At 39.7% G+C, this 72,089-nt stretch overlaps 1 protein-coding gene across 1 annotated transcript; it reads left to right on the plus strand.

Annotated features, from left to right (window-relative positions):
• The first annotated feature begins 12,445 nt into the window (after positions 1 to 12,445).
• Positions 12,446 to 34,793, plus strand: LOC126092838 (serine/threonine-protein phosphatase 2A 65 kDa regulatory subunit A alpha isoform-like). Its single transcript, XM_049908568.1, has 5 exons — positions 12,446 to 12,495; positions 32,494 to 32,720; positions 33,853 to 34,013; positions 34,308 to 34,466; positions 34,626 to 34,793. Exons 1-5 carry the CDS (start codon positions 12,446 to 12,448, stop codon positions 34,791 to 34,793), a joined length of 765 nt encoding a protein of 254 aa, XP_049764525.1.
• The last annotated feature ends 37,296 nt before the right edge of the window (positions 34,794 to 72,089 follow it).

Consider the following 72,089-nt stretch of genomic DNA (forward strand, 5'->3'; position numbering starts at 1 on the left):
TGAGGTATTTATCAACTCTTATGTTTCCTTCTTTAGGTAACAATACGTCTGGGAGCTGCTGAATCGTTAGTGAATATTTTGATGTACCAGCGCGTTTCTGACGAACTCTGCAGGGAGCTGCTTTCAGAGTTGCAGAAGTATATTAATGATCCGTCTTCGAGTGTTCGTTACCTAATCGTCATCAAAATTATCGAGGTATGTATGTCAAGAAAATAAGTTACAGCGTTGGATTTGTCCATACTGTCTCTAATATTAGATTGTAACGCGAAATTCGTTGTAAAATCCTAGGTTATGTGCTGAAATATTTAATGCAGTATGATTATCGATGAGAACCTCCCAACACTTATATTCTACTACAAGAAAACCTGTTTCTCAGTATATTATACCTGAGGTCCAATAATTACACGGAAACACGGAATTGGTAGATACAATTTGTTTAGTAGGAGTTCTGTAATAGAGGAGGGCCAAAGACACTATGAGTTTAAAAACATTTTCCTTCTGTATATATCATCATTTAGTATACATTTCGTAACTTACCATCTTACTGTATATGAAGGTTTTGGGATGGAGATTAATACGTAATTGAAGTTACTGAAATCAATATAACTGATATGATTTTTTCCTCTTTTTATAGGCTTTAAGAGGTCTGCAGAAAGGCACGTTGAAGTCAGATCTTCTCCAAATACGTGATGATTTACTGAAGACTCTGCCATAGGAAGATGGACAGCAGCAACACATGAGTATCAGTTGTTTCAAGTGTGATCGTCTCAAAATTACTGAATATTTTTGAAGGACTCTGAAAATTAAGAACGGGTAGCCGCAGGCCATCAGTTACATGCCTTTTAAGCGTGATTTTCCTCAAAATTCTTCAAGATTTGTTGTAGGACTCTTGTGGTATAACGAGGGACAGCTGAAGCACATCATCTGCAAGTGTTTTAAGTGTGGTGTTCCCAAATACTAGAGTTGCTGAAGGATTGTGGGCATAACAGCCGGGCAGATGCAGCATATCAATTGCAAGGCTTCTGCAATTATTTGAAATGGAAGACATACTCATGCTATATACAGTGGTACTTTTGGTTGACCCAAATTAAAATATTAGTGTGACGAATGTGCCTGGTCTTCTAAATCTGAAGCAATAAAGTACAATGTTACTGTTTGTTTCAGTGTGTATTATTTTCTTAGTTTTATTTTCATGAAATGAAACATGATAAATTGATTTCTCACCAGTTTTGTACAGAGAGGTAAACACAAAATATGCCAAAAGTTATTCTGTAATGCAATGAGTTAATAGCAGCTGTAGTATAAGCTGATGTACTATACATCAAGAGAGGTAAACACAAAATATCAGGAGAATAAGCCAAAAGTTATTCTGTAATGCAATGAGTTAATAGCAGCTGTAGTATAAGCTGATGTACTATACATCAATGCATACAGATAATGCATCATGAATTCTATCTACATGTATTGTAGGTCCCAAAATTCTGTCCTGTCTCCCTCAGTACCAGTTAATCGCACTTACAATTATACCTAGCCTCCTCAGTCTACACACACACACACACACACACACACACACACACACACACACACATCACATCACATACTATGTGTAAAGAGTTTTCTTATGGAATCGATGTTTCTAGCCCTACTACTACTGCAAAAAATAAGAAAATAAAACCAGTGCATGCATGGTGTTGGGTGAATGGGAGGGGGGGGGGCAATTTCAGTTGATCCACGTTGATTACATCAACCTCCCTCCATGTGATGAAATCTGTTACAATTCATGTTTCCTGGTTTACTTTCCTCCGTCATTTATCCAAACATTACAGTATAGCGTAATGAAGTCGATGTATGTTTTCCACGATTCCTGACTTTTATAACTGCTAAATTCCCATGTTGCAATGGAGAAAGGGGTGCAGTCAGATGCGTCTTCTTTGTAATTTAATGATTTGTAGCAAATGGGAATCAATATAAGCAAATACCATATCGTAATTCTGAAATCTGCACATAAACACAATGAACCTCTAAGATATGAATGTGGGTTCACAAGGCCCGTAAAGAATTGTTATAACGGCATGGAAGTGTACATGACTAACAAAAGATTTTGTTCCGTTAATGTCAAGTTTTTATTTTATTTTATTAACACGAAAGAACTAAATGTCTACCTTGAAGATGCCAGGGTATGAAAGAGGGAACCTGACCGACTATAGTTTAGTAAAACAAAGTTTCAGGAATCTGTTTGAAGAGTAAAATATAGGTTCGGTAATCTGGTTGAACACTGCGAGAGTTCTTGAGGTGTTGACGTTGATAATGACTAACTAGTGATCTTGCAGAATTTAAGAAGAATGCGACAGAATCATTGGGACAAAGAAAATTTGAAGGTGCTAAAATATCAGGCAAATTAGAAAACTACCGCCACATAAAGTGAACTTTAATTGAGGCTGGATGATTTTACTGAAAATGCACACTGTAATGGGCCACAGAAAAATTCCATGCTTTAACAGGACAATTTACCCGATTAAACTCCAGCATCTTTATTTTTATCTGTAGATCTGCATGGTATTAAGCAGACCCGTGTAGTTTTAATTGAAAAATATTGCAAACAGCTGAGAAATGATTGGAGTGCATATCTCGGGGGCGTTCTGACGCTTAACTGAAAAGTAATTAACGAAACGACAGTAATTACGTCCGATCGTTCATGTTCGAACTGTCCGCCGCCAATCTCGGTTGTTTCGCAGGTAACATGCGAAGAAACCAGCATAAATGATTAAAAGACAAGGTAATGGCTTGACTTGACAACGGAGCCAACACAACACAATTTAAATATCCTTCACCACGCATAGATCGATATAAACTTACATTTGTTCAGCTCGAACTCCAATGACAAAAAAGTGATAGTACAAGCAGAAGATAAAAGAGCATCACTTTTTCCTATTTTTCCTTTACGTTCACCACGTTTACAACTTCTGGAAGTGTCGGTACGTTAAATGTAAACTTTGAGCGCATAGAAAAGTCACAGATCCTCTTGTAAGTAAATTATCAGAACAAAAATTTAGGATGAAAATAATGAAACATTTTATCGCCACCCATGAATACTTCTCAACTTCGTACGCCAGAAGCATTCAACAGAAATTGGGGTTTGACGTTATCTCTCAGCAAATTATTTTCGAGTTACCTTTAGGAACGAAAGACAGAACATAAAATGAGAAATAGAAAACAAATTATTTAATGGATGAATTCTTAAGGAAATTTTACAAATTTAATAATTTCTTGCATAATGCTCAGAGTAATTGTTTCACTGATAAGTCTCACCCTCGGGTATACGATAATTCCGAACCAGAGTAAACACTTGATAGTGGCGCCCCCCGCACCCCACAGATTGTTTGAGATATGACGCCAAATCTAAATAAAAAATCAAGTTGTGAAAAATATTTTCATTTTGTAGCGCAGCTCTTTCTGAAGAGTTCGATGTAAAAAACATATATGTTTTAAGAAATGTAAGACATGTTATTTGGTCTTAATTGAGTCAAAGTACAATTCCACGCCTCTACACACAGCATTCTTCTATCGCACGTCACTACCTCGCCTTGTGGAATTGAAACGTGTATATTTAGTACTAGAAGTCACCAAAGCTATATTCAGGACAGTGGAAATTAATGTGTCCTGTAGTGCCTCTCTCGCTTTTAGGCGTCAGGTTTCACATCCTACCCACCCCCCCTAAGAAAAAGCTCACAGTTAATAATGGGTGGGTTTGTTTGTGACAGAGAGAAAAGAACTGTTCAGAAAATTTGCACTCTTTATTACCTATTAGCTAATAACTTTTCTTTTGTGTGACATAAAATTAACTATTTGAAACGTAAAACCAATAAAGGCAAGAGACAAGCAAGACAGTACACATTTATTCAGACCTTCTGTCCAGGCAATTTATTCTCTCTAGTGTTGCTACAGCGTTACATGGCGTAATTTCTTTCAGTGAAACCATCTAGTACCTCATCAAAGATCGTCAATCGTTTGACTACATGAAAAACCAAAATTTCGTTATCTAATAACGAAAAAGCTGTTAGTACAAATAGGATCCAAGATTTGATTACGTCAATTTTTTCTCCGTCTGCTAGATAAAAGGAAATACATCTTTCCAATACTGCAGCAACTGTACGACATGCCAAATAAGCGAGACCGTTTTAGCACAAATGGTCAATTTTACGTACCGCATTAACATAAATAACACGACAGAATATAATCCACGAAATCCCAATATCAAATGCTTATTGGGCCTACTGCAAGCAAAACGTTTTGTTAGGAAATAGTTCCACATTTCATTCATACGCTCCAGTTTCTCAAATACGAGATCGAAAAGTAGTAGCACCAAATTTTTGTATGAATTTGGAATAGTCATATTCTTCTATATATTTTCGTGTATTGTCTCCGTTTATTTTCCTTCCGCTTTCTTACAAACAATCTTGTCATCACTAATTCCGTTAGTATTCCTCTCATTTTCAAAACTAATTCTCCGGTTAACTTTACTAACCCTACCAGAATAGCCGGTTTAGTTACCTCACGTTTATTGTCCGGTTAGGCGTTATTACATGTTTGTACAACGCGTATTCCACGCTATTCGGAGAACAGAACTTAAGCGGCTGCTAACCAGGGACTCTACAACTGGCTCTTAGTGATTGGATGCACAGAGAGGATAAAAAGTATTCTTGCTTGCCTGTAATTCCTATTACTCTTTTTTCCCATCTGGTAGTGTGAATCTATGGATTTCGCTAATAATTATAACAACGTTGCTCATTCGCACACCCAATCAACCACATAAACAAACAGCGATTGGCACTCACCCCTTCGGATTTATTCAGCTCAGCTCATACAGAACTGTCCCCTTTTGTCTGGGGGAAAGTTTTTTATCTCTAGATGCGACGGGGATTCCACTGGAAGGGACGTCACGTACGCTATGCACGCATTCAAAAATCAAATTATGATTCGTTCAGAAAATCAACTTGGAATGTGTTCAAAAATATTAAAAAACAAACAGGCTATGCGATTCAAAATCTAATGAATAATCGATAGACACAAGTTTTTTTCAATAATTTGGATTTGGCGCCCCTGAAATTAGAGCCTTGGATAGATACCCTGATTTTCCACCCCCTAGATCCGGGCCCGATTAGTATATAAATGAAAACACAATTATGTTTTATGTTTCAGTACTTGATGAGTACTCAATAGTTATTCTAATATTCTTGGCTCATTTCACGTTTTGACGTTCCTGTCCCCAACTGGAAAAAAGGAGCAAACGAGAAAAAAACCAACGAAGCGAGGAACATCACCATGTATTCTATACATTTAGTTCTCTAACTCCAAACTGCGTATTAAGTAACGTGTTCATGAGTCACTGTCATGCTTATTATATACATGGAATGTCATATATTGTACAGTTTTCATTGTTTACACACATAAAAAAGGTCTGTGCATAGAGTGTACAGAATTGTTTTATCGACAGATAATTGCCAAAGAAAGTGAAGCAACCTCTCTTTTTGTTTAACGTCCATGTTGTTTTTTACGGAAGTTTAATTCTCGATAAACATGTTCTACATAACAAGGAAATGTCGTCGAGGATTGAACCATGGTTGCTGCATCAATGGGCTCCAGCGAGTGCCTTATTCGGGCGTCGAGTTTTGCCAGGCTACAACAGGTCGGTGGCATCTCGTCAGCTGGGGCGCGCCGTCGTAACAAGCACAGCCGACACGGAAGACAGCTGCCAGCCGCAGCACAGTTCGCTGGCGCGTTATTCTTCAAACCACACACCACGGCGTACATGAAACACTGATAGGGGCAGTAACTGCTTTTCTTTAAGACTTGACACGCAGTGCTGCCCTACGAAAGGTTTCGAATGCTAGGCATATGTTTCGATCTAACGAAGGTGTTTGATTGTGTTGATCACAAAATATTGATCCAGAAGTTGGACCATTACAGAATACAGGGAATAGCTCACAAATGGTTTACCTCTTACTTTAACAGCATGCAGCGAACGGTCATTATTCATAATGTTGAGAATGGCTGAGATGTGGGGTCTGATTGGGGTATGGTCAAATGGGGGGGTGGGGGTGGGATCAGTGTTAGGGCAACTCCTGTTCCTTATTTATATAAATGATATACCCTGTAGTATTATGGGTAACTCTAAAATATTTCTGTTTGCTGATAGTACTAACTTGATATTAAAGGACTGCCTCAGTTTCAAATAGTGCACTTCATGACTTAAAATCATGACTTGTAGAAAATATTAGTAAACTAACGCTAAATCACACTAAGACTCAGTTTTTCCAGTTTCTAACACACAATTCAACAAAGCCCGACATTTTAATTTCACAGAATGGCGTATGATTAGTGAAACTGAACAGTTCAAATTTCTAAGTGTTCAGGTGGATAATAAACTGTCGTGGAAAGCCCACATTCAAGATCTTGTTCAAAGACTTAAAACAGCCACTTTGACCATTCGAACGGTATCTAAAGTAAGTGATGGTTTGACACGAAAATTAATATTCTTTGCTTATTTTTATACGCTTATGTCGTATGGCAATATATTTTGGGGTAACTCTTCCCATTCTAAAAGGATATTTCTGGCACAGAAACGATCGGTCCAGGCAATAACTGGTGTAAGTTCGCAAACATCTTGTCGACCCCTGTTCTCTAGTCTGAGTATTTTGACCTTGTTCTTAAGAGTCGTTTCTTGACAACAATATCAGTTTATTTCCGAGAATAAGCAGCTTTCGCTCAGTTAAAAACTGTTCAAATGTGTGAGAAATTTCTAAGGGACCAAACTGCTGAGGTCATCCGTCCCTAGATTTACACACTACTTAAACTAACTTACGCTAAGGACAACACACACACCAATGCCAGAGGTAGGACTCGAACCTCCATCGGGAGGGATAGCGCGATTCGTGACATGGCGCCTCCAACCGCGCGTCCACTCCGCACGGCACATTCAGTTAATACTCGGTAGAAATCCAACCTGCATTTGGATCCAGCTTGCTTAAGTCTTGTGGAGAAAGGTATGCAGTATATTGCTGTGTTCATTTTCAGTATGCTACCACAATAATTCAAAAAATTTACGATGGATGTGACTGTGTTACTAACATACTGTGAAATTGAAAACTTAGTTATACGAGTGATGGTAAAATCTTTTGCTTCTCTCATCCTTAATGCGAAAGATTATATGTCATAAATTACTTCATGTTTAACAATATATTAAAATATTTCTTTTCAGTACAGCAACGAGGCTTAAAACTCCTATCAATGGTTTCTCATTTCTCCTGTATAGCACGTCGTACGGATAAGTAGATTTCTAGGTATTGCTTTAGTGCCACTTTCACTTATTAAAACACTCCAGGATGCCAGGTTAGTGTTTCGAGTCTTCACTTCTATCACTCATGCAGTAAAGCTGTTTTCTGCCAGAGCTTAGTAACCAGTGTCTCTTCACCTTTAGCATTTATACAACTATTTACAGCCGGCCGGTGCGGCCAAGCGGTTCTAGGCGAGTCAGCCTGGCGACCACTACGGTCGCAGGTTCGAATCCTGCCTCTGTCATGGATGTATGTGATATCCTTAGGTTTAAGTAGTTTTAAGTTCTAGGGGACTGATGACCTAAGATGTTAACTATTTACAAATAATTTCCTCATGCTGGACAGACTATCTACTTTTTAAACAAATGATCTCAGCTTAAAAGGTACAAGATCAATTAGGGATTTAGCTAGTCAAACATATCTAAACAGTAAACATGACTTGTGGTATTAAATCCATATAGACTATAAGACATACAGCTACAATAATTAAACACAAGTAATAATATTTACAAATAAGACATCATGCACTTCATTGCACATATTTCTTTAAATCTCTCTGGTGAGATAATGCCTTAATACTGTTAGAATCTACAGTAGTTAGTCTATGAGATACGATCCTTCATGGGGCATTCTTATAATCTTACAAGAGCCACTATGTAGGAACTGCCATTTATTATTTTTCTTTCGTAGAACTAAGGGCTTTAGGACAGTTCTCAACAGTATATTTCACTAACATTGAAGTTCTGAATATTTCACATTTTTTTGGCATATTTTGACTTTCTATAACGCGCGTTGGTTGTGGAGGATATCAGAGCATGAAGCATTTTTTCTTCTTTTGATATGTCGCATGCTGGCTGGTGCAGGAGTGGGCTTATCCTTTCATTCTTCTATTTGACGTCTAACATGATTTCAGCTGCAGCGTGTAGCGTGGATGTGTGGGGCAAATTAATCACTGTTTGTTCAAAAGGGGCTATGAGTTCCACCCTTCCAGTAGATTAGTGGAGAGTTTACGCCCTAATGAGTAAGTTGAACCCCAGAAAAACTCTTTTAATTCGACTGGATTCAGGAGAAAATATCGAAATTAAAATTTGCCTAATTTGTTGTTCTTGAATAAAGGATTTCCAAGCTTTAAGTTTAAAGTTCGGGGCTGGACAGCAGAGTATGTGGTTTGACAAAGCTCGGGAAGTAGGCTTCCCTCATTATTTTGATAGTTGGTATGCAGTAGCAATTTTGGGACATACAGTGTAAGATATTTAGAAAACAAGTCATACATCGCTGTAATGTATTTAACACCCCCACGTGCCTGAAGTATTGGTACCACTTCTTCAAGGGAAACGATTTCTCCAGGACTAGAAGTAAAAATCGGATGCAAAGATACCTTATTGGATGTGTGCATGGGTTTGCCTTCTGACAGACAAAGCAAGTGCATAAGAGCTGGTGTATCCGACAATGCAGATTGTGCTAGTAACAGTGTAGTGCAATCTTCTTCTGACACTTTTCTACACCGAAGTGCCATATACTAGATGCATGTATCATATGACGTGTCATGGTACGCAAAAGGAACACATACACATTGGGCATTTGAATTGGGTTTTTGTCTATGGAATAGACCACTGTCATGTATCTTCTAATACTGAGTGCTATCAATTACTGAACTTTGGTCCAACGAGGGTCAGTGTCTTGTGAAGCTCTCATATCCGAGCAGATGTCCAGGTAATACTATCAATGTAACGGATCCAACATTAATAATATTTTGAAATCAGGTATTTGTTCAATCAGAATGGAAAGCTCAGCAATCCTGTCAGAGCATCCGCAATTACACTGTCTTTGCCTTCGATGCGAACGATTTCATAATCATATTCCTGTAAAAAGAGTTACCATCGAACAAGTCTTGGGTGGAACACTTTACATGCTTGATAGTTCGAATAAACTTTGAAGTGTTTACCATATATGTAGAAATTGAATTTCTTAAACGAGCAAACCACAGCTAAGGCCTCTAATTCAGTAGTAGAATCTGATCCTCCGCACTTAGTGAGAGCTCGAATAGAAAGCAGATTATTCTTACTTCAGACTTACCATGCTTCTCTATTATCTAGAAGAGACCTGGTCCCAATCCAGAGCAAGAGGCGCCACAGGGTATGCAGAAAATGTTTTTGCATTTCAGGGTGCTTTAAGATTTTTGAACTAACTGAAGTTTCCTTTATTTTGTTAAAATCTTCCTGGAACTTATCTGAGCAGAACCAATTTACATTGTTCTACAAGTGATTCAGCAATTAACAACTGTTCAGCAACTGATTAGGAACTAAACTGATTAGGAACGAACTCTCTGAAAAAGGAAGCAAGTCATAGAAATGCTTTCAATATTCATGTAAGCTGAGGATGGAACTCTACAATAGCTTTTAACTTTTGAGATCTTGTACTATTCCTTGGTGCGAGACAATATAACGTAAAAATTTAACCTTGGCCCTTGCAAGTGTTGAGTTTTCTAAGTTAGCTGTGACTCTACAGTTTCAGAACTTTTTTAGCACTTCCTGATGTTCCACCAGAGGGACAGTTGCTACCAGCAGGTCATCAACATAGGGTGTAACTTTATCTAATAGTTTCAGTCCTAGGAGAGTGTCTATGGCTGTTATGAAAACCCAGCGCACACATTCATCCTTAAATGCAAATCTTTAAATTGGCATGTTCTTTCCCCAAAAATAAAGGAAGTATACTTTCGTGATTTCTCCATTAAGCTTACATCCTAGTAGTAGGAGTGGAGGTATATCGTTGATAGGTAGCGTACAACGTAGAGTTCTTCGGTTTGTTCCATTGGTATTGCTCGTCGAGTTCTTACATGAACTATGATTTTCTTGATAGATCTTGCATCTAAAACGAGGTGGACACCTCGGCCAGACTTTGATATGGCTACCAATGGACTACTGTAAGGGAACAAGAATGTTTCTAGTATGTCCCACGACAACATCTTTTGCAGTTCACGTTTTACACCTTCCCCTCTATCCCGTGGGACGGAATACTATGTGTGGCAGTATTTCTTGTGGTGGACCTCATTCATATGATACTGATACCCATTAATCACTCTAGCTTTACTGAAGAAAACTTCAACATAGGACATCAGCAGATTTACTAATTCGAGCCTCTGATCCTGAGACAAACATTCTGATTCTTGGACTTTCGTATGCATGCGTTTCAGTGTAACAAATATCCTCTACCCAGTTTGACAAAACAGGGGTTGTAGTGACACGATCACAGTGATGATCTGTGTACATCAAAACATACTTTCTATCATCTTTATACACTGTGCTAAACTGTTGTACATTATAATTCTTACTTTAAATCCTTGAAAACATTTACCATTACATGCCTTTGTTTTAATTAAATTTAATACAACCTCTGTACCATAGACTGTCAAATGCCACTGGCCACTTGGAAGGTTGATCCTTGCGTTCCTTCCTTGCAAAAATCCCATGCCCAATAGGCAACTGACTCTTAACCCATTCACCACAAGTAACGTGCAATTAATGGCTCCATCCCCAAATCTAACTTCAATCTGCACTAACTTATCTACCCTCTGGCACCTGACGATAATAGCGCCTGACACCAAACAATTCTGTCTTGGTGGAGTAGGTCTTGTTCTTTATTATCCGTGGATCATTTCTTACAACAATATTGGACACGCCATGTTTGCATAAAGCTTACATATACATAGTGAAATACAGTGATATATACCAATTAGTATGTGACTGCATTTATAATCTGACTCTTACACATATCTGCTAGTTACAGAAAGTTGGTCTTCGTAGCGATATTTGTTGAGGTTGCTATCTCGTTTTTAGAATACGTCGATTTAGTTTCTTTTATCAGTTTCTTTTATCAGTTTCCCTATATGCATCCCTATTTTCTTGGGTTGGCCGTAACCAACAGTTTTTGTACGTTCATTTCACCTTTTCCCTCTTCTTTTTTACATCTACTGTGACCCGGTTTTTATTATACTTCTCATTTATTTCCCTACGTACTAATGGACATGCAATGGTCTAATGTATGGCAGAATGATTCCCATTCTGTATCTAGGTTTTCTGTTAAATATACTTCACTAAAGTCTTCGGTTTCCATTACTCTTAGTAGCCTTTCTATGTTTTTTTGCTTAGTTTCTCTAAGCACTTTAAATAATTTTTATGGCCTTCCTATGTTGCCTGTTACTTTAACTAATACCCCATACTGGTCTGCAATGGTTGTGAAAATGACCTCTACTGGTTGCCTGCTCTACGATATATTAGTGATTACTTGATCTATTAATGTTTCTGTATTTTTACGGCATCTTGCAGGACTTTCTACTGCTAAATTAAGTCCATAAGTTTTAATCAGATCTTCAAAACTCTTTGTATAACAATTGTCTTTTAGTGTGGTAATATTTAGATCGCCTGCTACAACTATGAAAGAGAATTCCCTGCTAGCCTTATCTAACAGGATTTCTGACTCTTTCTGAAATCCATTTATCTGACTGTTTGTTGATCTGTTGAGCCCTATTATCACACACTTTTCCCCATTAAATATTGTCTGTATTGCTGCAACTTCAAACAGCATTTCTGTAATGAGTCTACTGACCATGGCATGATCCCCTCTATTTTTCTATGTACTTAGACGTCCACTCTTCCACCCTTATGTTCAGATCTGCAGAAATTAGCAACTTTCTTTATATTCCCGTATATGGTAAACATTAATTTCATTTCCCTTTAGTCCATGTTCTAACATTATAAATATATTTGGTAACTCTGCAGCTGGTAGTTCCTCTGTCTGTTCTCATTTAATGGAAGCATACTGTACATTTTGCTGCAAGCTCCTTATATTAGAAATATCTGTGTTAATGTCTTGACTTTCTATGGCATCCTTTCTTTTACCTGCTGGTACAAAAATTGCTGCTCCGTGAGATGTTTTTGCTTCTTTGTTCTTTCTTCTCTCACATATCTTGCCTGTGGGATCTCTGCCACAGCTTCTTCTCCAGCAGGTGATGACAGCTTCTCCTGCTGGTGATGACACTCCTTCATCTGCCGGTGTCGACACTGCTTCTTCTTCTGCTAGTCATGACACTACTTTACTTTCACTTATTGGTAATGCTTGAAAAAGCTCTCAGTGATAACACTGATGGTTGTACCTGGGTCAAGTACGACAATGATTGGAATTCTTCCCCAAACTAAAATGACTGTGGCCTGGACAAGTTCTTGTACAGGTTCCTCACATTCATCACAGTGGTCTTTCCTAATGTCTACGCCACCATTGTATCGCCACATATATAGTTGCTCGGTGGAAGTGGAGCCCCTTTTCCATCCCACGATTCTCATCACGGAAAATACAGTACATCACCATCTACATCTACATTTACGTGATTACCCTGCTATTCACAGTAAAATGAATGGTAGAGGGTTCAATGAACCACCTTCAAGCTGTCTCTCTACCGTTCCATTCCCGATCGGTGCGCAGCGAAAACGAGCGCTTAAATTTTTCTGTGCGAGCCCTGATTTCTATTATTTTATCGTGACGATCATTTCTCCCTATGTAGGTAGGTGCCAACAGAATGTTTTCGCATTCGGAGGAGAAAATTGGTTATTGAAATTTCGTAAGAAGATCCCATCGCAACGAAAAACGCCTTTGTTTTAATCATTGCCACCCCAATTCACATATCATGTCTGTGGCACTATCTCCCCTATTTCGCGATTATACAAAACGAGCTGCCCTTCATTGTTCTTTTTCGATGTCTTCCGTCAGTCCCACCTGACGCAGATCCCACACCGCACTGCAGTACTCCAGAATAGGGCGCACAAGCGTGGTGTAAGCAGTCTCTTTAGTAGACCTGTTGCACCTTCCAAGTGTTCTGCCAATGAATCGCAGTCGTTAATTTGCTCTACCCACAATATTATGTAAGTGATGGTTCCAATTTAGGTTATATGTAATTTTAATCCCTAAGTATTTTGTTGAATTTACAGTCTTCAGATTTTTGTGACTTATCACGAATCGAAATTTAGCGGACTTCTTTTAGTAATCGTACGAATATCTATAAGATGTCAGGCAAATCCAACACCATCCATGAAAACCCTGACATGATAGCAAATCCAGCATTGAGACCCTGATTGGTCAGTTGAAAACACAGCCAGATACCTTTTTCTTAAACCCACTTCAGTAAATTGTAGTAAAGAGAAGTTAGGGAGTTGCTTCCAAGACGGCAAGGTGTGTGGAACTGCGCCGCCCGCTGCTCCCTGATGCTGCCTAACCACGGACAAGGAAGATGAACGCACGCGATGCCGCATAAGAGCGGATAAGGCTTCACTCAGAACTGCAGAAGTCTCATCTGTTACATCCCCTTTTTACGTAATACTAGTGTCGATCGTCAATTAAACTTCGTGGTATTCACATTTGCTACTAGAAGTTAAAATCTGAAACGCGATGATGTTTCTGTTATATAATTATTGAGAAGCCACATCAGCCACTGTAATTTGTGACAAGTTAAATAAGTAATTAAAGATAATTGAGGGTCACTGTAGACCATTTTGATAGTTTTCTCTTTTATGAAACTTAACTTAAACCTAGATTATAGATGTGATATGGCATAGGTCATCCTTCGATCCATTGCAGAACTTGGAAACCCATTCAGGGAATATTCGTTCACATTTTTGTTGAACGCAGTTGGTTTTTATCATCCTGTATTAAATTATTTACTTTTATCAATAGTGCAATTTATAAATAATGTTTTGTGAGTAGAATAAAAATTCCAATGGTAAACTTAAATGCTTTTTCGACGTTATTTTACCAGCGAACTAAAAATAGGAAAGTCTTGAACCCCTTCCACTAAATTTAGTTAGTATTAAGATTCTTTTACGAGGAGTGGAGTGGAGCTGACGCTGAAATCATTAAGTATTTGATTATTTCATCGCTAGTCTCACTGAACTCTTCTGAACTCTACACGTCATGTGTGGTCTGGCGTCTCCTTACCAGCAACAGGTCCCAGGGTCAAACTAGTCAATTCCCTAAAAAACACGCTCAGAGAGTCGTTGCGCGAAAGTGGTAGGGAGACACGACTTAGAACAAACAGAAACAACGCGGAGTGTTAGGTAACTTTATACTTTTCTTTATTCAGGATCAATTGCCACTTTTCGCACAGTACAGATATCTTATTTAAATTATTTTGCACTTAGTTTTAGTCATCCGACGACTTTACAAGACAGTAAATGACAGCATCATCTGCAAACCATCTAAGATGAATACTTATATTGTCTCCTATGTCGTTACTATAAATCATGAACAACAGAGGGCCTACAACACTTCCTTGGGGAACGCCGGATATTACTTCTGTATACTCGATGACTTTCAGTCTTTTACTACGAACTGTGATCTTTCTGACAGGAAATCACGAAACCAGGCGATATTCCATAGGCACGCAGTTTAGTTAGAAGACGCTTGTGCACCTAATATAACACTTAGTCCAGACAACAAGAAGAAAGTCATGATTGTCAGGTCGCGGCCAATTCGGAGGAGGTCCCACGGTTCGTTTTCGTGCCTGTCTTCATAATTAGTGTTTTGAGACGGTGTGAAATTTGGTGTAGATCTCGCATTTTTCATCTGTCTGTTATCATGATTAGAATTTCGTGGCGGTGCCCGATTTTCATGATTTTTGTGCCACTGGATCTCTGTCTCCCCACTGCGCGTTGTATGGTATCCACGGTTCGACCGGACGCCGGTAAAACGGCGCCGAGTTCTAAGTGTTTACATGACTGTTTTGGTTCGCCAGAGATGTCCGCGGCGCTGCGCCGTAGCTACAACGTCTATTACCGCGCCCGTGATTGTTGGCGTAAGAGCCGGTGGTGACAAGCTGCACTTCGCCGTTCCCGTTAGCATATTTGAAATCTAGATGTATGAAATCGATCGAAACTGGGACCGGAAGGATGTATTCCAAACAAACGTCCGATATCGTGATTAGCGTCTCACGTATATTAATCACCAATTTTGCTTCTAAAATCCACAGCACACCTTTGTGGGCGACAGTATTGTCCTAGTATCTTCTCGTACTGATATAGTGCTCATAGTATTTTCTCAAGCTACCCTGTTTGACTTCGCGAGCTTCTGGGCCAGACACCTCCTTCCTAAAACGCTCCTGGGCAGCCCCTGATCAAAACTTAGCCAGGAAAGCCTTCTCAACGTTGTCATATACAGGGTGCAAATTTTAAGTTGACACACCAGATAAGTCGAAAAATAAGCTTCACACGATAAAATGTGTAGAATCCAAAGTTGATTATTTTCGAGGGGGAAATCTCCTGCTGCTAAAATTAGACCACCACCCCAGCTCCCTGGGGGTGGGGCGGGAGGCAACTTTAAAATTTCAAATAGGAATCCCATTTTTATTGCAGAATCAGATTCTACATAAAAAGCTAGGTAAATTTTGTCATAAACATTTGTTTTGATTCTTGGTAGTTGGCGCTGTAATTCAAGAAAATCGATGTTCTCATTTTTGCGTGGAAAATGGTTAATGATAGATAAAAAGTACTTATGTACTTGGTAAATCCTGATTCGCTAAAACTAAACCTCTCCCTCTCTCCCCACAAGCTGGGTTTTGAGAGAGAGGAATTAGAGTTTCACAACTGTTGACCACGACACAAAAAAAACTTATCCGAATCAGTGGAAAAAATTAATGTCAAAACAACAGCTCCTTTTATAGTACATTATAAATGACAAGAATAAAAATTTTGGGCAAAAAAATGAAACGTTTAATGGTGTTACAGGAAACTGTTGAAAATCAGATGAACTGATCGAGTAGGGAATGACGTTCTGCAGCGCGTAAACGAGGGAAAAATGCGTAATAAAAATGGAATAGGGATAAGAAAAAGGTGGTGTAGAACATATTACGAAATGGCTCGTTGGTGAGTGTTGTAGTCGAAGCGACGGTGGAGAGGAAGAATGGCTGAGGTGGGCAGCGGTGAGCGATGGCAGCTTAGGGCTTCGCAGGCTCATTGGGCTCTTAGAGTTGGAGATTAACAGAGCTTTAGAGATCAAATAAGGCAAAAAGCGTAGATAACATGCCTTTGTAACTTCTACAGTCATTGGAGGAACTGGAAATGATACGACTATTGAAGTTGGTATGCAGAATCTATTATTGAGGAGACATACCATCATATCTTCGGAAAAATTTCATCTACGCAATCTGGAAGACACAAGCGCAGAGGAGTTCGAGAAGAATTGGACACATATTTGCCTGAATACTCTCCACGTCGTACAAATGTTTCGTAGCATTTCCAATGTTTTTCTTTCCGAAACTATATTCGCCCACGGTGGAAACAAACGATTCATGTCTAAAGTTTTATTGTCGATGACGTCTAAGTAATTAAAACATGGAATTGTACCAGATCACAAATAACCATAGGTGATAGGCAGATGCTATAATGATCGTAACTGCTTCTAACTTCCTATGACTGGTTCCTATAGTTTTTGCTATTCTGTTAATACTGTTGTATGAGAAGTTAATTTTGCTGTAGCCCAGGTATGTGTCCTATTCTGCAGTGGCCTACAAGCAAGTAAACATCTGTCATTTCTCTACGCTTTGTCAACTCATTAGACCGAGGTTGTGGACACAAATTACACATACCACACCCTAAGTGAATACATATAGGTTTTTCACACAACAAGGCAAACTTTATAATAATATTTGAAAGTAAATGTTGATGTGATACGAAATGTCATTGGGAACGTAGGTAGGCAGTGGTCCAAAGCAGCAATAACGCCAGGAAGCAGCCAACTGCTAACAATTTTGTAAAAACCATTCGACATACTTCAGTTTTGTAATGTCTGCAGAATAATAAAGTTGTACTACCTGTGTCTTCCATGTAAATCACCATGTCAACACACTATGTTACATGAAAAACTGTGTAGGGTCCTTGCATTGGCCATTTATATCACATGCGTAAATTTAATCTGCTGAGTTATTGCGCGAGAGATATGAGAGAGATAAATCTAAAGCTGAATGGACCCATGTGACACACATTAAATGTTTACACCCGGCAATTTTGTGTTGGCAAATGCCAGTTAAAATCTGATGGTGTGATTGCATAGGTATGGTTTTAGCTGCTTTGTGCCTGGGATGACTGCTGCTTTATCTTTGGTGCTAACGTTTCGGGGACTGGTTGGTCGCTGGTCTGGAGCAAAATACAAAGAAGCTATATTCCACAGTTCATATGGAGCGACTCCAGAACCTAATAATACCGCGACGTCTGCTCCGAAGAGGCACACTGTCAAAACACACTACAAAAAGAAAGCAATTTTTACTACTCCGCCGTAAAACATGACATGCCGGAATCGACCGCTTATCATTGAAAGTACCATTCATCATTAATCCTGGACAGCTGAGTAAGATACCCTTTATTATACAGCACAGCCATTTATTCTTTCTTCTCAAAGTCAAGCAGTATTTGACGGTCATCCCGTAGACACAGTATCAATCATGACTTCATCTAAACATGCAATACAGTTTATTACACCAATGACAATAGTTCGCAGTACTCGTCTCGGCATGCATACCACAACTCAGACTCAATTTTAGAATTTAATTTACATTGATATATCTGCTCCTGTACACTCCGGGGTGATTTGTGGCATAGCTGAATTATCCCAGTTTACCATAAGCTGTCTCTGACACGTTCTACGGTTCAAGTATGTTCGAAGTATAATGCGTCATCTTCTACAATGAATCTTCCTCAGTCTCTTCTGCCTTCCAAATCTCCTTTTTTCTACTTCTTCCCTGTCTTGCGATCTTCTCCTCTTGATAATTCGCCCTCCTCCCCAAATTATTGCTAGCCAGAGAATAAACACACTGATCATCCGTAATGTTATGATCACATACCTAATATCGATAAAAACCCTTCCAGGCGATAGAAGTGAGCGTCACTTGTTGAGGAAAGGCTGTTAGTCTGACACACGCACGGTGCATATAGTATCAGTGAGCGGGCGGTACGTGCGTAGAATGGGGAAGGCGCGCGATGTATCTGAGTTTGACCGAGGGCAGTTTGTGATGGCCCAGTGGCTCGGCGCGAGCATTTCGCAAACTGCGCAACTTGTCAGATATTCGAGGAGTGTTGTAGTGCGTGTCTTCAACATGTGGCGAAACCAAGGAGAAACCATTTCCAGATGTCGTGGGGTTCGGCGGCCACTCCTCATTACAAATGTCGCACGTCATAGGCTGGACAGACTGGTAAAACAGGACGGCGGTGAACTCTGGTGGAACTAACATCAGAGTTTAATGCTGGACAGACTACAAGTGTGTCTGAACATGCAGTGCACTGAACATTCCTTACGATGGGGCCTCTGCAGCCGATGAGCCATGCATGTTCCAGTGTTGGCATCACGGCATCGGCAACTACGACTGAAATAGCCAAGTGACCAGCGGCACTGGACAATGACGCAGTGGCAGATCTGATAAATCCCGATATCTCCTTCATAATGCCGATGGGAGGGTGTGAAACCGTCGTCTTCCTGAGGAACAGCTCCTTGACACCTGTTCTGCGCGACGGAGATAAGCTGGCACTGTACCCATCATGCTCTGTGAAACATTCACGTGGTCGTTCGTGGGTCCAGAGGAGCTCGTGCAAGACACCATGGCGACCAAGGAGTATCGTACACTGGTTGCAGACCACATACACTCCTTCATGACGATCATGTTTCCCGATGTGAGTCGCATTTTTCAGCGAGATAATGCACCATGTCACAAGACCAGGAGGAACACAGTGGCGAGTTCCAGTTGACGTGCTGCCTCCCAACTCGCCAAGTCTGAACCCCGTTGAACATATCTGAGATTTGATAGCACGTAGTGTCAGAGCTCATCGCCCCCCTCGGTGAAAACTTCCTCCAATGGCCTACCAAGGCCTCATTGCTTACATGCCGCCACGCGTCGCCACTATTATCCGTGCCATAGGTGGACATATAGGCATAAGAAAGTTGATCACAATGTTCTCACTGATCAGTGTATATCGGGAATACGAATGTCTCCTTATCTCTCAGTACGACTGTTCTCATCTTGTGTCTTCAACAAACCACATTGGTCAAACCTCTTCCTTCTTCTCTTGTCGATAAACAATTTTCTTCTCGATAAAATTGGCGAGATTTTTCCACTGTTTAGAAATATCAGCTAACTTGGCACCTTCCATTTATTCAACACGCTTCTCATTTTTCTCTTCTATAGTATCTCATTAAATCAGTGATATTTCTGTTACCGTATCTCCTATCTGAATTAAATTTTGTCACTTCATATGCACTTGGCATCAGTTTCCTCAAGATCACAAATGGCCCCTAAGACAAATAAAATAAATTCTCTATTTCTCCAGCATCTTCATTTGTTTTCTCGTGACTACGCATCCAAACCACCTCCACTGCCTCGTTTCAGATTTTTACCGTGTTGCCTTTTCCTTCTTAACGCTTCCTTCTCGCATTTGCGTAACATGGCAATTTTTTGTTCTTCAGTATTGACCTTCCTTTAGTCAGATAATTTTTTTCCTTTCAGGTCATTAGGCTGTTCTTCTATGGCGTCTGGTCGGTGCTTTCACGCGTGGTGCAATTCATAATGTTCTCAAATAGTTTGACGTAACTTCTCCAGGCGGTTTGTCTTTGAGACCAGTACCTTCTGGCCAACTGTGCTAGCTTCCTCAGTTAACATTCCACAGGGTAACTGGACAGATGGTATATTGTAATGTGTAACACCTTAATATTACGTGATACGAACTTGTTTCTCAACTCTCTTGACATAAGTTTCGGACCATTATTGGTTAAAATGGCTTTAGGTGTGCCTAATTCTTCTATGTATCAGTCAGTTTTCCTTGCCGCTGTATTACCATTAGCTCGGGTAAGCCGGTACAGTCACACGAATTTGGAAAATATGTCATTCATTATCAGAATTCACCGACCACCTCCTACAGTTCTCAGTAGAGGTCATAATAAATCTGCACAACCCAGTTCTAGAACACTCTGAGCTAGAATTTTCTGCATGGTACATTGTACTAATGCATTCTGAGCTTTAATTTTCCCACATAGATCAAACGTTTTAATCTTTTGTTAGCACTTCTTGTCACGTCCTTGAAGCTAGCAGTCTCTCTTACTTTTCTAGACATTTACTGTTGTGTACGACTTCGTTCACCGTGGTAAGATGAGGTGGACTGCAGAGTGGTGAGGGATCTGTCGTTGTAGGAAAGCGAGATAAGAGCAGAAATAGTTAGCGAACTAGTTAATACAATGAATGGGAGAGCTACTTAATTTATATTTCTCCACACGTACAAAGACTGATTACAAAGAATGATGCAACAAGAAAAATCCTCGAGATCGATGTCACCTGGAAGAAGCCTTAACGAATGTGTAAGTAGTGTAGTAGCTCCCGACCGCTAGCGGCATCGAACAAAAACTTGCAATTCTGTTACCAATGCTACGACGCCTTTGGGGTGGTATCAACACAACACATTTTCGAGTTCCAGAGTAAATATGGCTAAGGCGTTCATAGCCTGTAAATCTTCCAAACAAGAAAGACAAAAAATATAAAGTGGCAAAGCAAGCAGCAGCATATTTAAATTAGCAAACCATATGCAATATTACAATTAATATAAGGCAATATGCAGCAAACAAGAAAAATAAATTAGTGGTAAAAATGGCTTATCAGAGTAATACAAAGTAAAACTCAGTAGGACCGTGCCTAACAAATAGCAACAGCAAATGCAATAACTTATACCTACATATAATAAAGCACAAAAAACAGTAAAGACCACAATGCAAATACGGGAATGTCTTTCACATCTTAATGTCTATGTCACATCTTAACACTAGAGTGGAGCACCACAACAACTAATTCTACCAGGAAATTGACAAGTCCTTGAAAAGGAAAATGACGTATGCAGTTCCTCTTAATAGTCCCTTCTCCTGCTTGTTCTTCTTTCCTTTCCTAATGCTCCTCTTTTAAGAATGTGTATCATAAAATTATTATTAAATGGATCTCTACATAAGTATATGTATTAAATGTTCTTTTACAAAATCAATGCTACGGTGCAGCAACAAACTACATATCAAACAAAATAAGCAAATATGTACAAAGTAAAGCATACATCATTCAATAGCCATGTGGCATTTCATAACTTAGTAAAAAGACTCTCAACTCTAGTAGAAAGATACTTGTCATAATCAGGTGTGTAGATGTAAGAATATTTCCCATCACTTCATAAGCATTCATTAAATAGGAAAAGGTACAAGCTCCAATGTGTGGTAATATGTTTCCAAGTAATAGTGTGTCGTGTTTGTGGTGCTTTCGTCAAAGAAATATCAATAGTGAGGTCAACAGGCTCTCTTTTCTACAGCTATGCGAGCGCTTGCCGGATTACAGCAATCTTCAAAGTTGCTGAAGTGGCACGAGGAAGGGTTAAAGTCTACACAACAATTTGTATATTTGAAAGCGGCCAGCGCGCAGCTGGTTGCAGCGTTATGTCAAGGTCACATGTACTCTTTACCGAAATATTTACAACAGTTTCCGCTATTGTGACAGTTTCATACAAATAAAAAATTTCACAAGTTTAAAATTTACGTTGGAAGTGTATAGAAACGAAATGTCATAAATAGCAGTGTCCAAAAATTTCTGTCGGCATTGTGGTACTAACTTTCACATATATACTTACCTTTTATAACTCTTGAATTCTTGGTTTCCAATATTTTTTTACAAACCAGAGTCCCTAATTGGTATTCATTATTCATTGCCTCATTACACATACAAGTATTCGTTGTTCCTCAATACTTCATCATAATAAACACGTAGCATAATCATATTTCTCAAATAGCATCATCTTACTGATCACAAACATACCTCAACATCAAATGGCTGGTTCAAATGGCTCTGAGCACTATGGGACTCAACTGCTGAGGTCATTAGTCCCCTAGAACTTAGAACTAGTTAAACCTACCTAACCTAAGGACATCACAAACATCCATGCCCGAGGCAGGATTCGAACCTGCGACCGTAGCGGTCTTGCGGTTCCAGACTGCAGCGCCTTTAACCGCACGGCCACTTCGGCCGGCTCCATACCTCAACATCATAGCATACATTATCGTCGTAATAACATCATCATAACAGATCAGTCAAATCTCAAAATCGTCTTAGCTTTCTTCAATAATCTCAAAACCTTAAGAAAAATTGTCTCTGCTTGTATCAATAGTGTCATCTACCTCAAATTTACTTCAAAAATCATGATCCCATACAAAATACATCTCTCAAAGCTCTCATAACAATGGTTCCGAAAATATATGAACAGTTACCAAAATGCAGACATAGTAGAATTTTTTAAGTGTGACGTAATCCAACTGTATGATTACCTAGACATATGTCATGGTGTAGTGAAAAACAAAATTTGTCTGTTAAATGATCAGATAGCGGTGTAGTTCTGTGTTAGAGAAATATGGTACCGATTTGTAGAACTACATAAGCAAATACCATATTAGCTAGGGCACCTTCAGCTTGCCACACGCATAGTACACAAAGTAGGCGTACCCCCATGAGGGCTAATGTAATTATACCCTCAGATGTTATAGATTAAATCTGCGGAATGAGATGTATCGCCAAAAACATTCTTTGCATCATGTAGGTCAAAAAAAGTTTCTTAAAATTTTCAAAGTACTAAAATTAATCACTCAAATGGGCGTCTTGTAGCGCTAAACTATGCTTCTTACTGTAAGATAATTTATGTCATAGTTTAACAGTAAAAATGTGCCAAGTGTCGTAGTTATCGTTGTTCATAAACAAAGTTCTCCAAAAATCAATGTACTTTTGTGTCATATACAAAAGTGAACTGCCACGCGTATAGATGTTGTAGTAATTACGTACATTGTGGTGACCTTGACAGTACTGTACTGTAACAAATGATTGTTTTGCGAAAATAACTGGCTCACTGCAGCTATGTCACAAGAGTCATACCCAGAACGTGTTTTACTTTCCAAAAGAAGTAGAAAAACTGTCCAAACATGAAACACATCCATCGCAAAAGCAATAAGGAAAACTGTGTCACTCATATGTAGTGTAGTAGTGTAATCGTGCAGCTGACAAACAAGTCAAATACTACATAATCTGTGACCTCTCAGAAATTACTTTAATTAGAGAATGTCTTTACAAGTAAACCAAAATGTTGCAGTAAAACCTCATTAGCAGTGTTTGTTCCAAGAATGTACACTTTATGGTCGTGACGTAATTGTGCAACCAACAAGAAAAAATGTACACACTATGAGACTGTGTCGTCTGTTCCCTACAAAAGTGAGCTCGTAACATTCCTGTCTCAATAAATTCGATGGGTTGTTGACTGCATAGTTGACTTCAAAACATCGCTCCATGCGAAATGAGAGAAAGCGTAATAGTAACATCAGGTGAAAAGTTTAATGGCAAAGTCTAAGTCAGACAGCAAATTGTTTCTCAATAATCGGTTTTACACAAGAAATGTGGTGTAATCCCTTTTTTTGTATTTTAATGACCAATTATGAGGAAAGCAGTAAGAAAAGTGACAAAGCGAAGCCTGTGGATGTATATCATTGCCAGAATTCTTGAGGGTTCTGAATTTACGGGTAGTGATGATGAGTTTATAGTGAATGTCATTGTGTCGCCGATTTGCAAATCTGTCATTCTTATATCGTGTTGGCGGTTCCATCTCAAAGTTCGATGTACCCTCCGGACCCCTTTAAAGATTTCCGAAATACCAAGTATTATTGCTTTGTAACCTTTCCGTATTTCTAAATACCTCTTCCCGTGCCGGAACGCGAGTATCCTCTGAAATATGTAATTCTTGTATTACGTGTGCCAACTGATCTTGTACTTCGCACATTTTTCTTTTGTGTTGCGTGTTGATTTGTTTCTGACTTTATTTGAATTTCCTGACTTTCCCGCACTCCCCTGCATCAGTAAAGGCCACCCGTTTTGCATCATTCAGATCATCATCCACCCCTGCAGACGAATCAGCAAGCTGATCCGAAAGTTCGACTACTCTTTCCGACAATGCGCTGACGTCCTCCGTGTTCCTTTCTGAAACAAGCTTTAGAGCACCTTCCTGTGTCGAAATCGTATCCACTGTGTCCCTTAAGCCTTCCTGATTTTGCACAAGTTACGCGACCGCATCAGTAGATGCAACTGAGTCAATTCTAGCCTGCAAGGTGTCGTGATTTTCGTGCAGTCACCTGCAGTTCTTTCATGTCGGCGTCGTGATTCTGTAATCTGTCTTCATGTCGCGAAAAGATAGGCTGAAAATGTTCACAAAATTGTGTTTTTACATCTTCAGAGAGTTTTTGATATTTCGTTTCGATTTCGGGCGTCTCGACGGTTAAATCTTCACGTGTTTGTTCAAGTGGTTGTTGAATTGTGTTAGATTTTTGAAGCTGTTGCAGTGTTTGTTTTTGATGATGTTCCATTTGCTGCATTGGCTGTTGCTGTATTTGTTTCACATTTTGAAATAATTGTATCATTTTTTTAATTAATAGCCACAACAATACATTAGTGTGTAAAACATGTTCCGTTGTGTCTTTCGTCAGTGCATTTGCAACGGCAACATTCATATTTTGAGAAGCAGTGAATGAATCTTGACTTGATTGAGAAAAGGGTGATGACGCAAAACCTGGATGTACGGTATTTGCAAGGTTTAGTTATGTTATTCCGCATTTCTGAGGCAAGAGTTACTGATCGATCGATCGGCAATAGTGCGAAGTTAAGTGATTGTTTCCATTTCTACACCGTCATTTATTGCCTGGTCCATGTCCCTATGCAGAATTACCAAATTTCTGTCTTGAACATTTATCAATTCATTACAAGGTGGTACTAACAAGCTATACTCGCCGTCACTGTCATTTCTCAATTTACTTTCAGCCTAGTATAACATTTTTTACATGCCATGATCGTTATAATATTTTACACGATTACACAGAAAAACACAATTTGAAAAGCAAAAAATAAGAAGCCGCACTAAAACATTCTATATAAGGACCACTACAAATTGACCTAGAATAATCGATACAGATATAAAACAGTCGAAAATAGGCGTTACACTATTATCTTTCCCCTTCTCCTTGTCCGTCTTTTCCGTATATTCGTTTTGTCTCCGATTCCGACCAGAAACTCCTAATTTCTTACCTTTATCAGTACACCTATTTTTCAACATTCGTCTGTTGCACCATAGCTCAAATGCTTCGATTCTCTCCTGTTCTCGTTTACCCACAGTCCGTGTTCCACTACCGTACAATGCTGTGCTGCAAACGCATATTCTCAGATATTTCTTCGTCAAATCCAGGTCCATGTTTGATACTTGCAGACTTAAGTTGACCAGGAATGCCCTTTTTCCCATTGTTAGTCAGCGTTTGACGTCCTTCTTGCTCCGTCCGTCGTTGGTTATTTGGCTGCCTAGGTAGCACATTTCTTTAACTTCATCTATTTTGTGACCATCAAACCTGATGTTAAGTTTCTCGCTGTTTTCATTTGTGCTGCTTCTCATTTCTTTCTTGTTTCTTCGATTTTCTCTCAATCCATATTCTGTACTCAATAGGCTGTTCATACCACTGAGCAAATTATTCTTCACTTTCACTCAGGATAGCAATGTCTTCAGCGAAATGTATCATTTATATATTTTCACAATGAATTTGAATTCCACTCCAAAACCTTTTTTTTATTTCCATCACTGCTTGTTCGATGTACAGATTCAACAGTAGGGCCGAAACACTACATCCATGTCTTACACCCTTTTAACCTGACCACTTCGTTCTTGGTGGTCCACTCTTATTGTTTCCTCTTGGCTCTTGAACATATTGTATATTATTGTATGTTACCTGTCTCTGCATATAGCTTACCCCTTTTTTTCTCAGAGTTTTGAATATCTTGCACCAGTTTTGACAATCGAACGCTTTTTCCAGGTCGACAAATCGAATGAACTGTCCTGATCTTTACATTTCATAAACCCAAACTGATCGTCATCAAACACAGCCTCAATTTCTTTTCCATTCTTCGGTACATTATTCTTGTAAGTAACTTTGATGTATGAATTGTTATGCTGATTGTGCGATAATTCTCGCACTTGCCATCTCTTGCAGTCTTTGGAATTGTATGGATGATATTTTTCTGAAAGTGAGACTCATACATACTACTTACCAAAGTGAACAATCGTTTGGCCGCTCCTTCCCGCCAATTATTTCGGAAATTCTGAACGAGTACTGGATCCTCTATCTCTTCTAAATCGACTAATGTTTCTTCTTCTGTCATATCAGAGAAATCTTCCCCCTCATTAACGTCTTCATCGTACTCTTTTCACCTATCCGCTCTCTCCTCTGCATTTCACAATGCTATTCCCGTTGAGTCTTAATGTTACCACCCTCGTTTTTAATTTCACCGAAAGTTGTTTTAACTATTCTAAATGCTGAGTCAGCCCTTCCGACAATAATTTCTTTTTCGATTTCTGCACATTCTTCATGCAGCCATTTCATCTTAGCTTCCCTGAATTTCCTATTTATTTCATTCCTCAGCGAATTGCATTTCCATATTCCTGAATTTTCCTGAACATTTTTGTACTTCCTTCTTTCTACGATCAGCTGAAGTATTTCTTGTGTTACGCATGGTTTCTTAACAGTTATTTTCTTTACGCCTATGTTTTTCTTTCCACGAACTGTGATTTCCCTTTTTAGAAATTTCCGATCCTCTTCAAATCTACTGCCTACTGAGGTATTCTTTACAGCTGTATCTATAGCCTTAGAGAACGTCAAGTATATCTCGTTGTTCCTTAGTACTTCCGGATCCCACTTCTTTGCGGCTGTGTTGATAGACATTTCTGGAACTTTTGACAACCTCTGGTGGCTGGGTTTCTGCGGAAGACTAAGAGATATAGATACTCCTTGAGGTTTGTATAATAGTCTGGTAGACTACTGCAAGCACAGAATAGTTGAACGGAAGCCTACAATAAAACTAAACAATATCTCGGTTAAGAACATGGAAACTACTAGATATCTAGGAATACACCTGGAAGATAAATTAAACTTCAATGAATACACACGACTAATGACTGACAAAGCGCTGACAGTGACGCATACATTAGCTAGACATAACACGGCCCCATTAAGATTTCCACTACAAACTATGCAGCTATCACATGGCAGTATTTGAGTCAACAGTTTGTTTTGCTGCGAGCACCTTGGCAAACCCCTCATAGTGATCACCCACAAAAACATTGTAAGACGTGGACGAACCGAGCGTGCTCAGTAGAATATGTGGGCCTTTTATACCATATCCATAGAGGCACTGTATGTGGTCATGAGTGAAGGCTCCGTTGTTATCACTATTCGTCACCGACCAGCGACATACTCGTTAAAGGGCCGGCCGCGGTGGTCTAGCGGTTCTGGCGCTGCAGTCCGGAACCGCGGGACTGCTACGGTCGCAGGTTCGAATCCTGCCTCGGGCATGGGTGTGTGTGATGTCCTTAGGTTAGTTAGGTTTAAGTAGTTCTAAGTTCTAGGGGACTTATGACCTAAGATGTTGAGTCCCATAGTGCTCAGAGCCATACTCGTTAAAGAAAAGTAGGCCATACAAGACGTGACTGGACGCAACATAATAGACCGAATACAGCTTAATTTATAGTGACTGACAAATGACAGGACGAATGGGACCAGACAGACACGGGACGAAGTCTCCACTCATTTTTCGCTAAGACTGAATATGGAATTACGAGACCTAGGAAACACAATAGGAGATCAGAACAAATGGCACATCGTGAACAGACTAGCAGATGACGTTTCTCAAACGCTTCGTGAAGCTTAAAGACAAAACAAACCATACTGAAGAACATTGCAAAATACAACAAAAGGACGACAACAAAACATGTGGCACAAAACAGACACAGACACTTACACTAAACAGAATGAAACAACAGTTACAGAAAGTGAACGTGACATTCAGACATTAATGTAATTATCCATACAAGGCAAAAGACGAATTTGATACAACATAACCTAGCAATAGAACAAATAAAACAGTACAACAACTGTGTAATTAACATTAGATTAGGAGTAAGTCATAACACAATTAATGAAAACAATTATTTATACAAAAAGATATAAGTTGTAAAACCAAATACTTGTAAGGCTGTTTCAATGACGACAGCCTGGTAGTTTTCTTGAACCTTCAACAGTGACACAGTTACGACAATTTTTCTCTTTCACTAACTACGCTCACAACTTTCTTTACTCTTTGTATTCTATTTAATTATTACTTATTTGTGTTTTCCAAACGTTGTATTTTATTTTATAACCCCTATTTAAATTAAATAAGGGTTAAAAAGAAATTCCGATTGTTAACACACTGTCACAGTAGTAATTGTATTAGTAGAATTGTATCAATAATAAAGCGTTCCACAAACAGTTAATAGATTGTGGGCTAATTGTAGTGTTGTGGCTTGATGAGGTAGTTTTCACTACACTTCAAGTCTCATTTTCTTAATTAAATTTCTTTTGTGTTAGTCAAACTGATATCAGGTATCTTTGGTATTGCGTGTAATCTCTACCAGAAATGATGTTTTTTAGAAAAAGATCTTACATAAAAGCAACAAACACAAAGACCGCATAATATCTCATTTCACGATTGCTGATCAACCTGTCGATCACATGACAGTAGAAAAGCAGTTGCGGATGATACCAAGTCATGATGTAAAATGCGATAATAATGTGAGGTCACTGATTCGGAGTGCGAATGGAAAGTTTAATTTTATTGGAAGGTTTCTGAGAAAATACAATACATTTCTGAAGAATACTGCACACGAGAAACTACCAAGACCATTGCTAGTGGCAACAAACAGTCAAGTAGTGTTAGAATCATTACAGGTAGATGTAGCTCGTACAAAATTACGCCAGAAATTCCTAGGTAACCGAAACTGGGAACCCTTGAAGAAAAAAAATGGATCAAGTGGCTCTGAGCACTATGGGACTTAACATCTGAGGTCATCAGTCCCCTAGAACTTAGAACTACTTAAACCTAACTAGCCTAAGAACATCACACACACCCATGTCAGAGGCATGATTCGAACCTGCAACAGTAGCGGTCGCGCGGTTCGAGACTGTAGCGTCTAGAGCCGCTCGGCCACCACGGCCGGCGCTTTTGGTTTGTTCTCAATCCATTGATAAGAACATCTGTTCCCAAAGACAGCCTCAAGTAAGCTACACGGCGAGCATCTGCTACGGACGTCGTACAGAGATTGGTAGCTAATTACCTATTTCACTGTCGTTCTTAACTGCTGCAGCAGTCAGTTATGTTACACACGCAGGAAAGCTGTCATCTCTTGTGATGGAAGCGTCCCGTATCCTCCACTAAGCATCGAGGCAGAGCGAAGTCTTCAACAATGAGAGATGATGGGAGGAGAGGTGTATCGTTGCCTGGCGACAGTCTGAGGCAAATACTGAACGGATCGTGAGCTTACTGACGAATCCTGTTTGCGTTGCCGGTGAAGGCTCTTGTTATCTGTCGAGGTAAGCACTGAATGTCTTTCGTTTGATTGTCTGGATATGCCGTCGGTAATTTCTGATACTCTGATTTACGAAATAGTGCTGAAGAGTTACAGCCTGCACCGAGATACGTGGCATACGATTGTAATTTTGCGAGATACAGCTTGATTTCGCATATTTGTAGTTCTAGAGCCAGGTGTAAGTTATTAATGTTAAAACTGGAACGAAACATACGTTATATGTAAAACCACGTGTAATTCTAATATCTTGTGACCCTCCACTAAAGTGTGGGATAGTTTCAGGATCTCGCTGGAGTCTAGTATCAGCGATCTGAAAAGTACATTTTTAATTTAGGTCTATTATTATGTATATCCTCACTGGTTACTGCTAACTCATTATCGGCAATTTATGAATTTAACAGCTTGTTGTCAGATATACTGCGTGCTTCATTACACCGAAAAAAATCTGATTTATGCAAATGTAGTTGTTATGTTGGGGAATTAAATTTAGCTGTTCATAATCAGTACAGCAGTTTTCCCATAGGTGCGATAACGTCAACCTTATCGATCATTTTAAATAGGTTATCATTCCATTACCACTCACTCCTATTAAACTTTTTTTGTCTCTATGCGACGATCTGATTGTACAGCTGTGTTGTGATGTTCTTAGGTGAGCCGTCAGCTGATATCAAAATTTAGTTTTCAACTTTAACTATGATTATTTTCAGAGCACTAACTGTCTCCTCGGAGTCCTAAGTCTATCTGAAGAGACGACGCTAGTGTGGCTTATAGAACTCTTTTGTACTTTTGTTTGCCACCATATGCCTGACAGCTACAACATGTTGCTTTTATCTTGACCTGTACATATTGTCCACTTCATTCTTCACTTCACGATTGACAAATGCGCAACAGATATGCAGGGACAGAACAAACAGACACACATACTCACACACAGGCGCTCTCTCTCTCTCTCTCTCTCTCTCTCTCTCTCACTCACTCACACACACACACACACACACACACACACACACACACAGTCACACACATGTGCATGAAAACAAACCCTCGCATTATAAGGAGTATGCTGACATGAAGACACACCCACGTGATACATCCTGTTCTCGTGGTTATTTTCCGTACGGCCATTGCATTTTAAAGGTATTTAATCAGTAGCATTTTATTCTTTCGATAACTGCTAATGTTTATAATAATACTGTTTAACCGACTCTGAAATTACTCTTACGTATCAGTGGTTGCCATGCCTGGGCATATTTTGTGGCTTTATGGTTACTCCAAAGTGTTGTGTTATATCAGCTGATTGTGCAGAGGAGACAGGAGAATCCGGCTTTGGTAACAGTTAGGGCAGTTACGTTTACCACTCCAGTGGGTAACACGTGACACAGACTGTTGTGTGTCACAGATGTGGGCGCGTCTCAGGAATCGTTTGTTCTCCTGTGAACAAACCTGTTGCCTGTGGGCGTTCTGTAGGCGAAGGCGTCGAGACGAGGCCGCTGATGAAGAACTGATGTGTGTCCAGGAAGTGAGCGACGGCGAATCGGAGGTAAGTAGGCCTTGCTACCAGACCAGAATGTCTTATCATTACTGTATAAGGCACGTACGTAGTAGTCACCGAAAGACATTATTCATTGCATCAGGCTGACGCTTTCTGTACGTTACAGGAACTTACACAATGGTCGAAGTGAAATGCACTAATTCTAGCCTTCCTTTTACACTCCTTCACAGCTAATGGGATGAGTTTGGCTAAAATACCGACTGTCTGTTATTGAATAACATCAGCGAAAGGCTAAAAACTGCTTTCATTTTTACTACTTCTGTTTTGTATTCGCCGATACTTATAATTGCAGCTTTTTGTACACGACGTAGATAGGCTTCCACTCACAGTTTTCTTATACTTGATAACTATTTGAAATTTCAAATACTGTATAGTAATCAGAACAATCAAAGTCTTTTTAGAAATCTGCAATGTGGTTTGTCATCAGTCTATTTTCTAAGATTAGTCGTGGAGACAGTATTGCGTATCGTGTTCCTAGTTAACCTCTCCAGTTCGGCTTCTATCAGTAGTACCATTCTACAGTAGACAGTATTTTTGTAACCAGGTGGAACTATGAAATTAATAAGTGGAACTACGAAACTTTTAATTTTACAAAGTATTTAATTTACGAGGTGTATGCCTCAGTACATAGTAAATGACTGAGACGAAGCAAAAGTTTGTTGTGCAAAACTGTGAATTCATTTCGTACCTGAAGTGGAAATTGCGATAGATCGACTGTAATTACTGAGCTGCTAAGCTTCTCAACTATTTATTCCCAAATATGCTGTGTGACTGATGCTGTTTAAGTACCGAAATGGTATTCAAGGAGTTGTTACATCTTTTAGAACAAAAATTTTACAAACGAACGATAAAGAAAACAGAAAAAAGTAACGATAACAGAAATCTTTGCAAACATTTAGTAGCTACTTTGAAAGAAAACACCATACCTTCGGTGACACATTGTGACGTGCCTTTGATAAGTGTATCAGAGAGTTCCTGGTTTCTAGAAACATGTGTTCTGTAACCCACATGATAGTTTAATAGCAATTTGCCTTCACATACAGAAATACTTTTAATGTAAATGTTTTAATAGAATATTGACATTTTGTAGTTTTTCTGTGTTCGTTCCTACATTTGTTCTGCTTCCTCTTCAGACTTCTCTGGAGTACAACCCAACAACAGAGGAATCGGATGCGTGTGACGCAGCGCAGTGCTGGAAGAGGGAGACAACTCCAAAAATATTTCGTCAATACTTCGAAGATCGATTCGTCTCCCTCTTGAGTATATTGACAGCAGAAGAGTCAATTAAGTCTAGAATTTTAGCACGCACGCTCCTGTGTAAGTGCTATGCGGGACTTTCGCAGACTGGAAAAGGTAATTAGCCCAGTCCTACTAACTGTACTCTTCTAGCTTATCTAGAATGTAGTACGAAATGTTTGTCTTTTACTTCTCGAAAAAAAATTTTATTATTCTGTAGAAGTGCTGTTTCTTTTTCCACAAAGGACTGACCAGCTTGTGATGAGCTGACACAGGGAATGTACGTTTGAGGTCGAGTATGCTTTGAGATTTTTTGCAAAAATAGAGACCACATTATACATTAGTATCAACATGTGGGATACTACTTTCAACTGAGAGCTATCGACAATGCCAGGTTAAATTTTTTGTAAGTTACAGCACACGTATATCATAAAGAACGTGCTGTCAGGTCAACGATTATTTCATATCACATGATACTTTTATGAGACGTGAGTTGTAGTCTTCGCGGTAAAGGAAGTGCTTACCAGTATATCTGTAATGCCCCACGCACATATCTACTACACAAAAGTATATGCTTATAAATGAAGCAGGTAATATTTGTCGAAAATAACTTCTCTCCGAAAGTGGCACGTACTGTTCAAGCGATGTTAAGCGGCAAACTCCTTAGGAAGCTCAGTGACCGATTACTGAATCCCAGTTTAATTTAATCTGAATTCCCGAAATGAGGAACTGTGTGCCCACATTACACTAAACTCTGTACGTACTCAATGGGCTACCTCAGGGTGTCACGATGGTAATTTCTGTGGTGTATTAATGATGGAAGACGGCTAATAATTACGATCGACAGACGTTAAGCTTCAGGGTAAAGATGAAATACTTGCCAATGAAGTTCATGAGTGCTGAGGCCAAAGAATCAGTAGTTGTCTGTCTCTGTGGGTCCTGCGATATCCCAGCTATCTCAAACTTCCCATACCTGTAGAGTGCGCGCACACATCGAGCTGTCTGGCTAACTTCAATGCTCAACACCTCGAAAAGGGCAATGTATCGAATTTTTATCTTAACAGCCATTTTCCCTCTTGTATTCCCCTGCAACACCTTTCCAAGCTTCTTAGACTGTGTTTGACCAGCCTGTATATTAACTTCTCACAAATGTGTTTCCTATTGTCAGTCTGTGATTAAAAAGACTAACTTACCCGTTTTTTTTTCTTTGCAGCCTTTGTGCGCCAAATATATTATCGTCTGTGTGTCGACGAAAGTGTTGCCGTGAGGGAAAATGCAGCCAGAAAACTGGATCAGTTTGCAAAAGTGGTGGATTTAAGCCACTTTAAAGTCGATATTATACCCCTATTTCATATGCTGCAGAAGGACGAAGAGGTATGCCGATTTTTTGTGTCTATTTAGAATTGATTGGTTTTGTTTAGAAACACTGAATATTTTCTTTCGCTCAATTTAGAGTAAATCATGTATAGTATTGATTAGAGATAATGACAGAATTAGACTCATTAGGATAAAAACTATTTCTTTCAGCTGTCATTATGATTGTTAATTATTAACCTAATAATGGACTGCTATTTCAATACTCTTATCAATAATGCACTAGATATTGTTTAACTCAGAAAGGGTATCTTGATCTGAGGTATTTATCACATCTTATGTTTCCTTCTTTAGGTAATAATACGTGTGGCAGCTGCTGAATCGTTGGTGAATATTTTGATGTACCAGCGCGTTTCTGACGAACTCAGCAAGGAGCTGCTTTCAGAGTTGCAGAAGTATATTAATGATCCGTCTTCGAGTGTTCGTTACCTGATCGTCATCAAAATTGTCGAGGTAATTATGTCAAGAAAATATGTTTCAGTGTTGGATTTGTCCATACTGTCCCTAAATATTAGATTGTAATTCCAATTTCGTTGTAATATCCTAGATGATGAGCTGGAATTGTAATTACTTAAAACGGTATAACTTATATGATTTTTTCCTCTTTTATAGGTTTTAAGAGGTCTTCAAGAAGGCACGTTGAAGTCAGATCTTCTCCATATACATGATGGTTTACTGAAGACTCTGACACAGGAAGATTGCCAGCAGCAACACATCAGTATCCGTTGTTTAAAGTGTGATCGTCTCAAAATTACTAAAGATTTTTTTAAGGACTCTTAAAATTAAGAACGGGTAGTCGCAGGCCAGCAGTTACATGCCTTTTAATTGAAATTTTTCTCAAAATCTTCAAGATTTGTTGTAGGACTCTTGCGGTATAAAGAGGGGCAGCTGAAGCACATCATCTGCAAGTGTTTTAAGTGTGGTGTTCCCAAATACTAGAGTTATTGTTGAAGGACTGTCGGAATAAGAGCCGTTCAGCTGCAACATATCAATTGCAAGGCTTCTGCAGTAATCTTGAAATGGAAGACATACTCATGCTATATACAGTGGCACTTTTGGTTAATCCAAATTATTAGTGTGACGAATGTGTCTGGTCTTCTAAATCTGAAGCAATAAAGTACAATGTTACTGTTTTTTAATTTTGTATTTTTTTCTCTCCTTTATTTTCATGAAATTCATTTCACACCAGTTTTGAACAGCGGAATAGCTAAACACAAAATATCAGGAGAATAAGCCGAAAATTATTCTGCAATGCAATGAGTTAATAGCAGTTGTAGTATAAGCTATTGTAATACACAACAGTGCATACAGACAATGCATCATGAATTCCATCTACATGTATTGTATGTCCCACAATTCTGTCCTCTCTTCCCCAGTACCAGTTAATCGCACTTACATTTATCCATAGCCCCCACTCTCTTCCTCTGTCTGTCATGCTGTGTAGACACACACACACACACACACACACACACACACACACACACACACACATACACATCACTACTATGTGTAAAGAGTTTTCATATGGAATTGATGTTCCTTGCCCTACTACTGCTGCAAAAAATAATAAAATAAAACCAGTGCATGCATGATAATGGGGGAATTTGGGGGGGGGTCAATTTCACTTGATCCAATATGATTACAACTACCTTCCTCCGTGTAAATAAATCTGTTACAATTCGTGTATCCTGATTTACTTTCCTCCTTCGTATATCCAAACATTACAGTATAGCGTAATGAAGTGGATGTATGTTTTCCAGGTCTCCTGAGTGTTTTATAACTACTAATTTCCCGTGTCGTAATGGAGAAAGGGATGCAGTAAGATGCGTCTTCCTTATCAATCAATGATTTTCAGCAAATGGGAAACAATATAACCAAATACCATATCGAAATTCTGAATTCTGCACACAAACACACTAAACCTCTAAGAGGTAAATGTGGGTTCACAAGGCCCGTAAAGAATTATTATAACGGCATGAAAGTGTACATGACTAACAAAAGGTTTTGTTCCGTTAGTGTGAAGTTTGTATTTTATTTTATTAACATGAAAGAACTAAATGTCTACCTTCAAGATGCCAGGGTATCACAGGAGTTACGTGACCGACTGTACTTTGGTAAAACAAAGATTCAGGAATCTGTTCGAAGAGTAAAATAAAGTTCAGTAATCTGGTTGAACACTGCGAGAGTTATTGAGGTGTTGACGTTGATAATGACAAACTAGTGATCTTGCACAGGTAAAGGAGAATGCGATAGAATCGTCGGGACCTTGAAAATTTGAAGGTGCTAAAATAACAGGCAAATTAGAAACATATCGCGACATACGGCGAACTTTAATTGAGGCTGGATGATTTTACTGAAAATGCACACTGTAGTTGGCCACAGAAAAATTCCCTGTTTTAGCAGAACAATTTATCCGATTAAACTCCAACACCTCTATTTTTATCTTTAGTTCTGCGTGGTATCAAGCAGACATCAGTGTCCGGAAACGAGATTCTAACAGGCCCGCGTAGTATTAATTGAAAAATATTGCAAACAGCTGAGAATTGATCGGAGTGAATATCTAGGGGGCGTTCTGACGCTTAACTGAAAAGTAATTAACGAAAGGACACTAATTACTTCCGATCTTTCATGTACGAACTGTCCGCACCATCTCGTCTAGCGGACAGGGCGCGTCTCCTTCAGTTTTACCGAGCCTTTGTACGTTCACGGCTGGACTATGGGTGCACATGGGTCAGCGAGGCCGTCTTATTTGCAGATCCTTGACGCTGTCCACCATGCTGGGATTCGACTGGCCACGGGTGCTTATCGGACCAGTCCCATACCCAGCCTCTGTGCTGAGGCTGGGGAACCGCCACTTACCATCCGGCTGCAGCTCCTGCTGGTGCGCCAGGCATGTAAGTTTCTTGCAGCTCCCACCTCGCCTGCTCACCATCTTGTTGCCCATCCACCTCTGGACCGCCTTTTTTCCCGCCGTCCCCGGGCTACGTTGCCGTTTGGGATCCGTGTGCAACGTGTGCTAGAGTCCCTCGGTGTGGGTTTTAACCGCCTGCCACCCTGGTTACTGAAGAGGCCCGGAGTGATTTTAGATTTATTGCAGTACAAGAGAGATTGCACTCCTGCGACCGTTTTTAATGCACCATTTCCTGCCATTTTATCTGAGCATCACGACTATGCCGCTGTTTTTACGGATGGGCCGAAACAAGGGGATTCCGTTGGTTGCTCAGTTGTTTTTCCGGATCGTGTCCTCAAGGTCCGACTGCCTCAGACTTTTACTGTCCTTGATGCAGAATTGTCTGCGATCTTGTGGGCACTGGAGCAGATGAGACATTATTCCTGTCCTAAATTTCTTGTCTGTTCCGATTCACTAAGTGCCCTTCACTCTTTGCAACGTTTGTATCCAACAGATAAAATAGTCCAGAACATCCTGGATGCCCTCCTCCATCTACAACGACTGGGGAAGGTGGTGGCTTTCTGTTGGGTTCCGGGGCATGTCGGCATTGCTGGGAATGAAAGGGCAGATCTCGCAGCCAAGGAGGCGTGTCTCGAGCCACAAGTATCTCAATGTGCTATACCCGTCCACGCACTCATCTCGCTGTTGAGCTCACCAGTCATGCGTCGGAGGGAGGATGAGAGGCCGGAAGTGACTGACAATAAGCTCCATATAGTCAAGCCCACAACGCGTGTGTGGTGTACTTCCTTTCAGCCCCGTCGACGGGACGAGGTTCTCCTCACTTGGCTTCGGATAGGCCACAGCCCTATGACGCATGGCTTCCTGCTCCGGCGGGAGGACCCTCCAATGTGTGGTGCTTGTGGCGTCCAGGTTACTGTGCGGATTTTATTTGATTGCGTTTTATTTTCTGACCAGCGAGCCGCGGCTGACTTGCCAGGCTCTTTTAGGCAACACTCGGACAAATGTGGTTAAAGTTTTAAAGTTCTGTGCCATGTCAAATATTTTTACAAAGATTTTAGGGAAAGGATCTTAATTTGCTCACTGTGTGACAAGCTTGCCCATATTTTATGTAAGTGGCCAGCCAATGACAATTTACTGTGGCATTCTTGTTGCTACGTTTTCGCTTTCCTTAGGTTCTACTTTCTTATGTAGCATTTTCCTTCTTTTCCTGCTTTCTTTGCGTGTGTGTTTCAGTATTATTAGGTCTGTCCACATTCGTTCCCTTTAATGTGTGTCAGGGCGCTGATGACCTCGAAGTTGAGCGCCCATAAGCCCCAACACACACACACATATTTCGCAAGTAACATGCGCAGAAACCAGCATAAATGATTAAAGACATGGTAATGGCTTGACTTAACAACGGAGCCGACACAACAAAATTTAAATATCCTTCATCTCGCATAGATTGATATACACTTACATTTGTCCAGCTAGAACTCCAATAACAAAAAAGTCATAGTAAAGGCAGAAGATAACAGAGCATCACTTTTTCCATTTTAATCAGCGCCTTTATATTCACCTCGTTTACAACTTCTGGAAGTGTCGGTACATTAAATGTAATCTTTGAACATATAGAAAACTCATAGTTCCTCTTGTAAGTAAATTATCAGAACAAAAAGTTAGGATAAAAAATAATGAATCATTTTATCGCCACACATGAATGCTTGTCAACTTCGGACGCCAGAAGTATTTAACAGCAATTCGAAGTGGCCGTTATCTCTCAGGAAATTATTTTCATGTTACCTTTGGGATAGAAAGACAGAACGTAAGATAAGAAATAGAAAAAAAAAATTATTTAATGGGTGAATTGTTAAGGAAACTTTACAAATATAGTAATTTCTTGCAAAATGCACATAGTAATTGTTTCATTGATAAGTATCAGCCCCAGATATACGATAATCCCGAACCAGGGCAAAAATTTGATAGTGGCGCCCCCTCGCCCCTCCAGATTGTTTAACTATGACGTCAAAATCTGAAACAAAAAATCGACTTGTGAAAAATATGTTCATTTGGTAGCGCACTTCTTTATGAGGAGTTCGATATGCAAAACATATATGTTTGAAGAAATGTAAGACATGTTATTTGGGCTTAGTGTGTCAAAGTGCAATTCGACGCCACTACACACAGCATTCTTCTATCGCACGTCACTAGTTCGCCCTATGGAATTCAAATGTGTGTATTTAGTAATGGAAGTCAACAAATCTATATTCAGGACAGTGGAAATTAAAATGTCCTGTTGTGCCTCTCTTGCTCTCAGTCGTCAGGTTTGACATCTTACCCTCCCCCCTAAAAAAAAAGCTCACAGTTAATAATGGGTTGGTTTGTTTGTAACAGGGAGAAAAGAACTGTTCAGAAAATTTGCACTCTTTATTGCCTATTAGCTAATAACTTTTCTTTTGTGTGACATAAAATTAACTGTTGGAAACGTACAACCAATAAAGCCAAGAGACAAGCCAGACAGTACACATTTTTTCAAACCTTCTGTTCCAGTAATATATATTCTCTAGTCTTGCTACAGCGTTACATGGTGTAATTTCTTTGCTGCGAAGCAATATAGTACCTCATCAAAGTTCGTCAATCGTTTGACTACATGAAAAATCAAAATGTCGTTGTCTAATACTGAAAATGCTGTTAGTACAAATAGTATCCAAGATTTGATTACGTCTATTTTGTCACTGTCTGTTAGATAAAAGGATATACATCTTTCCAATATTGTAGCAACTGTAGGACATGCCAAATAAGCGAGACCGGTTTGGCACAAACGGTCAATTTTACGTAACACATTTACATAAACCACACGACACAATATAATCCACGAAATATCAATATGAAATGCCTATTGATCATACTGAAAGCAAAATGTTTTGTTAGGAAGTAGTTCCACATTTCATTCATACGCTGCAGTTTCTCAAACACGAGATCGAAAAGTAGTAGCACCAAATTTTTAGATAAATTTGGAATAGTCTTATCCAATATGTGTTGTCTCCGTTACTTTCCCTTTCTATTTCTTAGAAACAATCTTGTCATCAATAATTCTACAACTATTCTTGTCATTGTCAAAACTAATTCCCCAGTTAACTTCACCAGCCCTGTCAGAATAGCCCGTTTAGTTACCTATCGTTTATTGTCCAGTTAGCCGTTCATACATGTTTGTAGAACGCGTTTTCCACGCTATTCAGAGAGTAGAACTTAAGCGGCTGCTTACCAGGGACTGAACAACTTACCTGTTATTCCTATTACTCTTTTTTCGCCTCTTGTAGTGTGAATCTATGGATTTCGCTAGTAATTATAACAACGTTGATAATTCGCACACCCAATCAACCACATAAACAAACAGCGATTGGCACTCACTCCTTCGGATTTATTCGGCTCAGCTCATATAGAACCGTCCCCTTCTGTCAGCGGGAAAGTTTTTTATTTCTAGATGCGACGGGGATTGCCCTGGAAGGGACGTCATGTACTCTGTGCACGTATTAAAAAAAACAAATAGTGATTCGTTCAGAAATCAACTTGGAATGTGTTCAAAAATATTAAAAAACAAATAGGGATGCGTTTAAAAATCCAGTGAATAATCGATAGAACAATATGCGCTGCACACTAGGAACTTTGAGAACCAAGATTTTTTTCAAGAATTGGAATTCGTCTGCCCTGAAATTGCCGCCCGATTTTCCACCCACTAGATCCGGTCCCGGTAAGTATACAAATGAAAACAGAATTATGTTTTATGTTTCAGTACTTGATGAGAACTCAATAGTTATTCTAATAATCTTGGCTCATTTCCCGTTTAGACGTTCCTGTCCCCAACTGGGAAAAAGGAGCAAAGGAGAAAAACACCAACGAAACGAGGAACATCACTATGTATTCTATATATTTAGTTCTCTAATTCCAAACTGTGTATTAAGTAAGGTGTTCATGAGTCACAGTGATGCTTATTGCATACACGGAATGTTATATATTATACAGTTTTCAGTATTTACCCACATAAAAAAGTCTGTGCATAGAGTGTAGAGAATTGTTTTATCGACAGATCATTGCCAAGAAAGTGAAGAAATCTCTCTTTTGTTTAACGTCCATGTCGATTGCGGAATTTTAGTTCTTGATAAGCATTTTGTACATAACAAGGAAATGATGTAGACGAGGTCTGAACTAAGGCTGCTTCATCATTGTGCTGCAGTGACTGGCTAATGCGGGCGTCAGGTTTATCCAGGCTACAACAGCTCGGTGGCGTCTCGTCAGGTGGGGCGCTTTCCAACAAGCACAGCCGCTACGGAAGACAGCTGCCAGCCGCAGCACAAGTCGGCTGGCGCGTTATTCTTCAAACCGGTCGCCACGGCGTACATGGAACACCGACAGGGGCAGTGGCTACTTTTCCTTAAGACTGTCACGCAATGCTGCCCTGTGATAAAGTTCCCTTCACATATAAATAATAATTTGCACACTCACTCACAAACACACACACACACACACACACACACACACACACTATACTTGTGTGTCTCTAATCTGTGTGCCATATGGTTTTTCACTGGCTGTAAGTTGCAAATACTGTCCGTTGAAAGCAACACGTAACCTGTTTACAAATATGATTGTCTTGTTCAGATATTCTGTTGGGAAATGCCTTTCCAAGACTGATGTGTGAAATACTCCTCTGTGGTACAGACAAGGGGGGGGGGGGGGGAGACTGATACAATAATTAAATCACTGAACACTAAGGTCTCTCATGGACACGATGGAGTGCCTTGCAGTATATTAAAGTGCTGTACTGCACAGTTAGGACTGTACTTAACCATATTTGTAATTATTCCTTTAGGAATGGTCGGTTTCCTGAACGATTAAAGTTATCAGTAGTAAAACTGCTTCATGAAAAGGGAGAAAGGTATAATGTAGACAATTTTAGACCTATTTCTATGCCATCAGTGTTTGCTAAGGTTGTTGAAAGGCAATGTACATAAGGATAATTGGTAATTTTCTATCTCATAATTTGCTATCATACGTGTAGTTCGGCTTTAGAAGTCGTCAGAACTGAAAATGTTAAATTATCTTGTAACTGGGAGATACTGGGTGGGTTAAACAAAAGGTTTCGAATGCTAGGCATATGTTTTGATCTACCTATGGCGTTTGATTGTGGTGACCACAAAATATTGCTCCAGAAGTTGGACCATTACAGAATACGGGGAGTAGCTCACAATTGGTTTACCTCATACTTTAACAACATGCAGTGAAAGGTCATCATTCATAGTGTTGAGAATGGCTGTGATGTGGGGTCTGACTGAGGAACGGTCAAATGGTGGCGCCCCAGGAAGCAGTGTTGGGCCACTGCTGTTGCTTATTTATGTAAATGATATTCCCTCTGGTATTATGGGTAACTATCAGATATCCCTGTTTGCTGATGATACTAGCTTCTTATTAAAGGATGTTGTGTGGAACATTGCCTCAGTTTCAAATAGTGCAGTTCATGACTTAAGATCATGACTTCTACATCTACATCTACATCTATACTCCGCGAGCCACCTTACGGTGTGTGGCGGAGGGTACTTATTGTACCACTATCTGATCCCCCCCTTCCCTGTTCCATTCACGAATTGTGCGTGGGAAGAACGACTGCTTGTAAGTCTCCGTATTTGCTCTAATTTCTCGGATCTTTTCGTTGTGATCATTACGCGAGATATATGTGGGCGGTAGTAATATGTTGCCCATCTCTTCCCGGAATGTGCTCTCTCGTAATTTCGATAATAAACCTCTCCGTATTGCGTAACGCCTTTCTTGAAGTGTCCGCCACTGGAGCTTGTTCAGCACCTCCGTAACGCTCTCGCGCTGACTAAATGTCCCCATGACGAATCGCGCTGCTTTTCGCTGGATCATGTCTATCTCTTCTATTAATCCAACCTGGTAAGGGTCCCATACTGATGAGCAATACTCAAGAATCGGACGAACAAGCGTTTTGTAAGCTACTTCTTTCGTCGATGAGTCACATTTTCTTAGAATTCTTCCTATGAATCTCAACCTGGCGCCTGCTTTTCCCACTATTTGTTTTATGTGATCATTCCACTTCAGATCGCTCCGGATAGTAACTCCTAAGTATTTTACGGTCGTTACCGCTTCCAATGATTTACCACCTATGGCATAATCGTACTGGAATGGATTTCTGCCCCTATGTATGCGCATTATATTACATTTATCTACGTTTAGGGAAAGCTGCCAGCTGTCGCACCATGCATTAATCCTCTGCAGGTCTTCCTGGAGTACGTACGAGACTTCTGATGTTGCTACTTTCTTGTAGACAACCGTGTCATCTGCAAATAGCCTCACGGAGCTACCGATGTTGTCAACTAAGTCATTTATGTATATTGTAAACAATAAAGGTCCTATCACGCTTCCTTGCGGTACTCCCGAAATTACCTCTACATCTGCAGATTTTGAACCGTTAAGAATGACATGTTGAGTTCTTTCTTCTAGGAAATCCTGAATCCAATCACAAACCTGGTCCGATATTCCGTAAGCTCGTATTTTTTTCATTAAACGTAAGTGCGGAACCGTATCAAATGCCTTCCTGAAGTCCAGGAATACGGCATCAATCTGCTCGCCAGTGTCTACGGCACTGTGAATTTCTTGGGCAAATAGGGCGAGCTGAGTTTCACATGATCTCTGTTTGCGGAATCCATGTTGGTTATGATGAAGGAGATTTGTATTATCTAAGAACGTCATAATACGAGAACACAAAACATGTTCCATTATTCTACAACAGATTGACGTAAGCGAAATAGGCCTATAATTATTCGCATCTGATTTATGACTCTTCTTGAAAATGGGAACGACCTGCGCTTTCTTCCAGTCGCTAGGTACTTTACGTTCTTCCAGCGATCTACGATAAATTGCTGATAGAAAGGGGGCAAGTTCTTTAGCATAATCACTGTAGAATCTTAAGGGTATCTCGTCTGGTCCGGATGCTTTTCCGCTACTAAGTGATAGCAGTTGTTTTTCAATTCCGATATCGTTTATTTCAATATTTTCCATTTTGGCGTCCGTGCGACGGCTGAAGTCAGGGACCGTGTTACGATTTTCCGCAGTGAAACAGTTTCGGAACACTGAATTCAGTATTTCTGCCTTTCTTCGGTCGTCCTCTGTTTCGGTGCCATCGTGGTCAACGAGTGACTGAATAGGGGATTTAGATCCGCTTACCGATTTTACATATGACCAAAACTTTTTAGGGTTCTTGTTTAGATTGTTTGCCAATGTTTTATGTTCGAATTCGTTGAATGCTTCTCTCATTGCTCTCTTTACGCTCTTTTTCGCTTCGTTCAGCTTTTCCTTATCAGCTATGATTCGACTACTCTTAAACCTATGATGAAGCTTTCTTTGTTTCCGTAGTACCTTTCGTACATGATTGTTATACCACGGTGGATCTTTCCCCTCGCTTTGGACCTTAGTCGGTACGAACTTATCTAAGGCGTACTGGACGATGTTTCTGAATTTTTTCCATTTTTGTTCCACATCCTCTTCCTCAGAAATGAACGTTTGATGGTGGTCACTCAGATATTCTGCGATTTGTGCCCTATCACTCTTGTTAAGCAAATATATTTTCCTTCCTTTCTTGGCATTTCTTATTACACTTGTAGTCATTGATGCAACCACTGACTTATGATCACTGATACCCTCTTCTACATTCACGGAGTCGAAAAGTTCCGGTCTATTTGTTGCTATGAGGTCTAAAACGTTAGCTTCACGAGTTGGTTCTCTAACTATCTGCTCGAAGTAATTCTCGGATAAGGCAGTCAGGATAATGTCACAAGAGTCTCTGTCCCTGGCTCCAGTTCTGATTGTGTGACTATCCCATTCTATACCTGGTAGATTGAAGTCTCCCCCTATTACAATAGTATGATCACGAAACTTCTTCACGACGTTCTGCAGGTTCTCTCTGAGGCGCTCAACTACTACGGTTGCTGACGCAGGTGGTCTATAGAAGCATCCGACTATCATATCTGACCCACCTTTGATACTTAGCTTAACCCAGATTATTTCACATTCGCATTCGCTAATAACTTCACTGGATATTATTGAATTCTTTACTGCTATAAATACTCCTCCACCATTGGCGTTTATCCTATCCTTGCGGTATATATTCCATTCTGTGTCTAGGATTTCGTTACTGTTCACTTCCGGTTTTAACCAACTTTCCGTTCCTAATACTATATGCGTACTATTTCCTTCAATAAGAGATACTAATTCAGGAACCTTGCCCTGGATACTCCTGCAGTTTACCAACATTACGTTAACTTTTCCTGTTTTTGGTCTCTGAGGACGGACGTTCTTTATCAACTTGTAGAAAATATTAGTAAAATAATGCTAAATCACACTAAGATTCAGTTTTTACAGTTTGTAACACGCAATTCAACAAAGCCCGACGTTTTAATTTCACAGAATAGTATATGATTAGTGAAACTAAACAGTTCTAATTTCTAGGTGTTCAGATGGACAATAAACTGTCGTGGAAAGCCCACGTTCAGGATCTTGTTCAGGGACTTAATACTGCCACATTTACTATTCGAATGGTATCTAAAGTAAGTGATGGCTCGACACGAAAATTAGTCTACTTTGCTTATTTTTATTCGCTTACGTCGTATGGAATTATATTTTGGGGTAACTCTTCCCATTCTAAAAGGGTATTTTTGGTTCAGAAACTGTCGGTTCGGGCAGTAACTGGTGTAAGTTGGTGGACTCCTTGTCGACCTCTGATCTCTATTCTGGGTATTTTTACATTGTTCTTAACTGTCGTTTCTTGTAAACAATATCACATTATTTCCGAGAACAATCAGCTTTCGACAGTTAAAAGCTGTTAGAATGTGTGTGAATCGCTAAGGGACCAAACTGCTGAGGACATCGGTCCCTAGATTTACACACTAATTAAACTAACTTAGGCTAAGGACAACACACACACCATGCGATTCGTGACATTGTGCCTCTAACCGCACTTCCACTCACCACGGCATACTCAGTTAATAGAAATCCAACCTTCATTTGGATCGGACATCCTTAACTCTTATTCAGAAAGGTATGCAGTATACTGCTGCATCCATTTTCAATAAGCTACCATAAGAATTCAAAAATTTTAGCAGTAAATCACGTACTTTCAAATCGAAACGGAAGTGTTTCCTCATGGGTCACTCCTTCTATTCTGTTGAAGAGTTCCTTGAAAAATTGAGCTGATTCATATGTTGTATTATTGATTGCGTTTACTTAAACTTATGACTATACATTTTTGGGCTCATAAGCACTTTATTTTTATGTGTCACTACTTTTATTTTGTTATTTCTTTTACTAACAAGTTCCATGACCTTGACGATTTACTCCCCAATTTTGTCCTACGGAACTTGACGTGTAAATATACAAATAATATTTAACACATGAAACATTTCGTTGCTTAGCATTGCTCAGAAGTCACTTACGAGTTCTCACTGGCAACATGTAAATGTCAGTGTAGTGCAACTGTACGTGATTCACATCTAATGCAATCAGATGCCATAAAGTTTATAAGATATACGTCGCCAGCTGGCTTTTACGTTGCCACTGCTTGGGCAGGTATTTAGGTGTAGTCCGCGGCTTGCACTGAACCAATGAATTGTGGCAATTGCGAGTGTTTATTACGAACTGCAGGATATACAGAAAATGGCTAGTGTCCTGTGATTCATCATTCATTTCCACGAATCTTCCAGTTCTTCTGAGGTGAGTACACCGGCACTGTGCACTTTTGTTTGTCATTTCTAATCGTCTGCTGATGTGCGACACATATCATCTTCGCTCGTATGAGCGTCCCACATACTACTTTGATACATGTCGGACTCCAGTAACTATACACAGAAAGATTTCCAAACTCTTTTTCTTTGGCAGTCCCACAGATTGTAAAACTTTCTTTTCAGTACGTTCGCCGACGAATATTTACAATAGTTGTTTCGTATTACACAGAATGTAGTGTTGAGCGAAATTGTATTGTGGAACTCAATGGCCTGATACATCGAGCAGTGCAGATACAAATGCCATTACTTGGGTACCATTGTTTTATACCCACACGCCACTAATCGTCACTTACGTGAGCATGGATCGTAATGACAAACATCCAAAACAAAGCAAAAAGAAGAAAAACCCACGGTTGCGAAACAATAGAAAGAAGAGTGAAACACTCATTGTCACAATTCATATCCCGCATTTCTACGAGTGCTATGTGACTGTGTTACCAACATACTATGATATTGAAAACTTAGTTATACAAGTGATGGTAAAATCTTTTGCTTCTTTTATCCTTAATGCGAAAGATTATATGGCATAAGTTACTTCATGTTTAACAATATATTAAAATATTTCTTTTCAGTACAGCAACGAGGCTTAAAACTACTATCAATGGTTTCTCATTTTTCCTGTATTACACTTCGAATGGATAAGTAGATTTCTAAGTATTGCTTTAGTCCCACTTTCTAGAGAGAAAATACGTAGTGTAGTCATCACTAATCAAAACACTCCAGGATGCCAGGTTAGTGTTTCCAGTCCTCACTTGTATCATTCATACAGTAAAGCTGTTCTCTGCCAGAGCTTAGTAACCAGTGTCTCTTCACCTTTAGCATTTATACAACTATTTACAGCCGGCCTGTGTGGCCAAGCGGTTCTAGGTGCGTCAGTCTGGAACCGCGCGAACTCTGCGGTCGCAGGTTCGAATTCTTCCTCTGGCATGTATGTGTGTGATGTCCCTAGGTTAGTTAGGTTTAAGTTATGCTTATCCATTACGGATATTTTAGAACCGTGACTGTATATTAATGTAAATAAGTTATACACAACTGCAACCAGTCACTTTTTCAATAATAATGCTTTATTACATTAACCGGTTTTCGAACCCTTACAGGTTCATCTTCAGATGCTTTCGGGAGGACCCGGGAAGTTACATCATTACTGGTAGTAGCATAATGCTGGGTGCTGGTTCTATGGGAGAAAGATGGGTCACACTTTAATGTATCGTCATGACTATACCTTATCTGTCGATATGGATGTAAATTTAGTTTTTACTTACTGTGACAGGATAAGCATAATCTGTTGATTCCACGCCAGGTAATTAGAACAATGCGCGAATTTCGGCAATCTAAACTTAAACTAACGAAAACAATCCTTGCAATATGATTTAACAAAAAATGTCTCTCAGAAAACCTAACTCCAAATTATATCAGAATAAAAATAACGAGTCAAAGTGTGTCAGCCAAGATAGCAAAAGCGCGATGTGAAATTATTTGATTAAAAACTGAAATCAGGTCTCTTTACAAAAAGAAAGATCTGCTCAATTCAAAGCTGTATAATATGCACTTAGAACTTAGCCATAAACTCGTTGCTCATGTCTTCATGGTCTTCCTAGACTATGTCAATATATATGTAAACAAAGAACGTATTATCATCTCACATAGACACGAGAAAAAGATAAATGCTCTAATTTCAAAGAATGCATGAGGTCACCCAGTATCTCTTCTGAAACAGAACATAAGTTTTTTGATAAAGTGATAAATACTACAGAAATATGCTTCAATAGTAATGAATTAAAGCTGTTAAACAAAGGCCTTAAACACAACATTGCCCCCTCACTAAATAAAAGCAACATTAAAGACCTCATAGTTAACACAAAAATTGCATGTACAGCAGCTAAACTAAAACACAATGAACAAAATGCTATAGCTCATAAGGCAAACAACATCATTGTGAGAAACATTCACCAGAACAAAATGTACAATAAAATGAATACTGAACATAAGATATTATGTGACATAAATAAGAAACTTTCAGTTGATAATGCCCTCATTGTCAGAGCAGACAAAGGTAACACAGCTGTTGTCATGTATGAATCAGACTATATTAGCAAAACTTGTGAATTCTTCAGAAAGAATAATATAAAGGAGAAAGCATATGACCCTACTCCCAAATTCCATGATAAAATTAAAAAGTTACTTAAAAACAGCAACTTCTTGCTGACACCATTAGAAGCAAAGCACTATATAGTGATGAACCCTTCAGCACCAAAACTGAGATCACAACCTAAGATCCACAAACCAGAATGCCCGATACTTCCCATTGTGAACTCTATCAATAGCCCAAGCTATAAAATCACCAAAAAACTTAATGATATTATCCGCAAGGCATATGTATTTGAAAATAACTACTCCATTAAAAACAGTTATGAGCTCATCAATAGTATAAAAGATATCCCCATCCCAGTCACAGCTAAATTTGCATCTCTTGACATACTAAACCTATATACAAACATACCCATCAAGGAAACAATTAGTTTAATAAGAAATAACTTACTGAAACATGGGACAATGGGTAGAGCTGAAATCTATGAACTCCTAGAGATCCTGGAACTCATATTGTCACACAACTACTTCCTGTTCAACAACAAGTTTTACATTTAGGAAGATGGACTGGCAATGGGTAGTAGTCTTGCAGGCCTGCTAGCAGACATATATATCAATAACCTTGAAAATAACTTTTTCAGGTCCCAAACCCAACTAAAAGATAAGCTGCTTTATTACAAACGCTATGTTGATGACACACTCATTCTGTTCAATGGAGTAACAGAAGAAATAGGTAATCTAGACAAAGAACTTAATAAAATACACAATAAAATCCAATTCACAGTAGAACATGAAACACCAGAAGGCATTGACTACCTTGATCTAACAATCTCAAATAAAAATCAGAAGCATAAATTTCAAATTTTCAGAAAGCCAACAACCACCAATGTTACCATACACAAATCCTCTTGCCATCCAGACCAACATAAAAAAGCATTCTTCAGAACAATGGTTAATTGCATGCTTAAAATCCCAATGGACACAAATGAAAGACAAAAAGAAACAGAAATTATTAAATCAATTGCCTCCACCAATGGGTACAACATTGCAATAATAGATAAACTAATCCATACAGCAAAACTAAATCAACCAACTGCTGAACAACCACCCACAAACAAGAAAACCACATGTGTTAGCCTTCCTTTCCTAGGGAAGATTTCTCATCAAATTGCCAACCTCTCCAAGACATACAACATAAAAATAAGTTCCTTCACCAACAACAAAGTACAAAATAAAATCATACACAGCACCAAAACCACTATACAAAAATATCAAAAGTCAGGTGTGTACAAGCTCACTTGCAACTCATGTCCAAGCTTCTACATTGGACAAACTGGTAGAAGCTTCACAACAAGATTTAAAGAACACATGGATGCACTCCGTCTTAACAACCTAACAAATCCAGCTTTGCCTCACATCTTGCCCAACACAATCATTCTGCAAACAACATAGAACAGAATCTCCGAATACTACATTTTGCCAACAAAGGCACAATACTTGACCTTCTTGAAGAAATTGAAATACTTATCTACACAAATACAGCACCTCACTACCTACTCAATGATCAAACTGAACTGAGAAACAAAAAAGGCAAAGGTCCCGAGTTCGAGTCTCGGTTGGGCACACAGTTTTAATCTGCCAGGAAGTTTCATATCAGCGCACACTCCGCTGCAGAGTGAAAATCTCATTCTGAAAAAATTTTTCCTTCAGAACTTTGAAGATCTACTAATTCAAAACAAGTAACCACCCAACGAACCCTACACTGGCTCCCCAACCCCCGCCCCCTCCCAATGACCCACTCCCCCTCTCCTTACATCCTAACCATACCGGTGTCAATGTAGCATACTACCACAGAATAAGACATGTACCATATCTCTAAACGTTAAAGCCCTCCATTGCTAACATAAATCGGTAATTTATACATATTAATTCTAGCTGGAACAAACACAAGCTGCCTTTACCAATATCCCAGATCACTCTAATGTTAGAATAAAAATAAGTCAACAGTTAAAGAATTTTTGTCCATGATTTTTAAATTATTAAATGTACAGCCATTCAAACAGCTTTAATCCATTACAATCACTTTAACTCTTATACAGATACCTTTAGCTAAAATAAACAGAATCTGCTCTTCATAATACTCCAGATCACATTAGCGTAACAACAGAAATAAGCCAACAGTTCATCTGAAGATTTGTTATTAATTTAAATATACAGGTCCTAGTCATAGAGACAGCTGCACCTCACTGCAGATAAAATAACTCTGTATTATTGATTCCTTGGGATTCATGTTAATGCCAAACATGATAATTGCTATATATATATATATATATATATATATATATATATATATATATATATATATATATAATAAAAAAACTGCCTGTAACATACAAGTAGAAATAACATATCAGATCACCTGACATTTGTTCTTGTAGTAATTTATTATTATTTCATCTAGTGCTCTCATGCTATCGCCATTCTGATAAAAAACTTGCCCTTATATCGACTTTAACACATGTAAAGAACAACAAATCACATCTCTGTACAAAGTAGGCTTATGCCATATCTCTCTGTCAAGATCTTTGTTACAAGCAACAGTTGTAAAGCGCATGCTGGATGCTGGTGTAGTGTCACTGTTAAAGTGTGAACTAATATAGTTCGTGCGAAAGCGTTCAGGACACCAAAATGGAGGCAGACTGATACGAAAAAAGCCGCCTATACTGTCACAGTAAGTAAAAACTAAATTTACATCCATATCGACAGATAAGGTATAGTCACGACGATACATTAAAGTTTGACCCATCTTTCTGCCATAGAACCAGCACCCAGCATTATGCTACTACCAGTAATGATGTAACTTCCCGGATCCTCCCGAAATCATCTGAAGATGAACCTGTAAGGGTTCGAAAACCGGTTAATGTAATAAAGCATTATTATTGAAAAATTGACTGGTTGCAGTTGTGTATAACTTATTTACATAGGTTTAAGTTGTTTAAAGTTCTAGTGGAGTGATGTCCTAAGATGTTAACTATTTCCAAATAATTTCTTCATGCTGGACAGACTATCTACCTTTTAAACAACTGTTCGCAACTTAAAAAGTACAAGATCAATTAGGCATTTAGCTAGTCAAACATATCTAAACAGCAAACATGACTTGTGGTACTAAATCCACATAGACTATAAGACATACAGGTACAATAAATAAACACAAGAAATAATACACTCCTGGAAATGGAAAAAAGAACACATTGACACCGGTGTGTCAGACCCACCATACTTGCTCCGGACACTGCGAGAGGGCTGTACAAGCAATGATCACACGCACGGCACAGCGGACACACCAGGAACCGCGGTGTTGGCCGTCGAATTGCGCTAGCTGCGCAGCATTTGTGCACCGCCGCCGTCAGTGTCAGCCAGTTTGCCGTGGCATACGGAGCTCCATCGCAGTCTTTAACACTGGTAGCATGCCGCGACAGCGTGGACGTGAACCGTATGTGCAGCTGACGGACTTTGAGCGAGGGCGTACAGTGGGCATGCGGGAGGCCGGGTGGACGTACCGCCGAATTGCTCAACACGTGGGGCGTGAGGTCTCCACAGTACATCGATGTTGTCGCCAGTGGTCGGCGGAAGGTGCACGTGCCCGTCGACCTGGGACCGGACCGCAGCGACGCACGGATGCACGCCAAGACCGTAGGATCCTACGCAGTGCCGTAGGGGACCGCACCGCCACTTCCCAGCAAATTAGGGACACTGTTGCTCCTGGGGTATCGGCGAGGACCATTCGCAACCGTCTCCATGAAGCTGGGCTACGGTCCCGCACACCGTTAGGCCGTCTTCCGCACACGCCCCAACATCGTGCAGCCCGCCTCCAGTGGTGTCGCGACAGGCGTGAATGGAGGGACGAATGGAGACGTGTCGTCTTCAGTGATGAGAGTCGCTTCTGCCTTGGTGCCAATGATGGTCGTATGCGTGTTTGGCGCCGTGCAGGTGAGCGCCACAATCAGGACTGCATACGACCGAGGCACACAGGGCCAACACCCGGCATCATGGTGTGGGGAGCGATCTCCTACACTGGCCGTACACCACTGGTGATCGTCGAGGGGACACTGAATAGTGCACGGTACATCCAAACCGTCATCGAACCCATAATTCTACCATTCCTAGACCGGCAAGGGAACTTGCTGTTCCAACAGGACAATGCACGTCCGCATGTATCCCGTGCCACCCAACGTGCTCTAGAAGGTGTAAGTCAACTACCCTGGCCAGCAAGATCTCCGGATCTGTCCCCCATTGAGCATGTTTGGGACTGGATGAAGCGTCGTCTCACGCGGTCTGCACGTCCAGCACGAACGCTGGTCCAACTGAGGCGCCAGGTGGAAATGGCATGGCAAGCCGTTCCACAGGACTACATCCAGCATCTCTACGATCGTCTCCATGGGAGAATAGCAGCCTGCATTGCTGCGAAAGGTGGATATACACTGTACTAGTGCCGACATTGTGCATGCTCTGTTGCCTGTGTCTATGTGCCTGTGGTTCTGTCAGTGTGATCATGTGATGTATCTGACCCCAGGAATGTGTCAATAAAGTTTCTCCTTCCTGGGACAATGAATTCACGGTGTTCGTATTTCAATTTCCAGGAGTGTATTTACAAATAAGATATCATTCACTTTATTGCACATAGTTCTATAAATCTTTCTGGTGAGATAATGCCTTAATACTTTTAGAATCTACAGTGGTTAGTCTATGAGATACGATCATTCATGGGGTATTCTTATAATCTTATAAGGACCAGTATATAGCAACTGCCATTTCTTATTTTTGTTTTGTAGAAGTGCGGGCTTGAAGTGAGTCCTCAACAGTATTTTTTCACTAACCTTCAAGTTCTGAATATTTCACAGTTTTTATACCATATTTTGACTTCCTAAAACGCGTGTTGGCTGTTGAGGGTATGAGGGCTTGCAGTATTTTATCTTCTCTTGATATGTCACATCCTGGCTGGTGCAGGAGTGGGTTTATCCATTCATTCTCCTATTTGACTTCTAACATAATTTTAGCCGCAGAGTGGAGCGTGGGGGAAATTAATGACTGTGTTTTCAGAAGGGGCTATGAATTTCACCCTTCCACTCTGTTGGTGGAGAGCGTACGTCCTAATTATTCAGTTGAACGCCATAAAAACTCTTTTAATTGGACTCGATTCAGGAGAAAATTTCGAAATTAAAATTTGCCTAATCTGTTGTTCTTGAATAAAGGATGTCCAAACTGTAAATATAAAATTCGGGGCTGGACAGCAGAGCATGTGGTTTGCCAAAGCTTGGGAAGTAGTCTTCCGTCATTCTTTTGATAGTTGGGCTGGAGTAGCAAGTTTGTAACATAAACTGCAATATATTTAGAAAACAAGTCATATATCGCTACAATATATTTAGCATCTCCACGAGCCTAAGTTAGTGGTCTCACTACGTCAAGGAAAACGATTTCTCCAGGATTAGAAGTAAAAATCAGATACAAAGATACCTTATTGGATGTGTGCATGGGTTTGCCTTCTGACAGACAATGCAAATGTATAAAGCTGGCGTATCCGATAATGGAGGGTATTATCTTAACAATGGAGTGCAATCTTCTTCTGACACTCTTCTACACCAAAGTGCCATGTACCAGATGCATGTGACATATGACATGTCATGGTACGCAAAAGGAACACATACACATTGGGCATCTGAATTGGGTTTTTGTCTATGGAACAGACCACTGTCATGTATCTTCTAATACTGAGTGCTATCAATTGCTGAACTTTGGTCCAACGAGGGTCAGTGTCTTGTGAAACTCTCATATCCGAGCAGATCTCCAGGTAATACTATCAATGTAACGGATCCAACATTAATAATATTTTGAAATAAGGTATCTGTTCAATCAGAATGGAAAGCTCAGGAATCCTGTCAGAGTATCCGCAATTACACTGTCTTTGCCTTCGATGCGAAGGATTTCATAATCATATTCCTCTAAAAAGAGTTACCATCGAACAAGTCTTGGGTGGAGCACTTTACATGAGAGAAAGAAGGTCAATGCTTGATGGTTCGAATAAACTTTGAAGTGCTTACCATATAGGTAGAAATTGAATTTATTAAACGAGCAAACCACAGCCAAGGCCTCTAATGCAGTTGCAGAATCTGTTATTTAGCACTTAGTGAGAACTCGAATAGCAATATGATTATTCTTACTTCAGACTTACCACACTTCGCTATTACCTGGAATAGACTTGCAACCAATCCGAGCAAGAGGCGCCAATGGGTATGCAGAAAATGTTTTTTGATGTCAGGGTGCCTTAAGGTTTTTGAGCTAACTAAAGCTTCTTTTATTTTGTTAAAATCTTCCTGGCAATTATCAGAGCAGAACCAATTTACATTCTTCTGCAGGAGATGCAGCAATTGACAACTGTTCAGGAACTGATTAGGAACGAAACTGATTAGGAACGAACCCTCTGAAAAGAGAAGCACATCATAGAAATGCTTTCATTTTTTTTTTTTTGTCAGCAGAGGATGGAAAATTACAATAGCTTTTAACTTTTGGGATCTAGTACTATTTCTTGGGGCGAGACAATAAGACCTAAAAATTTGACCTTGTCCCTTGCAAGTTTTGACTTTTCTAAGCTGTGACTCTACAGTTTCAGAATTTTTTTAGCGCTTCCTAGAGCAGTTTAAGATGTTCCTCCAAAGGTACAGTTGCTACCAGCTGGTCATCCACATTTAGTGTAACTTTACCTAATAGTTCCAGTCGTAGTACAATCTCTGTGGCTGTTATGAAAACCCCAGCTCTCACATTCATTAAAGGAAATTCTTTAAATTGGCATCACCTTCACCCAAAAATAAAGGCGGTATACGTTCGTGATTTCTGCGTTAACCTTACCTCCTTGTAGTAAGAGTGGACATCTATCATTGATAGATAGCGTACTACGTCGAGTTCTTGGATTTATTCCTTTAGTATTTCTGGTCAGGTTTCTACAGGAACTATGATTTTATTGATAGATTTTGCATCTAAAAAGAGGTGGACACCACCACCAGACTTTGATATGGCTAACAATGGACTACTGTAAGGGACCAAAAATGTTACTAGTACGTCCCACGGCAACATCTTTTGAATTTCATGTTTTACAGCCTCCCCCCTAGCTCTTGGGACGGAATAGGATTTGTGGTAGTATTTCTTGTGGTGGGCAACATTCATATGATACTGATTCCCACTAATCACTCCAGGTTTACTGGAGAAACTTTAATATAGGACATCAGCAGATTTACTATTTCGAGCCTCTGATCCTCAGACAAACATTCTGATCCTTGGACTTTCTTACGCATGCGTTTGAGTGTAACAGATATCCTCTACCCAATTTGACAAAACACGAGCGGTATTGACATGTTCGCAGCGATGTTTTGTTTACAACATCAAACCATACTTTCTATCATTTTTATACACTGGGGTAAGTTGTTGTACAGTATGATTCTTAGTTTAAATCCTTGACGTAATTTGCCATTATATTCCTTTGCTTTAATTAAGTTTAATACAACCTCTCTACCACTGACTATCAAATGGCACTGGCCACTTGGAAGGTTTTACTTTCCAAAGAACATAGGAAAACTGTCCAGACATAAAACAAATACAGCGTAAAAGGAATAATGAAAATTGTGTCACTAATAAGTAGCGTCGTATTATAAACGTGTAGCTGACTAACAAGCCAAGCTCATCTGTACTTTAATTAAAAATTTCTATACATGTTCACCAAAATGTTACAGTAAAACCTCCTTAGCAGTGTATGTTCCAAGAATGTAGACTTTATGGTCGTGACGTAACAGTGCAACTAACATAAGAAATGTACACAGCATGAGACTGTGTTGTCTGTTCCCTATAAAAGTGAACTCGTAAAATTACCGTCTTACAAAATTCCTTGGGTTGTTGACTGCATAGCTGACTTCAAAACATCGCTCCATGCGTAATGTGACAAAGCGTAATAGTAATTTCAAGTGAAAAAGTTTAATAGTAAAGACTAAGTCAGAAAGCAAATTGTTTCTCTATATTCGGTTTTACACAAAAAAATGTGGTGTAATCTCTCTCTTTTTGTACTTTAATGACCAATTACCAGCAAAGCAGTACGAAACTTGACAAAGCCAAGGCTGTGTATGTATATCATTACTAGAATTCCACAATGTTCTGAATTTAAGCGTACTGATGAAGAGCTTATTGTCAAAGTCATTGTGTCGCCGAATTGCAAATCTGTCATTCTTATATCGTGTTGGCTGTTCCATCTCAAAGTTCGGTGCACCCTTCTGACTCCGTTCAAGATCTCCCAAATACGAAGTATTATTGTTATGTAGCCTTTCCGTATTTCTAAATATCTCTACCCGTGTCGCTACGCGAGTATCCTCTGAAATACGTAATTCTTGTATTACGTGTGCCATCTGATCTTGCACTTCGCGCATTTTCTTTTGTGTTGCGTGTTGATTTATTTCTGACTGTATTTCAATTTCTTGGCATCCCCGCACTCCCCGGCATCAGTAAAGGCCACCGGTCTTGCATCATTCAGATCATCATCCACCCCTGCAGACAAACCAGCAAGCTGATCCGGAAGTTCGACTGCTCTTTCCGACAATGAACTGACCTCCTCCGTCTGCATTTCTGAAACAAACTTTAGAGCATCTACCTCTGTCAAAATCGTATCCACTGTGTCCCTTAAGCCTTCCTGATTTTGCACAAGTCGGGAGACCGCATCGGTAGATGCAACTGAGTCAGTTCCTGCCTGCAAGGTGTCGTGATTTTCGTGCAGAATCATCTGTACTTCTGTCGTGTCGGCTTCATGATCCCGTAATGTGTCTTCACGACTCGAAAAGATATGCTGAAAAAGTTCACAAATTTGTGTTTTTGCATCTTCAGAAACTTTTTGATATTTCGATTCGATATTGGGTGTCTCAGCGGTTAAATCTTCACGTGCTTGTTCAAGTGGTTGTTCAATTGTGTTAAAAATTTGAAGCTGTTGCAGTGTTTGTTTCTGATTTTCGTTCCATTTTTGCATTAGCTGTTGGTGTATTTGTTTCTCGTTGCCAATTAATTATTTTATTTTTTGAATTAATACAAATAACAATGCATTAGTGTCTGAAACATGTTCCGGTGTGTCTTTAGTCAGTGCGTTTACACCGGCAACATTCATAGTTTGAAAAGCAGGGAATGAATCTTGACTTGACTGAGAAGAAGGTAATGACGCAAAAACTGAACCTACGGTATTTGCAAGGTTTCGTTCTGTTATTCCGCATTCCTGAGGCGAAGAGTTACTGATCGATCGATCGACAATAGTTATGAGTTCACTGATTGTTTCCATTTCTACACAGTCATTTAATGACTAGTCCATGTCCCTATGAAAAATTACCAATTATTATCTTGAACATTTATCAGTTCGTTACAAGGTGGTACTAACAAGCTACACTCGTCGTCACTGTCATTTCTCAATTTACTTTCAGCCTAGCATCACATTTTTCACATGCCATGATGGTCACAATACTTCACACGATAACACAGAAAAAACACAATTTCAAAGGCAAAACTAAGAAGACACAATAAAATAGCACTAAAAATAATAAATATCTAAGTAACTGCCAAACCAACTGCGAAATATATAGTGCAAATCCACATGCATGCCACAACTGCATTGCTCATTACAATGCTGTACAATAATAAAAATCTACAACTATAAAGGAAATTCCCTATACAATTACGTGCTAGCAATAAACAATAACTAATTGATAATCATCCACTAATCATTCAAAATACAAGAAAAATCAGGTGAAACTTCTTAATATATTTAAATTTCTTTTTACTTAAACTGCTCAGTGAAATTGAATGCAAGTGCATCTTCGCTAGTCTTTATCATCTCAACACTGACCTACTGAAGTTGCCCTGACTAACAGAACTCAAACTTTTCCTATACATCAATTACCCACAATATTCAATGGTAACGCGATCTGACTGCTTAAAAATGATTACTCAAAAGAATGGCACTGAATAAGTAGAAATCCTAACAATTACCCATAAGTATCATATGTCACTTACCTCACAAAAATCGTTATTACACGAACTACTGCACTACAGCAAACACCAGTACAGCCAGATAAATAAAAGATTCTAACTACTGTAGGCTCTGACTAATAATAGGCATGTGGTTAGCAAAGGAAAGATTTTGTTGCAAAGCAAACTATCTATTTTTACCATAATAATATGATATTCAGTTAAAAAAATCATCCATGACATTCAGTTCCAAAATTACATAATCATCAACAATATTACATTTCCATGACAGATACACGTCCAAATCCTTGCTTGCGCTAACACGTCAGACCTCTACCCTCCATCAATGCTAACTTCTCACTTCCAAACTCCATCACTGCTGGCTCTTCACCTCCAACTGCTAGTCCGACCAGCCACAGAGTCTCTTACAGACTGCCACAGCGCAGTCAGAGATTTAATACAGAGCGCTACATAGTGCTAACAACATAGAAACACATGAACACCCTACTTACAACATATGTTCTTGGCGTCGGAATTATATTTAAAGTGCCAAAAACGATGTCATGATAATGGTATCACGCAATACAGCATCCGAGGCCAATAAATATTGCACTTAAACTCCTCTGGCCTCAAAACACAAAGAACAGGACGTACAATTATCCGCTACTGCCAGAGAGGTGTTAACCACAGAAATGCTCAGTCCAGACTCCTTATCCGTCACAAAGGACGAGTTACCAATTGCGCGCCAACTGCACATTTTCTACACCGCCAGGCTACTTTCGTAGCTGCGGGGCTACCCTACATCTTTTGCATTCAACCCTATGTTTCCTAACTATGGACCAAGTTATTTACAGTACATCATATAAGAATTATTCCAGTAGTTACTGAAATTCGCAAGCACAGTTTAAAGAATATCGTTCAACATTTCACGTAATTGAAATATGTGTACATAGTCAAAGATTTTCCATAACAGATACAACATTCTATACAAGGAACACTACAAATTGGCATAGAATTATCGATACAGATATAAAAAAGGTCGAAAATAGGCGTTACAGTATTATCCTGTCCCTTCTCCTTGTCCGTATTTTCCACATATTCGTTTTCTCTCCCATTCTGCACACAAACTCCTCAGTTCTTACCTTATCAGTCCACCTAATTTTCAACACTCGTCTGTTACACCACAGCTCGAAAGCTTCGATTTTCTTTTGTTCTGGTTTTCCCACAGTCCGTGTTCCACTACCATACAATGCTATGCTCCAAACGTACAGGGCTATTACAAATGATTGAAGCGATTTCATAAATTCACTGTAGCTCCATTCATTGACATATGATCACGACACACGACAGATACGTAGAAAAACTCATAAAGTTTTGTTCGGCTGAAGCCGCACTTCAGGTTTCTGCTGTCGGAGCGCTCGAGAGCGCAGTGAGACAAAATGGCGACAGGAGCCGAGAAAGCGTATGTCGTGCTTGAAATGCACTGACATCAGTCAATCATAACAGTGCAACGACACTTCAGGACGAAGTTCAACAAAGATCCACCAACTGCTAACTCCATTCGGCGATGGTATGCGCAGTTTAAAGCTTCTGGATGCCTCTGTAAGGGGAAATCAACGGGTCGGCCTGCAGTGAGCGAAGAAACGGTTGAACGCGTGCGGGCAAGTTTCACGCGTAGCACCGAGCGAGGTGGCGCAGTGGTTAGCACACTGGACTCGCATTCGGGAGGGCGACGGTTCAATCCCGTCTCCGGTCATCCTGATTTAGGTTTTCCGTGATTTCCCTAAATCGCTTCAGGCAAATGCCGGTATGGTTCCTTTGAAAGGGCACGGCCGATTTCCTTCCCCATCCTTCCCTCACCCGAGCTTGCGCTCCGTCTCTAATGACCTCGTTGTCGACGGGACGCTAAACACTAATATCCTCCTCCTTCACGCGTAGCCCGCGCAAGTCGACGAATAAAGCAAGCAGGGAGCTAAACGTACCACAGCCGACGGTTTGGAAAATCTTACAGAAAAGGTTAAAGCAGAAGCCTTACCGTTTACAATTGCTACAAGCCCTGACACCCGATGACAAAGTCAAACGCTTTGAATTTTCGGCGCGGTTGCAACAGATCATGGAAGAGGATGCGTTAAGTGCGAAACTTGTTTTCAGTGATGAAGCAACATTTTTTCTTAATGGTGAAGTGAACAGACACAATGTGCGAATCTGGGCGGTAGAGAATCCTCACGCTTTCATGCAGCAAATTCGCAATTCACCAAAAGTTAACGTGTTTTGTGCAATCTCACGGTTTAAAATTTACGGCCCCTTTCTCTTCTGCGAAAAAAAGTTACAGGACACGTGTATCTGGACATGCTGGAAAATTGGCTCATGCCACAACTGGAGACCGACAGCGCCGACTTCATCTTTCAACAGGATGGTGCTCCACCGCACTTCCATCATGATGTTCGGCATTTCTTAAACAGGAGATTGGAAAACCGATGGATCGGTCGTGGTAGAGATCATGATCAGTAATTCATGTCATGGCCTCCACGCTCTGCCGACTTAACCCCATGCGATTTCCTTCTGTGGGGTTATGTGAAAGATTCAGTGTTTAAACCTCCTCTACCAAGAAACGTGCCAGAACTGCGAGCTCGCATCAACGATGCTTTCGAACTCATTGATAGGGACATGCTGCGCCGAGTGTGGGAGGAACTTGATTATCGGCTTGATGTCTGCCGAATCACTAAAGGGGCATATATCGAACATTTGTGAATGCCTAAAAAAACTTTTTGAGTTTTTGTATGTGTGTGCAAAGCATTGTGAAAATATCTCAAATAATAAAGTTATTGTAGAGCTGTGAAATCGCTTCAATCATTTGTAATAACCCTGTATATTCTCAGATATTTCTTCGTCAAATCATGGTCTGCGTCTGAATCTCGCTGACTTCTCTTGACCAGTGATGTCCTTTTCCCCATTGCTAGTCTGCATTTTACGTCCTTCTTGCTCCGTCCGTCATTGGTTATTTTGCTGCCTAGGCAGCACATTTCTTTAACTTCATCTACTTTGTGACCATCAAATCTGATATTAAGTTTCTCGCTGTTCTCCTTTCTGCTACTTCTCATTACTTCCTGCTTTCTTCGATTTACTCTCAATCCATATTCTGTACTCATTAGACTGTTTATTCCATTCAGCAAATTGTTCTTCACTTCCACTCAGGATAGCAATGTGATCAACGAAATGTGTCATTCATATACTTTCACTTCGAATTTTAATTCCACTCCTAAACCTTTCTTTTATTTCCACCATTGCTTGTTCGATGTACAGATTCAACAGTAGGGGTGAAAGACTACATCCCTGTCTTACACCCTTTTTAACCTCACCACTTCGTTCTTGGTCGTCCACTCTTCTTGTTTCCTCTTGGCTGTCGTACTTATTGTATATTATTGTATATTACCTGTCTCTGCCTGTAGCTTACGCCTATTTTTCTCAGACTGTCGAACATCTTGCACCAGTGTAGATAGTCGAACGCTTTTTCCAGGTCAACAAATCGTAAGAACTGTCTTGATTTTTCCTTAGTCTTGCTTCCATTATCAATTGCAACGCCAGAATTGTCGGTCTGATGCCTTTACCTTTCTTAAACCCAAAATGATCGTCATCTAACACAGACTCAGTTTCTTTTCCATTGTTCAGTATATTATTCTTGTAACTTTGCATTAGTTGTTAAATTGATTTGCGATAATTCTCACACTTGCAAGCTCTTGTAGTCTTTGGAAATGTGTGGATGATATTTTTCTGAAAGTCAGTTAGTATGTTGCCAGATTCATACATTCTACATATTGAAGTGAATAGTCGTTTTGTCGCCACGTCCCGACAGTTATTTAAGAAATTCTGATGTAGTACTGGAACCTCTATCACTTCTAAATCGACTCCTGTTTCTTCTTCTATCATATCAGACAAATCTACCCCCTCATTAACGTCTTCAACGTACTCTTTTCGCCTATCCACTCTCTCCTCTGCATTTAACAGTGCAATTCCCGTTGCACTCTTAACGTTACCACCCTTGCTTTTAATTTCACCGAAAGTTTTTTTGACTTTCCTAAATGCTGAGACAGCCCTTCCGACAATCATTTCTTTTTCGATTCCTTCACATTCCTCATGCAGCCATTTCGTCTTAGCTTCCCTGCGCTTTCTATTTATTTCATTCCTCGGCGACTTGCATTTCTGTATTTCTGAATTTCTCTGAACATATTTATACTTCCATCTTTCTTCGATCAGCCGAAAAATTGCTTCTGTTACGCATTGTTTCTTCACAGTTATTTTCTTTAGATCTATGTTTTTCTTTCCAGGAACTGTAATTGCCCTTTTTAGAGATGTCCATTCCTCTTCAAATGTACTGCCTACTGAGCTATTCCTTATTGCTGTATCTACAGCCTTACAGAACGTCAAGTATATCTCGTTGTTCCTTAGTACTTCCGCATCCCACTTCTTTGCGGCAGTACTGATAGACATTGCTGGAATTTTTGACAGCCTCTAGTGGCCGGGTTTCTATGGAAGACTAAGAGATATAGACACTCTATCAGGTTTTTATAAGAGTCTGGTAGACTACCGCAAGCACAGAATAATTGAATGGAAGCCTGGGCACCGAAAGGTTATCAGAAAGAATGTCCACAAGGGTCCATTTTGGGGCCAGTACTCTGGGACATTGCCCTCGAACCTCTATTGAATAAAATAAATGGGGATAAAATAACAAAAAGGACTAGTGTCATACGCTGACGACCTGCTGGTTATAGTTTCAGCAAATTATAATTAGAAAAAAAGTTCACATAACTTCTTGAAAGTAGTAACAATTGGTGTAAAATTAGTAAACTATCTTTAGTAGCTTAAAAAACAGAGTACGTCTTAAAAGATGACCTACAATAAAACTACACAGTATCTCGGTTAAGAACAGGGAAGCAACTAGATATCTAGGAAAGCATCTGGACAATATATTAAACTTCAATGAACACTCGAGACTAATTACTGATAAAGCAATGAAAATATTGCATACATTAGCCCGATTTAGAATTGCACTACAGACTACGCGGCTATCAGATGGCACTCTTTGAGTCAACAGTATGTTTTGCTGCTAGCACCTTGGCAAACCCCTCAGACTGATCACCCATAAAAACACCGTAAGACGTGAACAAACCGAGCGTGTTCGTCAGAATATGTGGACCTTTTGGAACAACATCCGTGAGGCACTGTATGTGCTCATGAACGTGGGCTCCGTTGCTATCACTATTCGTCACCGACCAGCGACATACTGGTTAAAGAAAGGTAGACCAGACAAAATACAAGACGTATCTGGACCCAGTATAACTTATGGTGGACAGAGATATGGCAGGACGAATGGGGCCAGGCAGACAAGGGACGACATGTCTACTCGTTTTCCGCTACTATACGAGAATGCATAAGACTGAAATACGTTGACCCCACAGAAGGAACGATCCATTTCCAGACAGGGCATGGCCCATATGCTGCCCATCTCCATCGTGTAGGTCTAAAAGACATTGTGAATGTGGTGAATATGGCACTGCTGCACATGCAGTACTCCACTGCAACACAGAAACACACCTAAGACTGAATACAGAATTACGAGACCTAGGAAATACAATAAGAGATCAGAACAAATGGCACATCGTGAACAGACTAGCAGATGACGTTTCTCAAACCCTTAATGAAGCTTACAGACAAAACAGACCATACTTAAGAACACTACAAAACACAACACAATCAGATTATTTATTTATGTTTTCCAATCTTCGTATTTTATTTTATAGCCCTTGTTTATATTAAATAATAACTAAAAAGGAAATTCCGATTGTTAACACAGTCACAGTAGTAACTGTATTAGTAGAATTGCATTGGTAATAATACTGCCCACAAACAGTGATATAGATTGCGGGCTAATTGTAGTGTTGTATTGTTGTGTCCTGAAGAGCCAGCTGTCACTACACTTCAGGACACATTTCCTCAATTAAAATTTTTTGTGTGTTACTCCAACTGAATCAGATATCTTTTGTATTACGTGTAATTTCTACAATAAATGATGTTACTTTAGAAAAAAAGATCTTACACAAAAACAACAAATATAAGGACCACATAATATCTCATTTCAAGATTGCTGCTCAACATGTTTAGCACTTGACAGCAGATAAGCAGTTGTGGATGATGCCAAGTCATGATATGAAATACGATAATAATGTAAGATCACTGATATGGAGGGCGAATGGAAACCTTAGTTTTGTTGGAAGGGTTCTGAGAAAATACAATACATCTCTAAAGAATACCGCATACGAGAAGCTACCAAGACCATTTCTAGAATAACGTTCAAGTATTTCGAATCCTTATCAAGTAGGCTTGGCAACAGACAGTGAAGTGGTGTTAGAATCATTACAGGTAGGTGTACTCCGTACGAAAGTACACCATAAATTCCTAGGGAACTTAAACGGGTATCCCTTGAAGAAAGACGACGTAGATCTCGCGAAAGCATGCTGGGTAAATTTCGAAAACCTGTATTCGACGAAGAATGTGCGACCCTTACGTTACCAACAAAGGGTCTCGCGTAAGGGTCATGGGAGTAAGGTACGAGAGATTAGGGAGCGTACCCTCGTTTTCCTCCCGCTCAGTATGAAAATAACATTGGAAAGAAAGCCGATAACGTTGGTACGATGCACCAGAAAACAGGTTGGAGCAGTGCTTAAGAAATTCTATATAACGCATAGGATATAATTCTATTGTGACACGAAAGAGCAGATAGGCGTCCCATCTCCATCCATACCACACTTAGCACGTACACCTTGCCAGTTGGTCAAGCAGGAGATGCTGAAGGCTTTTGGATTGATCTCCATCCACATAAGAACTTCTGTTCCCAAAGACAACACAGGTAAGCTACACTGCGAGCGCCTGCTACGGCCGTCGTACAGAGGAAGGTAGCATATTACGTAGTTCACTGTCGTTCTCAACCACAACAGCAGTAAGTTATGTTAGACATGCAGGAAAGCTGTCATCTCTTGTGATGGAAGCGTCCTTATCCTTTACTTAGCTTCTAGGCGCCGGCTTCAGTCTTTAACCGCAAACCGCTACGGTCGCAGGTTCGAATCCTGCCTCAGGCATGGACGTTTGTGATGTCCCTAGGTTAGTGCTGTTTAAGTAGTTCTATGTTCTAGGGGACTGATGACCTCAGATGGTAAGTCCGGTGGTGCTCAGAGCCATTTGAACGAACCATTTGCTTCGAGTCAGAGTGAAGTCTTCAACAATGAGAGATGATGGGAGGCGAGGTGTATCGTTGCCTGGCGACAGTCTGAGGCAAATACTGAACGGATCGTGAGCTTACTGACGAATCCTGTTTGCGTTGCCGGTGAAGGCTCTTGTTATCTGTCGAGGTAAGCACTGAATGTCTTTCGTTTCATTGTCTGCATGAGCTGTCGGTAATTTCTGATACTCTGATTTATGAAACAGTGCATGAAAAGATACAGTCTGGCCCGAAATAGGTGGCGCACGTTTGTAATTTTTGCCAGATACATCTTCATTTCGCATATCGGTAGTCCTAGAGCCGGGTGTAAGTTATTAATGTTAAAACTGGAAGGAAACATACCTTACATGTACAACCAAGTGTAATTATATTATCTTATGACGTCCACTAAAGTGTGGAATAGGTTCAGGCTCTTGCTGGAGTCTGGTATCAGGGATTTAAATAGTACAATTTTTTGTTAGGTCTATTTAGTATGTATAAGCCATAAATGGGAGCTTATAACCACTACCTAACTGGTTATTGCTAATGCATTATCGGTAACTTACGTATTTAACATGTTGTTGTTAAGATATACTGCGTGCTTCATGACATTGGAAAAAAAATCAGATTTGTGCAAATATAGTTGTTACGTTGGGGAATTCAATTTAGCTGTTTGCCATTCTCTCTGATGACGGTGTTATTTATATGGAACATCTTGTTAGGATGAAGTTAAGATGGAATAACGCAGTTCAGCTTGAGTTAGTGCGAGTGGCAACTGCCATATCTTCCATATGGAGGATTTATTGAACATGTAGCATATCCAAAAGTTAGAAAGATTAAACTGTGAATTCATGCTCGAGTTTTAAGTCCTGCAATTTATGTTCATCCATCCGCATATTTTTTTGTTCATAATTGACCTTTCATTTCTAATTTTCTCACAGTTAGTATCAGGGGGAATGCAGTATCAGAGACGCTGCTCATTATGTGAGTTCACCATTTTAAATTAAACACAGTCTCTATCCTGTTAATATTTTACTCGTTTATTTCATTGTCAAATGACATACAAAAAGATAAAACTGAGATAGAAATTTTGTTTTGCGCTAATGTTACCGACGTTGCGGCAATTACGATATCATGTAACGTGTGTCACAGGTCAACAGGGAACGCCCTGCTTCTTGATAACAACAGTTGAAAATTTTACGTGTATGCTGTGTTACTTTACAAGTAAAACTTTCAGATGAAATGAATGATAGGACGTTGTATGCGATTTCTTGCAAACCTGAGGAGCGAAGCAAATGATGAAGTAATACCATATTAACATCATTCAACAGAGTTCTCAAGTTTGAATGTGTAGTCTAAGGAACGTTTTTGGTATATTACTTTGATCCCATTATTACACCAAGAATATTTGCCTTCGCTAAAGATTACAAGTATGCTTGCGGGAAAGAGCAAACATTTTATGAAATAAGGGATGTCCTGAAATTACATCAATGTTTTAATGCCCATTACAAGTGGATGATATTTCTTCAGTCTTCTGACTTGTTTGGTACTAATTTCTCTCTTACGGCAACATCCTCATGTAAGCGTAGTAGTTGCACACTACGTCCTCAAATATTTGTTATACATTTTCCCTATCTCTGCCCCCGACAATTTTCAGCGCCAAAGCACTGCCAAGTATTGTGGAAGTGACTCCTAGATGCGCAGCACATTTCCTATCATCCTGCAGAGGAATTCTGCTGCTTTAGAATAAGCCTAACACCTGTCGGACAAAGCAAGAAGGACATTAAGGACTACGCAACTACTTACGTTAACTAGGAAGTCTACATCCTTTTCGCAATCCAGTGCCACTAATCTGTATGCCTATTGCTTGTTTTCTTCAGAACGGTGTGTAACTGTATCGAACGTTTCTCGAAAATAGAGCTCCCCAGCGTCAATCTAGGCTTTGTTACGTACAGCCTTCAGGAGTTTCTAAACGATGGGAAGAACCTGGTGAATCGTACACGCCAGTTTTCACGAGCCCAGTTGTTCCCAGTAGAGATTCTACTATGAAGGGTTGGGTATTGTTGGGTTGATTTGGTGGAAGAGACCAAACAGTGAGGTAACCGGTATCATAGGATTAGGAAAGAATGACGAAGGTAGTCGGGCGTGTCCTTTCGAAGGAACCATCCCGGCATTTGCCTGAAGCAGGAAAACCTAAATAAGGATGGCCAGACGTGGGTTTGAACCACCGTCCTCCCGAATGTGTGCTAACCACTGTGCCACCTCACTCGGTCTGCTATGTCCACATACGGCTGGCAAAACATGTTTTGCAAGGCAACAACAATTTTCGTGTTTCAAATGTGTCTGTATATCTTCAAAGCCATCCCTCTTCTCTTATAAAAAACAGGTACGATCTGCGTCCTTATCAATCGTGCGCGACGCTTCTACAATTCACCGACCAATAGTAAACAGTTGCTTGAAGAAAGACTAGGTGTTCATAATCAGTACAGCAGTTTTCCCACTCAGGTGCGATGACGTTAACCTTATCGATCATTTTCACTTGGTTATCATTCCATTACCACTCACTCCTGTTAAACTTTTTTGTCCCTATGCGATGATCTGATTGTACAACTGTGTTGTGACTTTCTTTGGTGAGCCAATAAATGAAATTAAATTTAGTTTTCAACCTTAATTACGATTATTTTCAGAGCACTAACTGTCTCCTCGGAGTGAGCCCTAAGTGTATTTCAAGAGAGGATGCTAGTGTGGCTTCTAGAACTACTTTGTACTTTTGTATGCCACCATATTCCACACAGCTAAAATATGTTGCTTTGATCCTGACTTGTACATGCTATCCACTTCATTCTTCACTTAACGATTGACAAACGCCCAATAGATATGCAGGGTTCAAATGGCTCTGAGCACTATGGGACTTAACTTCTGTGGTCATCAGTCTCCTAGAACTTAAAACTACTTAAACGTAACTAACCTAAGGGCATCACACACATAAATGCCCAAGGCGGGATTCGAACTTGCGACTGTAACGGTAGAGGTTACAGACTGTAGCGCCTAGAACCGCTACCGCTACAGTCGCAGGTGTGTGCGTGTGCGTGTTTGTGTGTGTGTGTACGAAAACCAAACCTCGCATTATAAGGAGTATGCTGACATGAAGACAGACCCACGTGATACATGCTGTTCTCTTGGTTATTTTCCATACGGCCACTACAGTGTTAAAGGTATTTAATCAGTAATATTTTATTCTTTCGATAATTGCTAATGTTTGTAATAATACTGTTTAACTGACTCTGAAATTACCCTTACGTACCACTCGTTGCCACGCCTGGCCATATTTTGTAGCTATCTGGTTACTGCAAAGTGTTGTGTTATATCAGCTGATTGTGTAGAGGAGACAGGAGGAATCCGGCTTTGGAAACAGTTAGGGCAGTTATGTTTCACGCACCAATGGCCAGCATGTGACACAGACTGTTGTGTGTCACAGATGTGGGCGCGTCTCAGGAATCGTTTGTTCTCCTGTGAACAAACCTGTTGCCTGTGGGCGTTCTGTAGGCGAAGGCGTAGAGACGAGGACGCTGATGAAGAACTGATGTGTGTCCAGGAAGTGAGCGACGGCGAATCGGAGGTAAGCAGGCCTTGCTACCAGACAGGGATGTCGTACCACTAGTATATAAGGGCACGTACGTAGTAGTCACCGACAGACATTATTCACTGCATCAGGCTGATGTTATCTGTACGTTACAGGATCTCAAACACTTATCGAAGTGAAATGCAGTAATTCTAGTTCTCCTTTTACACTACTTCATAGCTAATGAGATGAGTTTGGCTAAAATACCGACTGTCTGCATAACACCAAACGTTAGAGCTCTTAATTTAAGGAAGGCCACTTCAGTAACAAAACTGTGTCGTTTTCTTTTGATTTACTCTATACAGGGGAGCAAAAAGAAGGCAAAGTATTAGTTACCTGGACGTAAATATCACAACAATCTTAATCAAGATTTATAGGAATGATGCAATGTTCAACATCACAATACCCTCAAACGCATCCCACCGAAACGTTCATAAACATGCAGCAAGGATGTCAGTGCTATCTGATTCAAGAAAACATGGAACAGCAAATTGCTTCAGTGGTTGACTCATTACTGAGTATAGTAAAGGAAGATCTAGATACAAGAAACACTACAGAAAAAAGATAACAACAAAAATGCATCCAACAGTTTGTAGATTAAAAATCTTCAAAATAAACAATGCAAAAATTGGATTGGGTACATCTATACCACAGAATACAATCATAACATATATTCAGATTTTTGAGTATATAACATGACTTGAAAGGAATGCTCCATGTTCTGCCTAAGATAAACAGGCAAAGAATTTCACACCATGTTTACAGAGCGCATAGTAGCCTGTACACACAAAAGACATACCACATCATCAATAGGTCAACACATACATAGTACAGGTCACCAAAATATCATTGGGCTCCACCGACTAATTGAAAGGCGTAAAATGGATCTGACTGCAGAAGCGGAGATATGTTCACACCATAAAAATTAGGAAGACAAGGTATTCAATGAAAAATTGGAAAGTGATTAAGTGAATTCCTGTAGCTGCTTAATTAGGATCTTTAAAGACGCAAATCAAATAGTACTACGTAGGAACTACTAAAATTGAAACCAATGTATAATCAAATAGTTGTTCAGATTACAGACGAAAAATACCCTCTACACGAAAGAGTAATATACATATCCCGTGAACGATCTATAGCGTAATCTCTGCTCGCTACATGTAAAAATATCTTTGCTACTGTTATTGTATGTTTGCTGTTTTCAGCGCGAACTGTGCTGTGTAAGTTGTGTGACTGATATTTAATGTGTGTGAGCTTCTGCATAAATGAAACAGAAGAAAGCCGTAAGGAAAAGCTTCTTCCAGATTCAACATAACCTATATGTAAAGATCGAGCGTTAATTAGATAAATTCTCGTGTTTGCGTATTACGGTAAATGCTACAGAGAAGTGCAGCACCACACACTTCGAAAACATCACTTATAAGTACTATAACACACGATAAAATGCGCTTGAGAACGGGAATCATTACCAGAAAAGGGTCGTTCAAGAAATAATTGATAGAGAAACAGAAGGGGTAACGAAAGAAGGTGTTTTATAAAATCATCCAGCTCTTCTTTCAAACTTGGTAAGCATTCCACACCGACAAAGCGTGCTCAAGATCTAATCGTTCGCTGGTGACTTCATTCGCGCGTTAATTTCTGTTTATTAGGATTCTTTTAAGCAACATATGTCTTGACCAAGAATACAGTTATGTTGCCGTCCCATGTTGAATCACTCCGGACAGAGACTTCTAGAGAATTGATTGTTGTGACTGCTCCAATTGGAGCTTAGGGTGCAGAACCTCTGCAAGACATTCGTCTGTAATGCCATAATACATTCACAGTTACAAGTTACAGTAAACGATGGCACCATATTTATCGAACCAGAAAAGTTCGGTGACTAGTGCTTGATTTTCTAATTTAATTTTCTACACATCACCTGAATTTCAAGTCACAGTCAATTCTGTTCAGTTGCTCTTCTAAGTACTTTGACATCACTGACAAAATATCATCAACAAATCTCAAAGTTTTGTTTCCTAGACTCCATTCATTCTTTTCAAATGACCTTCTAAGCCACTTTCTGTGTGTTACAGTATTGCAATGCCAGTGCCAAACCTTAAAAAATTTTCTTTCCGTTTCTGGAACTTAACTTCCTTTCAGAATTGATCCTTGGTTTCCTTAACTACTGTCTCAAAGTAGTTATTGAATAACATCAACGAAAGGCTAAAAGCTGTTTTAATTTTTACCACTCCTGTTTTGTATTCGCCGATTCTTATAATTGCAGTTTTTTGTTCACGACGCAGATAGGCTTCCACTTACAGTTTTTTTAATACTTGATAACTATCTGAAATTT

The sequence above is a fragment of the Schistocerca cancellata genome, chromosome 7, assembly GCF_023864275.1.
Source record: "Schistocerca cancellata isolate TAMUIC-IGC-003103 chromosome 7, iqSchCanc2.1, whole genome shotgun sequence".
NCBI classification, from domain to species: Eukaryota; Metazoa; Arthropoda; class Insecta; order Orthoptera; family Acrididae; genus Schistocerca; species Schistocerca cancellata.

Excerpts from the sequence above, each read along its gene's own strand:
- LOC126092838 (XM_049908568.1), top strand. The coding sequence starts at position 12,446 with ATGCTTGAAAAAGCTCTCAGTGATAACACTGATGGTTGTACCTGGGTC. Across the intron at positions 32,721-33,852 it reads TTTAGCACGCACGCTCCTGT|CCTTTGTGCGCCAAATATAT; the intron begins GTAAGTGCTATG and ends TTTTCTTTGCAG. Across the intron at positions 34,467-34,625 it reads TCGTCATCAAAATTGTCGAG|GTTTTAAGAGGTCTTCAAGA; the intron begins GTAATTATGTCA and ends CCTCTTTTATAG.